The following is a 72,089-nucleotide window of genomic DNA, read 5'->3' on the forward strand; positions in this document are numbered from 1 at the left end:
AGGGAACATAAGCAGAGGAAGTGGGAGATGGAGAAGTAGGCTTCCCGTAGAGCTGGGAGCCCAACGTGGGGCTTAATCCCCGGACGCTGGGATCATGACCTGAGCCGAAGGCAGATGCTTAATGACTGAGCCACCCAGGCGCCCCTGACCTAAACATTCTTGAGCAGAGTGGTCTTTAGCTTCCAAATGTTTGAATTTCTGCCAAATTTTTTCTTGTGATTGAGTTCCAGTTTTAAAGCATTATGGTCTGAGAATATGCAGGGAATAATATCAATCTTTTGGTATCGGTTGAGACCTGATTTGTGACCCAGTATGTGGTCTATTCTGGAGAAAGTTCCATGTGCTCTTGAGAAGAATGAGTATTCTGTTGTTTTAGGGTGGAATGTTCTGTATATATCTATGAGGTCCGTCTGGTCCAGTGTGTCACTCAAAGCTCTTGTTTCCTTGTTGATTTTCTGCTTAGATGATCTGTCTACTGCTGAGAGTGGAGTATTGAGGTCTCCTACAATTAACGTAATGTTATCAATATGACTTTATTTTAATAGTTGGCTTATGTAGAAGACTTCTCCCATGTTGGGGGCGTAGATATTTACAGTTGTTAGATCTTCTTGGATAGACCCTTTAAGAATGATATAGTGTCCTTCTGTGTCTCTAGCTACAGTCTTTAGTTTAAAATCTAATTTGTCTGATATAAGAATTACTACCCCAGCTTTCTTTTGAGGTCTGCTGGCATGGAAGATGGATCTCTATCCCTTCATTTTCAGTCTGGATGTATCTTTAGGTTCAAAATGAGTCTCTTGTAGACAGCATACGGATGGGTCCTGTCTTTTTATCCAATCTGCAACCCTGTGCCATTTTATGGGAGCATTTAGGCCATTCATGTTGAGAGTGATTATTGAAAGATATGAATTAACTGTCATCATGTTGCCTGTGAAGACCTTGTTTTTATAGATTGTCCCTGTAAATTTCTGTTGTATATCACTCTTGGGGTCTTTCTCCTTTTATAGAATCCCCCCTTAATATTTCTTCCAGGGCCAGCTTAGTGGTCACATATTCTTTCAGTTTCTGCCAGTCTTGGAAGCTCTGCATCTCTCCATCCATTCTAAATGACAGCCTTGCTGGATAAAGTATTCTTGGCTGCATGTTCTTCTCGTTTAGTACCCTGAATATGTCTTGCCAGGCCTTTCTGGCTTTCCAGGTCTCTGTGGATAGGTGTGATGTTATTCTGATGTTCCTCCCTCTGTACGTAAGGAATAGCTTCCCCTCTCCCTAACTGCCCTTAAGATGGTTTCCTTGGTTCTAAGATTTGCAAGTTTTACTATTACATGCTGGGGTCTTGGCCTGTTTTCCTGGATCTTGGGAGGGGTCCTCTCTGCCTCTAGGACACGAATGTTTGTTTCATTCCCCAGATTAGGGAAGTTCTCAGCTATGATTTGCTCAAATATATCTTCTAGTCCTCTCTCTCTCTCTCCACCCCCTCCAGGATTCCAATAATTCTGACATTGGAACCCTTCATGGTGTCACTTATTTCTCTGATTCTATTTTCATGGATTCTGAGTTGTTTTTCCCTGGCCTCCTCTTTTCCCTTTTTATCTATTAAATGGTCTTCCAGGTCACTGATTCGTTCTTCTGCCTCACTTACCCTGGCTGTTAGATTATCTAGATTAGCTTGGATCTCATTGATGGCATTTTTAAGTTCTGCCAATTCAGCTTTCATTTCTGCCCTTAGAGACTCTATGTTGTCATTAATTGATTTCTCCATTCTAGCTATTGTCTTCACAATTGCTAGTCTGAATTCCATCTCTGACATCTTCGTTATATCTGAATCCATTTGTAAATCTGTGGCATAAATCATAATCTCTGAGTCTTTCCTATTTTGGGGGTTCCTCCTCCTAGTCATCCTGTTGATGGGTGGTTGAGGGAATGTACAGAGTCCAAATTATTGGCCACAACCCAAGCAAGATGCACCTGTTTTCTTGGGACCTTAGGGTTGCTGGCCTCTTGTTCTCCCAGCCTGTCTTCTGGGGGAGGGGCCTGCTGTGCTGTTACTCAGGCAACCCTGTTTGGGCAGAGTTGCCCTGCCCCCTGTGGCAGGGGATGGGCTCAGTGGGAACTAGTTTTTTGGGGCTTTTGTTCTGTGGCGGCTTTCTCTGGCGGCTTTCCCTGACAGCTTTCTGTGTCTCTTCTGAGAGTCAGAGCAGACGAGACTGTTTCCAACCCTCTGCTTCAGAGCAGAGAGATCGCAGTCTGTTCTTCAGTGAACTCTCCAGTCCACCTCTCTCCCTTTCTGTCCGTGCTGCTATAAACTGCAGTGTCCTGGGTTGTGCGCCGCTCCGCAGCGCTCCCAGTCCTCGCCTCCAGGTGGGGGCACATCTCTGCCCTTTGTGCTTCTAAAACCACCAGCTGCCCCCAGTTCGCACGTGTGGCCCTGCCGCTCTGGTTTCCATCTGGGGGGCTGCCCTAAAGTCCTTTCCCTGCCACTACCGGTCTGCAAGTCTGTGCCCAGTCCCCAGCGCGGGAGGCTGTTGTTCACAGGTTGTGCAGGATCCCCACGGCCAGGCTCCCTCCAGCTGCCATTTATCCTCCTATATCTGCTGGCGGAATCACGGTTCCCCGCTTTGTACCTTGAAACCAACTGCCTGCGATATTCTGTTTGTAGAGATCCAGATCTATCTTCTTACACATCAGGCTGATTTCGTGGGTGTTCAGAGTGGTCTGGTAGATATCCAACTAAATTCTGGGGACCAGTTGGAATAGGGTCCCCTACTCCTCCGCCATCTTTTCTTCTCCCCCTCTTTTTTTTTTTAAAGATTTTATTTATTTATTTGACAGAGAGAGACAGTGAGAGAGGGAACACAAGCAGGGGGAGTGGGAGAGGGAGAAGCAGGCCCCCTGCTGAGCAGGGAGCTTGATGCGGGGCTCATCCCAGGACCCTGGGATCATGACCTGAGTCGAAGGCGGATGCTTAATGACTGAGCCACCCAGGTGCCCCGCCCTCTTTTTTTTTTTAAAGATTTATTCATTCATTCATTCATTTATTTGAGAGAGAGAGAGAGAGCAAAGGCAGAAGGGGCAGTGGGAGAGGGAGAAAGAATCTCAAGCAGACTAGTGCTGAGCGTGGAGCCTGATGTGGGGCTTGATTTCATGATCTGGAGATCATGACCTGAGCTGAAATCAAGAGTTGGATGCTGGGGCGCCTGGGTGGCTCAGTTGGTTAAGCGACTGCCTTCGGCTCAGGTCGTGATCTTGGGGTCCTGGGATCGAACCCCACATCGGGCTGTCTGCTAGGCAGGAAGCCTGCTTCTCCCTCTCCCACTCCCCCTGCTTGTGTTCCCTCTCGCTGTCTCTCTCTGTGTCAAATCAATAAATAAAAAATCTTAAAAAAATTTGGATGCTTAACCAATTGAACCACCCAGGCACCCCAGGACTTTATTTTTTAAATGAAATTTTAGGTTCATTGCAAAATTGTTGCAATTGTTGCAAGGAAGATACAGAGATCTGTCATACACTCCCTGCCCCTGCACATGCATAGCCTCCACCATTATCAACAAACTCCAGCAGAGTGGTTTGTTTGCTACAATTAGCGTATAATAATCACTAAAATCCACAGTTTACATTATGGTTCACTCTTGGTGTTGTATTTTCTATGGCTTCAGGCAAATGTATTTACATGGATTCATCATTCTAGTATCACAGAATAGTTTCACTACCTTAAATACTTCCTGCGCTCCACCTACTCATCCATCCCCCCACCCCAATCCCTGCCAACTCTAATCTTTGTCTCCAAAGTTTTTCCTTTTTAAAAAATGTCATACAGTTGTAATCATACAGTTTGTGTCTTTCTGAAATTGGCTTCTTTCACTTAGTCATACGCATTTAAGTTTCTTCCATGTCTGCTTATGGCTTAATAGCCCATTTCTTTTTGGCACTGAATAATATTCCGTTGTCAAGATGTATCACAGTTGTTATCCCTTTACCTTCTGAAGTATATCTTGGTTGTTTCCACATTTTGGCAATTATGAATAAAGCTGCTTTAAACTTCTGTATGCAGGTTTTTGTGTGGGCGTAAGCTTTCAATTCCTTTAGGTAAATACAGGTTTCCCCCACTATCCAAAAGTGGAGCATTCCTATGAAATCTTTTGTGAGATGAAATGGTGTAAAGTGAAGAGATAGTTATCATTAATTTATATTGAAAAATTTGAGGATGTTCCCAGAACTGAAAAGTACCCTTTCTTTAGGCTTTTCCGACACCTTTAGACACATCTTGTCAATGAATGCACAAATTAAATTGAGATAAAGCACAGATGCTCACTGATCCAGTTTAAAGCCCTGGCAGCTTGATGCTGAGATGCTGAGTGTAGATCTGGGGGCAGGGGCTTGGCGGTGTCACTGTCATTACTCAGGGTGCGCTGCCTCTATAACAGCTTGCTGCAAAACAAACACTAAATGTTATTTTCATTTTTTGCCTTTTTTTGTAAAAGCAAGAATCCTCTTAAGATTTCTTTTGGTTAGTGAAAACAGTACTAGTGGACGGCTTTTGTCCAAGTGAAGTGGTATAACGTGAACTTTTGGGAAGTGGGGGATACCTGTACTGAGGAAGCACAATTGCTGAATCATTAGTTTTGTGAGAAATCACCAAGCTGTCTTTCAAATTGGCTGTGCCGGTTTGCATCCCCACCAGCAATGAATGAGTGTTCCTGTTGTTACACATCTTCACCAGTATTTAGTGTTGTCAGTGTTTGGATTTTGGCCATTCCAATAGATGTGTAATGATATCTCACTGTTGTTTTAACTTGAATTTCCCTGACGACGTATGATGTGTAACATCTTTTCACATGTTTATTTGCCATCTGTGTGTCTTCTTGTTGAAGTGTCTGCTAATGTTTTTAGCCCATTTTTTTTACTTGAGTTTTTTATTTTTTTATTATTGAGTTTTAAGAATTCTTTGTATATTTTGGATAACAGTCCTTTATCAGATGTGTCTTTTGAAAATATTTTTCCCCAATCTGTGGCTTGTCTTCTCACATTCTTGACATTGTCTTTTGCAAGGGCAGAAGTTTTTAATTTTAATTAAGTTTACCTTATCAATTACTTCATCTTGGATTGTGCCTTTGGTTAGTCAGTCATGAAAACTTCCGCTCTAGGTTTTTTTGGGGGGAGGAGGGGCAAAGGGAGAGGGAGAGAGAGAATCTTATGCATATTTAATGAATGCTGGGCTCGATCTCACAACCCTGAGATTGTCACCTGAGCCAAAATCAAGAACTGGCCTCTTAACCATCTGAGACACTCACGTGCCCCTAGGAAGTTTTTTTTAAAGTGATTTCTTTTTCTTTTTTTTTTTAACTTATTTTGTTAAGTATTGTTTTCCTAATATTGTTTAGTTGACTATCTGTGTTTTCTTGTACTTCACTGAACTTCTGTAAGATGATTATTCTGAATTCTTTTTCAGTCAATTCACGTATCTCTATTTTTAAGGATCGGTCATTGGAATCTTACTAGTTTTCCTGGGTGGTGTCATTTTCCCTGACTCTTTGTGATCCTTGTATCCTTGTATTGGTGTCTCTGCATTTGAGGAAGGAGTCACCTCTTCTAGCCTATACAGGTTCACTTTGGATGGAAAGACCTTCATGACTCAGTTTAGCCCAGGTTTCTTGATGGGTTAGCTCAGACCTTTCACCGGCAGGTGGGGTTTGCCCTAGGGTTTCTATTTGGAGGGAGCTCCTGCTTATGCTGTGAGCTTTGGTAATGCTGCTGGCTGGGCTCCCATCTACTGGCTGGGTTCTGTAGTCGAGCAGAGTTGCCTGTTGGGATCTGTGGTCAGGCAGGGCCAGTTGCTGGGCTCACCAGGTGGGTGTGAATGCAGGCTGGGCTCCTTCTGCCGCTGGCTGGACTCAGTAACTGTGCAGGGTCACTGGCTAGTTTCTGCAATCACCCCTGATTGGATGGGGTTGCAAAACCACTGGCTGGTGAAGTGGTGCTTCTAGCTGGATTTTATGTTTAAGTGAAGCTGCAGGCTGTGTTTCATTGTTTGGTGGGGCTACTGGCTGTGGCCTGCAATTGGGCAGGGCTGCAGGTTGTGCACTGTGGTTGGTTGGAGGTGTTGGCTTGGCTCTCTGGTCCAGTGGAGTCACTGGCTGTTCTCTGTGGTTGGGCAGGGTCCCTGACTGTGTACCATGATTATTAAGCAGGGCCATAGTCTATGCTCTACAGCTGGGTTGGACCACTGGCTGAGGCCAGGCAGAAATGCTGACTGTGTTCTCTGGCCAGAGGGGCTGTTGACTTGGGTTCACAGGTGGGAGTAACCACTGGCTGGCCTCTCTCTTTGGGCAAGGTCACTGGCTGGGATATGGTTGCAATGCTAAGATCCACTTGCTGGTCATTGTGAGCCCCACCCTTCTTTGTTCCAGCTGCCCTCCTGTGGTCTAGGTCTGTCAGTTATCTGACAGACAGAACATTGTTCTCCAAGATGGAAGTGGGCTTCCAGGGAGTGACCCAGAAATGCTGGGGAGGCTGAATGTCTGCTTCTGGTCCTCTTTTCTCCACTGGAGAAATCGTGGACCCAGAAGATCACTCTTGGTGTGGCACTGTTGGCCTGGGAGAGGGGTGCTATGGTCAAAGTGAACCTGCTCGTCTTACCTTTCTAAAGTAGATTTTCTTGTTTTTTTGTGCTTCAAAGGATGTGCTTCAGCCTCACCCCCAAGTTCTGAGATTTTCACGAAGGCATCTTGTCTGTGGACAGTTGCTCATTTGTATTTCTGTCAGGAGGACTTGATCCAGGGGCCTCCTATTCCACCATCTTGCTTACTTCAACAGCAGAAGTGCATTTGGTTGCAAGGTAGAGACTGAATCTGAGTGCATTCATAGGAGTGACAGTGGGACTGGAGAGATTGGAAGAGCTTTGAGTAGAGAGAATATTCAGAACACTGTGTGTAAAGTAGGACAGAGGGATCTTAGGAATGCCTTTCAATTTTCCTTTAATATTGTCCTTTCCAGCTCCTCTCATGAGCAAACTCCTACTTATCTCTCAAGTCTCTGCTTAATTGTAACTTCCAAAACAAGTCTCTTTATTTATTTTTTTATTTTATCATGCTATGTTAATCACCATACATTACATCATTAGTTTTTGATGTACTGTTCCATGATTCATTGTTTGTGTATAACACCCAGTGCTCCATTCAGTATGTGTCCTCTTTAATACCCATCACCAGGCTAACCCATCCCCCCACGCCAGAACCCTCAGTTTGTTTCTCAGAGTCCATAGTCTCTCATGGTTTGTCTCCCCCTCCGATTTCCCCCCCTTCATTTTTCCCTTCCTACTATCTTCTTTTTTTTTAACATATAATGTATTATTTGTTTCAGAAGTACAGATCTGTGATTCAACAGTCTTACACAATTTACAGCGCTCAGCATAGCACATACCCTCCCCAATGTCTATCACCCAGCCACCCCATCCCTCCCACCCCTACCACTCCAGCAACCCTCAGTTTGTTTCCTGAGATTAAGAATTCCTCATATCAGTGAGATCATATGATACACAAAACAAGTCTCTTTAAATCCTGGACTGCTGGGCGCCTGGGTGGCTCAGTTTGTTAAGTGACTGCCTTCAGCTCAGGTCATGATCCTGGAGTCCCAGGATCGAGTCCCGCATCGGACTCCCTGCTCGGCAGGGAGTCTGCTTCTCCCTCTGACCCTCTCCCCTCTCATGTGCGCTCTCGCTCTCTCTCTCTCTCTCAAATAAATAAATAAAATCTTTAAAAAAAATCCTGGACTGCTGTTGACCACTTTAAGCTCTTATTCATTTAATTTCTTCATTAGATATTTATTAAGCATGTATCATGTTCTAGAAACTGTCTTAGGGGCTGGCAGTATGTACCACAGGCAGTTCGTACCATCATGGAGTTTACATTAAAATGGTTTGAGATAATGAGCAAAACCAGATATTGCTCTTACTTTCATCAAGGCTTCTGTTGAATGGCAGTCAAATGGCTGCTGCTGAGGGCTGTGTAAAGATTGAAAATGACAAATTCAGATGCCACTAATCTGTACAGCTTTGTGATTTTCTCCAGCATTCTTATCAGGATTGGGATTTTTGTTTGTTTGTTTGTGGATAAGGCAAACACTTAAAAGGATCTGGGGTTGGGGTGCCTGGGTGGCTCAGTCGGTTAAGCGTTTGCCTTCTGCTTGGGTCATGATCCCAGGGTCCTAGGATCGAGCCCTGTGTTGGGCTCTCTGCTCAGTGGGGAGTCTGCTTCTTCCTCTCCCTTTGCCCCTTCCCCCTTTTGTGCTCTCGCTTGCTGTCTCTGTCTCTCTCAAATGAATAAATAAAAAATCTTTAAAAAAAAAGGATCTGGGGTTGAATTTTTTCCTTACAGATAGGTGCGGAAAATAATAGTGTTTGGATTCTTAAGATGTTGGCAAGAAAGCAATTGAAGTGATGAATCACGGAGTGGACACTGATAAAGAAAAGTGAAGAAGGAAAAGTCTGATTGATGCATGGAATGTATTTGGGTCAAGGGAGTATACATCTTGATGAGTTCAAGGAGAAGACTTCCATAATAACAAAATCAGAGATCTAAAGATGTGTGACTGGGTGTGATTATAGAACGTGGAGTTAGGCAGAAGGGATTCCATTCAGCTTGCACTGCTGATGCATTAATGAGACCCTGGAAAATTCGTATCAAACCTCTGAGCCTCAGTTTCCTAATTTAAAAAATGCTGGCAATGACATCAAACTCAAAGTGTTATGAGTTTTAAGTGTGATAACTTAAGTGGCACTCAGCACATGGTTGGTGCCCACAGAATAATTGCTCACTACTGCTTGATACCACCCAACCTTCTTTTATTCCTTTCCTCTCTCCTGTCCCTATTGTTAGAGGCTAGCAGAGTTATTGTCCCATGAAATAAGATGAGGAATAAAGAAATTGTGCAGGAAAGGCAGATTAAGGGACTAGAAGATAAAAGACCTTAAGAAGGAGAGTTTAGCAAGGTCAGTTCCTTCATCTAGGTCACATGAGTAGGGTGATTTCAGGGATCAAGGTAGTCCAGTGTGGCAAATACAATGGACTCTTCAGGGGGCCTCTGATAACCCCTCTGTCTGGGCAGACAGACCCAAACTATTTGTACCTGTGACTTATCTCTCCTAGTCATACTAATGGGTCATCTCTCCTAGTCATACTAATGGGTCCTCACCCCAGAGCACAGCATGATCAGCAACCACTTGTGTACTTCTGCCATGGTCCAGAGAGCAAAGCCTTAGGAGAAATTTCCCAGTGAAGACAGTGTAGCATGCATGCTGCTGAAAATTTGCACAGGTAGTTGTGGAGTGGTTGCAAAGTATGTGCTTCTGTAACTTGCCAGGGGAGAAAACCGTGTAAGTGTCAGAAACAAGATAGATTAATTTATAAAACTATATAATAGCAGCATAAGCAAGTTGAATACATGTAACAATTCTACTTGTTTTGGGACAACAAACTGTGGTATTTTGCATTGTAATGGCAAATATAAAGAAAACATACCATTTTAGTACAATACTTTGGCATTTTGTGTAACCAGACTGGATGGAGTCCTGATTACTTAGCCACATAGTTACTTTTTAAATTTAGACTCTTGAATTACTTTGGTACAAAAATGTCTTTTCTTGTTGAATGCTTGGATTTATAACAAAAGCTGTGCTTTCTTTTTTTGTGATTATTATTTGTGAAACAAGAAGTGTGTTCACTCATGTATCTTTTGGTGTCTATGCCCTTCTGTAATAGATGTGTGACACTTTCTTTTAGCTGCTCAGCATCTTCCAGCTCCTCTGTACCTCTCTGTATCTTTCAACCCTCCTCTATACCTGTGGCGACTCTGACCAGTTTTCCCCTGAAATGCATCCTCCCCTTATAGAGTATATAATTGTCACTTGGGAAAGGTTGCCAATGTCCCATTCCCCCTGCATCTAAGTGTGGTTATGTGATTTGTTTTTACCAATGGAATGTGAGGAGAAATGATTGGTGTCACTTTTGGGAATAGACTTTTAAGAATGAGGTATGACTTTCTTGTGTTTCCATACATTGGCACCAACAGTCTGGACCTCATTGATCTGTTTATGAGAAACATAAAGAAAGTGTATGAAGTTGTTAAATGATCAAGGTTAAGGTCTCCTTACAGTGGGAGATGTGGATCCAGGTAGGAAGGCTTACTGATGTATGTGACGGTGGCCTCCACAAGTGACATTGTGGCAGTGCCTTTCTGCAGTGTAAATAATGGGAACCCAGTCCCTGTGCTGCTGCACTGCATAATACTGCTTGTTAGGCTAGATCATCAGGGACTCTTGTATTTGGTAATAGAATGGCATAATGCATTTTACAGGAACATAATGCTTTACAATAACCTGCTACCACATCAGGGAGCACACTGACTGTCCTAGAGCAATGTCCTCTAGCACTCTAGAGGAGTGACAGGATGTTTTACAGGAGTTTCTTGTAGGGTGAGTCCCAGTCTTCCCTTTACTGTAGATCTTATTTTCTTAAGTGCTATGGGGAGTGTGTGTGACCTTCACTTTTCTAGTTGTATACCTCTAGATCAGTTTAGTTTTTATATAAAATCATATAGAACTTTGCCATTTTAGAAACAAAGTAGATTATATATAAAACTATAAAAAAAGAATCATTCTGGTTGTTGGAGTACATGATTGGTGGCGGGGTGGCCCGGGAGGAGAGTCCTGCAAGAACAGGTGGAAGGTGATGGAGAATGAAGCTGAGAATAGAAAGTGGAGCTGGGGAGTGGGGCATGGGTGTGGAGGGCTTGGGCGTGGCCAGTAGAAGAAATAGCAGAGGTTGAAACATCTAGGAATCTGTTCCAGTTACCAGTGTATGTGGTGTGGACACAACCTCCCCTCCCAATTATCTCATATACCCCCAAATGATAGAGTAGGTCTTTCCTAAAAGAACAAAGGGGAACTTTCATCCCTGGGGATAAGCTGAACTCATGGCTTAGAATACAAGGACTTTGGTGGACAGCTAGTCCAACATTTATATGTTACAGACAGGAAGAGTGAAGCTGAAGAAAGAAAAGAGAATTATCAAAGGATCACTTAGCAAGGTTGTGAATTTGAGTCCTCACTGATTCATAGACCAGCGATTTGTTTCCTTTATCCCTGAAACCCTTCTCAGCCCCCTCTTCAGAAGAAACTAAGATTAAAAGTTGGTTGTATAGACTTCTATACATCTTTAAAGGCCTTTAGAAACACAAGCACTTAGTACATTTAAAAATTATTTTTTATTGACATACAGTTGACATTGTACCAGTTTAAGGTACACAGTGACACTGTGTAAGTTTAAGTTGTACGTTTATATATTGAAATACGATTACCACTGTACTGTTAGCAAACACTTCTGTCATGTCATATAATTTATCATTTTTTTGGCTTTTTTTTCATTTTGAATTTTTATAATAAAAATTTCTTTTTTTAAAAAAATATTTTATTTATTTGAGAGAGAGCACTCCCACTTGTGCATGTGGGGGGGGGAGGGGCAGTGGGGGACAGAGAAACAGACTTCCCATGAAGAAGGGAATCTGAGGAGGGGCTCAATCCCAGGACCCTGGGATCAAGACCTGAGCTGGGGCACCTGGGTGGCTCAGATGGTTAAGCGTCTGCCTTCAGCTCAGGTCATGATCCCGGGGTCCTGGGATCGAGTCCCACATCAGGCTCCCTGCGCCTTGGGAGCCTGCTTCTCCCTCTGCCTCTCTCTCTCTCTCTGTCTCTCATGAATAAATAAATAAAATCTTTAAAAAAAAAAAAAGACCTGAGCTGAAGGCAGAAGCTTAACCAACTGAGCCACGGCAGATGCCCCTATAATAAAACAATTTCAAGCTTACAGAAAAATTGCAAAAACAATACTGCAAAATACCCATATATCCTTTACCCAGATTCACTTATTAAGATTTAGTCTCAGCAATGTTGAGGTATATAATACAGTATTGTCTTCTATACTTAATATGCTGTGTTTTAGATCTCCAGGATTTATTTACCCATACCTCTCATACCCTAGTCCTAGGTAATCACCATTCTACTCTCTGTTTTCTACAAGTTTGGCTTTTTTAGTGATATCATGCAGTAGTTGTCTTTCTCTATCTGACTTCTCTCACTTAGCATAATGCTTTCAAGGTCTGTTCATGTTGTCAGAAATAGCAAGATTTCCTTCTTTCCATGGCTGAATAATATTCCATTGTGTAGGTACATGTAACACATCTTCTTTATCCCTACCTATGGAATAAAGCTATTTTCATTATGGGAAAACAATCCAATGCATCCTTTGAGGCCTATTTATATGTATATTCTTTGGGGAGCTTTCTTTGATCCATATTCCATGAGACCCCCTGACTGGAATGGGAGCCCCATCTTTTTTATAGCTCTTGGCATGGCTCTATCTTTTCATCTTCTTAAACTTCTGGTCTTTTTTGTTGGTGATGGTGGTGGTCAGTGATATGCTGCATGCATTGACTGATTGATTGATTGATTGATTTTATCTTTGACCATCTTCACCCATTCCTCCCACCTCTCATACCTTTACTCTGGCAACCACCAATCTGTTCTCTGTATCTGTGAGTTGTTTTTTTTTTCTTTAAAGATTCCACATGGAAGAGAGATCATACGGTATTTGTCTTTCTCTGTCTGACTAATCTCATTTAGCATGATGCCCTCAAGGTCCATCCATGTTGTCACAAATGGCAATATTTCATTCCTTTTTATGGCTGAATAATATTCCATTGTATATATATACACCACAATTTCTTTATCCATTTACTCATCATTGGACACTTAGGTTGTTTCCATATCTTGGTTATTGTGAATAATGCTGCAGTGAACATGGAGATGCACATATCTTTTCAAATTAGTGTTTATATTTGTTTTTTGGATAAATACATATTATAAAATTTCAGGACCAGATGGCTGCACTGGGTAGATTCTACCAAATGTTCAATGAAAAATTAATATCTATCCTTCTCAAACTATTCCAAAAAATAGAAGAGGGAACTCTTTCACACTCATTCAATGAGGCCAGTATTACCCTGATACCAAAACCAGACAAGGACACTGCAGGAACAGAAAATTGTAGGCCACTTATCTCTTTGATATCCTATTTTCATTTCCTTTAGGTACGAACCCGGAAGTGGTATTGCTGAATCATATGGTTGTTCTATTTTTAATTATTTGATGGACCTCCATACTGTTTTCCATAGCAACTGAACCAATTTGCATTTCCACCAGTGATTTTTAAGGGTTCTCTTTTCTCCAAATCCTCACCAATACTTGTTACATCTTGTCTTTTTGATGATAGCCATTCCAACAGATATGAAGTGATATCTCATTGTGGGTTGTTGTTGTTGTTTGCATTTTCCTGATGTTTAGAGCTGTTGGACATCTTTTCGTGTACCTGTTGACCATTTGGGTGTGTTCTTTGGAAAAATGTCGTATTTCCTCTACCTATTTGTTAATCAGATTTTGTTGTTGTTGTTGAGTTGTGTGAGTTCTTTATATATTTTGGCTATGAATTCCTTATCTGATATCTGGTTTGCAAATATTTCCTCCCATTCCATAGGATGCCTTTTCATTTTGTTGATTGTTAATTTTGCTGTACAGAAGCTTTTTAGTGTGATGTAGTTCCATTTGTTTGTTTTTGCTTTTGTTGCTTGTGCTTTTTGTGTCATATCTAAAAAATCATTGCCAAGACTAATGTCAAGGATTTTCTTCCCTATATTTTCTTGTAGGAGTTTTATATCAGGTATATCAGGTCTTATGTTTAGATCTTTAATCTATTTTGAGTTAATTTTTGTGAGCAGTGTAAGGTAAGAATGCACATTTTTCTGCATGTGTTTATCCAGTTTTCCCAGTGCCATTTGTTGAAGAGACTATCCTTTCCCCTTTGGGTGTTCTTGGCTCTCTTGTCAAATATTAGTTGACCATAAATGTGGGATTTTATTTTTTTATTCTGTTCCATTGGTCTGTGTGTCTATTTTTATACAAGTGTCATACTGTTTTAATTATTATAGCTTAATGTTTGGTTTGAAATCAGTAAGTACACTTGGTGTCTCCAGCTTTGTTCTTCTTTCTTATGATTGCTTTGGCTATTCAGGGTATTTTGTGGTTTCATACATTTTTAGGGTTATTCTATTTCTGTGAAAGATATGATTGGAATTTTGATAAGGATTGTCTTGAATCTGTAGATTGCTTTGGGTAGTGTGGGCATTTTAATGATATTAATTCTTCCAATCTTTGAGCATGGAATATCTTTCCATTTATGTATGTGTTCTTCAGTTAGTTTTCTCTGTACAGGTCTTTCACCTTTTTGCTTAAATTTATTCCTAAATATTTTATTCCCTTTTATGCAATTGTAAATGAGATTGTTTTCTTAATTACTCTTTCTGATAGTTTGTTATTAGTGTTTAGGAATGCAACAGACTTCTGTGTATTAATTTTGTATCCTTCAACTTTACTGAATTTGTTTATTTTAACAGGGTTGGGTTTTTGGGGGTTTTTTTTGGTGAAGTCTTTAAGGTTTTCTATATAATATTTTGTTATCTGCAAATAGTGACAGTTTTACTTCTTCCTTCCCCATTAGGGTGCCTTTTATTTCTTTTTCCTGCCTAATTGTTCTGGCCAGGACTTCCAATACTATGTTGAATAAGTGGTGATGAGAGTGGGCATCCTTGTCTTTTACCTGATCTTAGAGGAAAAGCTTTTAATTTTTCATGGTTGAGTATGATGTCTCTGTGAAGTAGATACAAAATAGCTTCTTCCATTGTCACAGACTGCAGTTTTAACTTCTGACAGAATATGTCATCTATCAGAAAGGTAGTCAAGAGACCTGACCCCATATCTGAGAAAGCAATATTAAAGGCAGTGACATGTTTGTGAATCAGAGTATCTAGCTTTAACTAAAGATATGTATCTTGTATAATAAAGCTGATTTAAAAAAAGACTCACTCCAGGACCATTTAATTTAGAGCTTTTTCTTTCTTTCTTTCTTTCTTTCTTTTTTAAGATTTATTTATTTATTTGAGAGAGAGAGAGAGTGTGTGAGCTAGGGTTGGGGGCGGGGCAGAGAGAGGGAGAAAGAGAGAAGCAAACTGCCTGCTGAGGGCGGAGCGGGATCCAGGGCTTGATCTTACCACACTGAGATCATGACCTGAGCCAAAATCAGGAGTTGGATGCTTAACTGACTGAGCCACAGAGGCGCCCCTAGAGCTTTTTCTTAACATAGTTTTTGCTTGATGTGGGTACGCTAGTGGTGTGGTTGGGACAACTTGCCTCTCCTTTTATATGATTTTTAATTTCAGAAGATATTGTGTACATAAATTTGTTGAGAGTTGCCTACACAGGTAAAAACTATTTTTTGACTTTACGATGGTGCAAAAGTGATACATGTTCAGTAGAAACCATACTTTGATATTAAATTGTGATCTTTTGGGGACAGGGAGGGGCAGAGGAAAAGGGAGAGAAAGAATCTTAATTCCTTTTGAATTTTTAAAGGTTTTCCCTGATATTAGAAAATTATTTTAAGAAACAAAACAGAGGATTATAGGGGAAGGGAGGGAAAATTAAAATAAGACAAAATCAGAGAGGGAGAGAAACCGTAAGACACTCTTAACTATAGAAAACAAACTGAGGGTTGCTAGAGGGGAGGGGGGTGAGGGAATGGGGTAACTGGGTGATGGGCATTAAGGAGGGCATGTGATGCAATGAGTACTTGGTGTCATATACAACTGATGAATCACCGAACTCTACCTCTGAAACTAATAATACACTATATATTAATTAATTGAATTTAAATACAATACAATAAAAAAACAACAAAAAAAGAAAATTATTTTGTTAATGTTTTAGAGTTTCTAGATGTCCATGGATCATGCAGAACAATTATAAAAGCACGTTGTTCATCATTTCTGGGGAGCTATCTTAAAGTTTTGGAATTTGGAATGCTTGGTCAGCTAGTGAGAGGAGTTTCTTTGGCCACTAGGTGATACTTGAAATCCAAACCACCTGAATTTTTAATTTTTATTTTATTTGTTTATTTAATAACTTTTTAATTTTTATTCCTGTATAGTTTATAAATGTTAAATGTTATATATTAGTTTCAGGTGTATAACATAGCAATTCAACAATTCTGTATATTACTCAGAGCTCATCGTAAGTGCAAACTCTCTGAATTTGACAGTGAAAATGGGGTAGGCATTCAAGAGGTTATGATGCAAGAAAGGGGGAGGGAAGCGGGACTGCCATGGGTTTTGCAGGGGCTGCAGGAATACTGAATGGCGTATTTCAACTGGGAAAAATATGCCTAACATCTTCTGTTGCCTCTTGGGCTGATATGAAGGGAATGGATTAAGAACACAGTTTTGACTAACCTGAAAGTTTTCATGTGCTCTCTGAGGTATATCAATTTTATTGCTCCAAAAATTTTATAATTATCTGTAACTATTGTTTTAAACCTAAAATAATCAGGAGTAACTCTAGATGAAGTAGATATTTTGTTGAACCACTACCTACATACATAGTTTTCTCTCAATAGATGAGTTTTCAAAATGACATTTTTATACTACTATCAAAATAATTATTTTGATAGAAAAAAATCTTTTTCTCATTTTTCTGGACATCTGAAGGTGTATATAAATTCCTTCTAGGAAAACAAGCTCTACACTGTAACTGGTTGTAAGTTGGCCTAGGGACACCTCAGATCTCTCTGGGCTATTGTCCTGTGTGAATCAAGTCTCAGTTCACAGTTTGGAAGCTTGCTGGCAAAGTATGTCCTTTCTGACAGTACATGCTTTATTCCAGTCACTTGGCTGAGTCATGAAATTGTTCTAGATCACTGGAGGGAGTCTGACATGATGGCATGAGATTGAATATTGTCTTAGTTTCCTATTGCTGCTATTACAAATTACAAAAAATTTAGTGGCTTAAACCAAAACAGCTTTACCATCTTAAAGTTCTGAAGTTAGTCTGAAATGGGTCTCATTGGGCTAAAAGCAAGATGTTCCCTTTGGAGTTTGTTTCTAAGGGAAAATCTTTCCTGGTCTTTTCCAGCTTCTAGAGGATTGAATTCTTTGGTCATGGCCTCTTCTTCCATCTTCAAAGCTAGCTATGTAGCATTGTCAGGTCTTTCTTTGACACTGACTCCTACCTCTCCTTCCACATTTTTTTTTTTTAAAGATTTTACTTATTTATTTGACAGAGACACAGCGAGAGAGGGAACACAGGGAGAGTGGGAGAGGGTGAAGCAGGCTTCCCGCGGAGCAGAGAGCCCGATGCGGGGCTCGATCCCAGGACCCTGGGATCATGACCTGAGCCGAAGGCAGACACTTAACGACTGAGCCACCCAGGCGCCCCTCTCCTTCCACATTTAAATGATCCTTGTTATCACATGAGACCCACCCAGATAATCCAAAATATTTTAAGGTCAGCTGATTAGCAACCTTAATTCTATCTACAACTGTGATTCTCACTTGCAGGTAACATATATTCATAGCTTCTGAGAATTAGAATGTGGACATCTTTAGGGGACCATTATTCTTCCTACCATAAGTATTATTAATGCAATTTGTTTTTTCCACCTTTAGAACTCAAAATTGTACATACAGATGGTCCCTGACTTACAATGTTTTGTCTTAGGAGTTTTTGACTTTACGATGGTGCAAAAGTGATATGTGTTCAGTAGAAACCATACTTTGATATTAAATCGTGGTCTTTTGGGGACAGGGAGGGGCAGAGGAAAAGGGAGAGAAAGAATCTTAATGCAGGCTCCATACCCAGTCTGGAGTCAAACGTGGAGCTTGTTCTCACAACCCTGAGATTGATCTCATAACCCTGAGATCATGACCTGAGCGGAAATCAAGGGTTGGACACTTAACTGACTGAGCTACCCAGGCGCCCCTTGAATTGTGATCTTTACCCAGGCTAGCGATATGTGGTTAGATACTCTCTCTTAATACTGGGTAGTGGCAGTGAGCTGCAGCTCCCAGTCAGCCATGTGACCATGAGGGGAAACAACCGATACACTTACAACCATTCTGTTTTTTACTTTGAGTACAATATTCAATAAACTACATGAGATATCCATGCTTTATTATAAAATAGGCTTTGGGTTAGATGATTTGCCCAACTGCTGGTTGATATAAGTGTTCTGAGCATGTTTAAGTTCAGCTAGGCTAAGCTATGATGTTTTAGTAGGTTAGGTGTATTAAATGCATTTTTGATTTATGATATTTTCATCTTACAAGGGTTTACCAGGATGTAACTTCATCATAAGTTGAGGAAAATCTGTATAATATATTGTTTTCACTATCGTCAGTTTTCTATTATTGAGGGAGGAGAAGAGAAATATTTAGCTGAGATCAACTTGGGCTTAGATATATAGAAAATGAAACATGAAAGCATCTGGCATGTCGGTTGATTGACAGATTGAGTTTCTTCATGTTTATCTTTTTTTTTAAAGATTTTATTTATTTGACAGAGAGAGACACAGCAAGAGAGGGAAAACAAGCAGGGGGAGTGGGAGAGAGAGAAGCCGTCTCTCTGTGGAGCAAGGAGCCCAATGTGGGGCTCGATCCCAGGACCCTGGGATCACGACCTGAGCCAAAGGCAGACGCTTAATGATTGAGCCACCTAGGCGTCCCTCTTCATGTTTATCTTTAACTAGAGTTCCAAATAAAAGGATATTTGGACCATCCAGCCCTAGGCACAGCTTAATCATCATGGACCTGCATGTGATGTTCTCTTCGAGTCATACCAGAAACAGAGTCAATCTGAGCCATCTAACACTCTTTGAACTTAACTTAAAAAAAAAATCACTTTAAGTTTTTCAATCCTTAATTATTACTAGAGACCTGTTTTGACCATTTCTAAGGCCAATCTGCTGAAAACAGATTCCCTAATTATCAATTGCCATTTATTTCTCATTACTAACATATGATCTTTTTCTTTTATCTTGTGTTCCTCTGACCTGAGAGTTTTCATCAACAAAAGACTGGAAGAATCAGGCAGACATGGGTAGCCCTACACACACACACACACACACACACACACACACACACACTCCACCCCTCCCCCCACCTGGAGAAAATTCTTATTTTGGCATGCTGTGGAATGCTGCGTCAAAGCCACAGGTGATATCTCTTCTATTTTAGATTCACCTTTCATGGTATTATTTAACTATCAAAAAATAACAAAAGCAGACCAGCTCTGGAAATTTCAGAAGTATGTCTTAGGACGGTGATTATGGGAAGTGGACAGTGTCCAGTAGTGATGAATGTGAGGAGGAAAAGCCAAAACTAGACAAGCTATCTACTTCTTCCCTCCTGCATGCTGGGCAGGGAGCAGCAAATGAACTAAGATACACCGTTCTGAGGCTAGGAAAGCTGCCCATAGAAGAAAATTAACACCTGTGAAGTTCAGCAACACAGATTCACAAGTTTCACCTCCCAAAAGGCAGAAGAATGGTTCCCAGGAAGACCTAGGTTGGTGTCTCTCTAGCAACAATGATGAGTTGCAACCAGGAACATAGCAGAAGCAGGCTAAGAACATGGTGGTCAAAGAGGAGAGTGGCATCTCTTCTCCCAAAGACAGTGCTGCCCAAAGTACTGGAAATCATGGCCCTCCTGCCCACCATGGACTAAAAGAGGAGGAAGAGGAGTAAGAAACTTCAGGGGAAGGCCAAGACATTTGGGACATGTTGGGAAAAGGAACCCCTTCCAATTTTACCTCACTAGAGTCTCGGGAATTAAGTCAAAGTATAACTCTGGAGCCCTCCACATCAAGGATATTCTGTCTCCCCTATTTGGGGCACTTGTATCTTCAGCTCAGTTTAACTACTGCTTTGACGTAGACTGGCTCATAAAACAGTGTCCACTGGAGTTCAGAAACCAATTCTGCTTGTGCACGGAGATAAACGAGACTCGAAGGTTCACTTACATGCCCAGGCCAAGCCTTATGAAAACATTTTCCTCTGCCAGGAAAATGAATGTTACTACCGTATGAAGAAGGCCTCCGAATTGTCACACACACCTCCAACCTCATCCATGCTGACTGGCACCAGAAAACTCAGGGAATATGGTTGAGCCCCTTATACCTATGGATTATACATGGAACCCACAGATCTGGAGAATCAACAACACATTTTAAAGCTGATCTCATCAGCTACTTGATGCCTTATAATGCTCCTTCACTCAAGGAGTGGATACATATCATCCACAAGCATGATCTCTCTGAAACCAATGTTTATCTTATTGGATCAACCCCAGGACGTTTTCAAGGAAGTCAGAAAGATAATTGGGGACATTTTAGGCTTAGAAACCTTCTGAAAGAGCATGCCTCATCCATACCTAAAGGAAAGTCTTGGCCACATAGTAGGTCAGTTTTCAAGCATTGGGTCTATGGGAGCTGATGCCTCGAAATGGTTGTGTTCTGAGTTGTTGTTTTTTTTTTTAAAGATTTTATTTATTTATCTGACAGAGACACAGCGAGAGAGGGAACACAAGCAGGGGGAGTGGGAAAGGGGGAAGCAGGCTTCCCACTGAGCAGGGAGCCCGATGCGGGGTTTGATCCCAGGACCCTGGGATCATGACCTGAGCCGAAGGCAGATGCTTAATGACTGAGCCACCCAGGCACCCTGTGTTCTGAGTTTAAAGAAAGCTTGGTGATGCTAGGGAAGGAAAGCAAGACCCCAGGGAAAATGCCGTTCCTCTTCACCTGATCTGTCCTTCTGTGGAAAATGTGTGAACCAGCTTACAAGAATATCCGGCTGGGGGCTTTCTTCACTATAGCATCCAGACAGCTGAAAAACAGAACTGGCTTCATTGGCTGACACATCTGGCCGCAGCAATGCTATGCCACATATTAAAATATATATGAGACCTTCTCCAGAGTTTAGTCAGATTGCTTGGTTCCTTGTCATGAGCACAAATCTGTCCAAGGCCACCTGGGGAGCATTAGAGAAGAATGGCACCCAGCTGATGATCCATTCCTATGAGTTTGGGGTCCCTTTTCCTGCCATCAGCATTTGGCCTGGACAGCTTCAGAGTAAAAGAGAAATTATTCTCAGGGAGCAAGGAGCCAGTGGCTGCCTTTCCTGAGCCATATGACCTGCCTCCAGAACTGTATGGAAGTAAAGATCAGCCGTGGATTTGGAACATTCCTTATACCAAAGCACCAGATACACATGGGAATATGTGGTTGCCCTCCTGAGAATCTTAAAGCACTGTGAAATTTAGGTATAAGACATCAAGCCCCAAATAATAGATGTTCTTATTTGTACTGGATGTTCATCCTTAAAGTTTTATCTACACCCCTAACAAAACTCTGCATAGCTCAAACAAAAATAAAACCAAAACAAATAAAACTTCAGATTCATTTTGATTTTATAAAATGATCTGAAACATACTGCAGCAAGGAGATAAAACCATGACATCACTTATTTCAAATACTTTAATCTTTTAGTAGTTCTGGGGAAAAAAGGAGAAAAATAGTTAAATGGCATATTTAAAAAAATTTTTTTTATTAACGTGATGTAGTATTTGTTTCAGGGGTACAGGTCTGTGATTCATCAGTCTTACACAATTCACAGTGCTCACCATATTAAATGGCATATTTAAAGCACTTACATCTTTAGGATTTAAGCAAATACAATTTATGAGCCAATATTAATTATCATGTGAGACATTTATATGCTTTTTGTGTAGTGTTTTACAATTACTGTCCAAACACACACACATAAAAGGGCCAAATGTGCATTTCATAAAATATGACACATTTCAGGAGCACCTGGGTGGCTCAGTTGTTAAGCGTCTGCCTTAGGCTCAGGTCATGATCCCAGGGTCTTGGGATCGAGCCCCATATTGGGCTCCTTGCTCAGCGGGAAGCCTGCTTCTCCCTTCCCCACTCCCCCTGCTTGTGTTCCCTCTCTCACTGTCTCTCTCTGTCAAATAAATAAATAAAATCTTTAAAAAAAATGACACATTCCTAGTATACTTAGGTCTCAAGAGTACAGTGGAATGAGAAGGAACAGTAATATATAGCAAATTGCAACCCTAATTGGGTCCCACAATCTTACCCAAATAAATTTATTTTGTGAGACAATTTATGGATTAAAAGCAGATTCTCTTAAAATGAATATTATATTTCTAAATTTATATCAATGTTCTGCAGGAGATGCATACATGTTGTGTTTTTATGATATTGTTTGCCTATTTTCTACTAGGTCATTTGTCATTTTGTTATTGATTTGTAAACATTCTTTATATATTATGGATATTAATCCTCTTACGGTGTATAATGCATTTATAAATTTTATTCTACTCTGATTATCTTTTAATCTTATACTGATTTGAACCTTCTCCTGCATGCATTTTGTTATTAAGATATACATTTTATGTAGTCAGATTTTATGATTTTTAATAATTCTCTTCTGTCATCATTATTAGCTTTATTTCCTTTGAGGTCATTTATCCTTATTGTTCATTTAAGTTCTTCTCTTATGTTGTTTATTTTCCTGAAACTATCTGGTGACGTATATTTAAGCATGATGGTAGATTAGTAAAGGCAGCTGAATGTGGTTCCTCTGTAGTGGGTCATGCCTGTTTTGCCAATAAGCCTGTTTCTTGAATTGGAGGGGTGAATGTAGACTTTGTATGTATATTAGTATGTGTGCTCAGGGAGTGTTGACTAGCAGACTTTATTTTAAACTCAGTGACTGAAAAGCAAGCAAGCTTACTTTGTTTCATCTTACCTCTTATACAGTTGTCAAATTACTTTTGGAGTGAAATATTTAGAAGGCTAAACACCAGAATGTTGACAGAGGGAAGATTATGGGTGGTCTATTTTCACCTTTTTGTTTATGTGTCTTTCTGATTTTTCTAGCATTAAATGTTAATTCAACTTCCTCACATCCTTAAACAAAGAACAACAAAAGAATCTTGCTCAACTCCTCCAGCCTTTTTAAGAGGGAATTAGTAGTCCTATTTCTTGCCTAGATTCACCCTATTCCAGAGTTTAGGAAGATAACATCTTAAGTAGAATTCAGAGAATATTTCTAAGAAATTAAACACATATAAAGTTCATTTATAAGTAAGGTATTAAAAGCAATTTGTACAACCATGGGTCACAGTAGGAGGTGCAGTAACAAATGTTGATGGGTGATTTTTTTTTTAATGACCATGACTAAAATGCAGCATTTAGTTATTCATCTCAGCCTACTCAAGGGGAAATCTATTAGTCACAAAGGGCTTTGAAAATGAGGAGACTGTGTACTTCTTATGCCCCACAAAGATCGCAGAAAGTCCCTCTGATATTAAGGAGTTGACAAACAGATTTAGGAATCCATTAAAGCAAGCAAGTAATATTACTTGTAACAATGCCATCTGTGGAAATCAGAAATATGAATTCTCTCAATAGAGGCAGCTCTCTGAGTGCTGAGTGGATATAAGGAGGTGGGTGGGAGGAGGATGTCCAGCCAAGTGCATGACAATAAATTTTGTGAACAAAGCAACCTCTTCATCTTGTATTTGAATATTTTGTCTTTGTCTCCCACAGATTGACCCGAAGGAGGCAACTGGAGAGGCAGGTTAGCACAATGGCTAAGGCCTTTACTTTTAGGTTCATGTAGACCTGGGTCGATCCTAGCTCATTCCTTACTAGCTGTGTGACATTGGACACATTACCAATTCCCTAAATTGTAGTTTTCCAATTTGAAAGAGAGAGGTATTAGGTTTGTACTTCATAGTGTTCTTGTAAGGCTTAAAGTAAGTAATGTATACAAAATGCATTTGTCATCTAGTAGGCACATGTAAGAGGTCATGGAGCTGAGGCCAAATGAGATACTGGTGGGGCTAGTGCAAATCTGGTGGGGCCATTGGTCAATTCTCATTCTGCATTTTGACATATCAGTAGCATTTGATACTTACTCCTCATTGACAAATTTAATTCACTCTGGTTACTGGTTAACATAATAAGCTATATACAATACTCATTCCGAACCCTAGCCCTAACCTGAACCTATGTTGTGATACAAGTTTAATCATCATCAACAGCTATTTATTCAGCCTTCACATATTCCAAATTTCTTTCAGGTACTGTCACAGAAAGATATTTGGGTGGGTCCTAATTACTGTAAATTCAAAGTTCTGATGTCCAGAAATTGTAAAACATGGTAAACAGAATTCTTTAGAAAATGTCTTAATTAACTTTATTACTGTCTCGGGGTATTTTATGTAGCAATAATTTATTTGGTACTTTGCAATCATTCTTTCTGTAATTACATACTGAGGATATAGCATGAGTTTTGTGTTGTGCATTAAGAACTAAAACTTGAATGAAGCCAGTGGCCTGCCCTTGAGGGGCTCATAGATTATTATAGATGAACAAATAATTGGAACATGACATATTGTGACTGCCAAGAAAAATACGGACAAGATACAATGTTGACACAAAGAAGGGAGTTTGCAGCTCTATTTAGTTGGGTCAAGGGAAACTTTCATAGATGTGGAGATGATTGAACTTAGTTTTGAAGTAAAATTAGGAGCTCATTAGGTCCAGTTTGATGGATAGGATGGGAGAGCATGATATAAATTTGTGCAAAGAAACATGTTATGGAAGTAACAAGTTGGGTTGAGGTACCCACACTAACTGGCAGAACCATAAGTGGTTCTGTAAAATGCCTAGGAGAGGTGAGCAGGGACCAGTTCCTAATGAGTTGAACACTGTACTAAAGAGATTTGATCTTTTGAGCTGTACTGGGGAAGACCTTATGGGAGACTCTGAAAAAATATCAATTTATCTAGCCAAAACTAAATGCAATCTTACTCCCAGATGACTTTCTGGAAGTTTCATACATTAAAAAATGTAATTATTATTGGATGTGCATATGTGTCTGTCTTGATTAGTTCATGATTTAATTAATCTTCCAAATGGATAACTTTTGCGAGTAAACGGTGGCATTAGCTGGTTGGGATATTGGAACGAGAGGAATAAACTTGGAGTGACTCATACAAACAAGAACATATGACCAACCAGCCTTGATCCAATTGGGCTGATGGCCCAGGTGGAGAAATCAATGTTCCTGCTCTCTGGGAGCTCTTATCCTAAGAAGAGTAGGTGTGATGTGATGGAACATTCTGTGATTATGAATTCCATATATGGAATGAAGGTGGGGTGGACTTGGATTTCCTGTCCATCGATGTGGGTTAAAATGAGAGCTCAGAATGCTAATAGCACCAAAAGCGCTTGTCTCATCTTGAAAAACTCTGTGACAGAGATCACTGGACAAAGAAATTGTGCTGCCTATTTTTCTTGGGAAGTCTGTAAACATGAAGCTCTTTCTGGTTCTCATTATTCTGCAGTTTGAGGTACCAACAGGTAACTTGTCCAAATATACCATAAAATCCTAGGAGATATTACTGTCTGTAGGAGTAGGGTTAGGGCCTTTGAGATTGTTGATATCTTGCCAATATCATCAAAAGTACCCACTCTCCTTAAGCCTGTGTCTTAGAAGAAAGCATTTGGGGAGTTAAGAGGTAAGAAGACATCAGAGCTGTACTCTCAGCAGTCGTCTCCAAAGGTAGGCATGAACCCATCATCTAGAATATCTTTATAATGTTGAACATGGTACCATCTCTTTTTTCATTCAAACTCATTTTCAGCCTTTACAACAGTAATGAGAAGAGTACAAGCTTTGGAATCATGTAGATGTGAGGTTAAAATATATCTTGATCACTGATTAGTTGTATGAATGGAACTAATTATTCCCTTTGTTTTTTTTTTTAGATTTATTTATTTTAGAGAGAGAGAGAAAGAGTGGGGAGAGGAGGAGAGGGAGAGGCAGAAAATCTCAAGCAGACTTCCCGCTGAGTATGGAGCCCAAGGGGGGGCTCGATCCCAGGACCCTGAGATCATAACCTGAGCTGAAACCAAGAGTTGGATGCTCAACCAAGTGACCCACCCAGGCACCCCTAATTATTCCCTTTGAATCTCAGTTTTCTCATCTGTCAATTGAGTATAATGATCCGATTTCATAATGACTGAATTTTCATGTGAGGAAATGTCTTTGTTTTCCCTCTTTGTTCCATGAGCTTGTTCAAATTTGTGCACAGGGGCACATAAAGAATTGGAAACAGGTGATTTAGTGACAGTTGGATCTCTAGGGAGATGGGTACACATGGAATTGAGTTTGATCCCTGGGCAACACATTTATCTGAGATAAAAAGGAGGATGGAGAGAGAGAGAAGAAGAGAGAGAGATTGAGATTGGAGCCAGGAGGATCATGGGCATGAAGACATAGAAGCTGAATAAGGGAAGTTCTCAGCAGCATTTATTGCTGAGACCCATGAAGTCTTGGCCTTGGCAAAGGGAGATTTCTACTCTTCATGTCAGTGAGGAAACCCAATTTCTCTCTTAACTTAAAAAGTCCTGTCTGTGGTACTCTTTTAAAAGTTAACTTGGCTCTGAATAGTGCCATGGTGGTAAGTTGGTACTCTCTGGGGACACTTAACTGGGGTAAGGCTGAGGGAGTACTGACTTTGCAGCATGGAAGACAGGTCAGATTTGCCAGAGTCCAAGAGCGGGACATAGCTCCAGTTGATAACCATGAATTCATCTCTCTTCTTTTTTGTCATATAAGTTCTAATGTTCTCAGAGCCAATTGGGTGTTGGCTAGGAGCATGGGGTTTTGATGTTCTTAATTTGGGATGATTTTCAAGGAGGCTCTTAGTTTTCTCTTATCAGTGTAAGGTTCACTTTGGAAGCACAGGAGGCCAAAGCTTGTGAGAACCACATAATACTTCTACTCTGCCTCAGAAACTAATCTGCATTCAATGTTGTTTCCTGTGCACAGATACAGCACGACCCAGAAAATGCTTTAGTACTATAACAGGCTACTGCCGGAAGAAATGTGGAATAGGGGAAATATATGAAATGGCATGTCTAAATGGGAAATTATGTTGTGTTAATGAAGACAAAAACAAAAAACACAAGAAAGCTCCGGAGTCACCTCACTCTTTACCACAGCCTGATGGGAAGATAGACTATGTCATCTTACCCACCACCACACTTATCACAGTGCAACTGTAAATCAATCACTTGCTTCACTGGGCTCCACTCTTCCTAAATCAGAAGTGCCACCTCCTTCGACAGCCTGGAGCAAAAGATTTATCTACTTTTTCTGTGAACTTGATTCTCCACATAATAAAATTTTATGCTTTTCTCTGGATTTATTTATTAATGTATTCACTCATTTTTTAAAACACTTTAACCATAAATGAATAGTTATAATGTTCCAGGCATTATACTAATAAGATGGGTGATACAGAGATGAAATAAAAATGTTGGTAGAAGTGGAAGTTAGCCCCTCCATTTTCTATGCAATTTCATAGCATTTCAAGTATTACTCCTCTTTTAAAAGATATTTACTTTTTATTATTTATTTATTTATTTATTTATTTATTTGACAGAGAGAGAGAGAGAGAGAGAGAGCAAAAGCAGGGGGACCAGCAGAGGGAGCACGGGAGAAGCAGACTCCCCGCTGAGCAGGGAACCCAGCATGAGGCTCTATCCCAGGACCCTGGGATCATGATCTGAGCCAAAGGCAGATGCTTAACTGACTGAGCCACCCAGGTGCCCTTCTTTTAAATGAAGTTTCTTGTGTCTAAGCAGATCTAAATGTCCCAACTTTGTGTGTGTAGGATGAATAAGGGTTTTGCTAACAACCAAAAATTCATTAAAAGAAGGCAAGATATTGGAACATTTTCATAACAGTTATTGGCCAGGTCTAATGGGCAGTGATGACAGCTAGTGATAATTCCAATACAGGTTTCCCCTGCTATCCAAAAGTAGAGCGATCCTACGAGAACTTTCATAGACCAGAATGATGTAATGTGAAGAAGCCATTACCATGAACTTATATGGAAAAATTTTTGAGTCTTCCAGACCCAAAAAATAACCTCTCTTAGGCTTTTCTGATACCTTAGGACACATCTTGCTAAGGGATGCACAAAATAAATCAAGATAAAGCACAGATGTTCACAGACGCAGTTCAAAGCTATGATGGTTTGGTGCTGGGATGCTGAGTGTAGGTCCCTGGGAAGGAGCTTGGTGAGGCCACTCTCGCTGCTCAGGGTACCCACAGCCTCTGTAATGGTTTGCTGCAAAACAAACACTGAGTGCCATTTTTGCTTTTTGCCTTTTTTATGCAAAAGACAATATCTTGCCATTTTTGCTTTTTGCCTTTTTTATGCAAAAGATAATATCTTCTTCAGATTTCTTGCAGTTCGTGAAAACAGGTACTAATGTAGGTCTTTTGTAAAAGTGGTGTAACTGCAAACTTTAAAAAAGCAGGGGTATCTGCACATCATTTGAAGTTATTTAATGTGTGTGCTCCATTTCCTTTTTAGTAGCAATTAGACCACTCGGTTGACACAAGTTTTAGACAATACTACCCTTAGAATCTTTGAAAACATTACATATTCAATTGTTTATTAATAGCATGAAATTTACAAGCTTTCAGTTACAAGGTGAATGAAGTCTGAGGATCTAATGTGAAATACAGTGATCATAGGTGAGAACACTGTATTGTGTAATTGAAATGTGCTAAGACAGTAAAACTTAAATGTTCTCACACACACACACATAAAAGCAAACAAAACCAAAAACCACCAAGTATAATGGGAGGTGATGGGTGCGTTAATTAACTAGATGGGGAGGGAGTCCTTTCATGACATACGCATCTATCAAAACACCATGATGTACCCTTTATTTTATTTTTAAAAATTTTATTATGTTATGTTAGTTACCATACAGTACATCATTAGTTTTTTATATAGTGTTCCATGATTCCTTGTTTTCGTATAACCCCCAGTGCTCCATGCAATACGTGCCCTCCTTAATATCCATCACCGGGCTAACCCATCCCCCCATCTCCCTCCCCTCTACAACCCTCAGTTTGTTTCTCAGAGTTCACAGTCTCTCATGGTTCGTCTCCCCCTCCGATTCCCCCCCTTCATTTTTTTCCTTCTTTCTCCTAATGTCCTCCCTGCTATTCCTTATGTTCCACAAATAAGTGAAACCATATGATAATTGACTTTCTCTGCTTGACTTATTTCACTTAGCATAATCTCCTCCAGTTCCGTCCATGTTGATGTAAAAGTTGGGTGTTCATCCTTTCTGATGGCTGAGCAATATTCCATTGTATATATGGACCACATCTTCTTTATCCATTCATCTGTTGAAGGGCATCTCGGCTCTTTCCACAGTTTGGCTATTGCGGACATTGCTGCTATGAACACTGGGGTGCATATGGCCCTTCTTTTCACTACATCTGTGTCTTTGGGGTAAATACCCAGTAGAAAACACCATGATGTACCCTTTAAATATCTTACAATTTGTAAGTCAATTATACCTCAATAAAACTGAAAATAAATAAAAAATTATGAAATTTAAAGCCTCATAAATGAGACATATTTAAGAAGCTCCTTATGAGCTAGATAAAATCTTAGTAAATAATGATGCTCTCCAGATGAACAGAACAGAACATCTTGTGGTAACATCCACTGATGTTGCTTAACCTGGTTAAGGTATTGGTCATAAATAATAAACTGTGGAGCTACCATTTGCTCATCCGAGATAAAGAAATCAATGGGCCTTATTCCTCCACGTGCAGCTCACCATCTCATTTCACTGGGAGGTGTAATGAGGGATACAAATATTTAGATGGATATGTTAACATTTTAAGAGCCTATAAAGACCTTCCTTTTAGTAGTTGTGGATTTTGAGAATCTTGGAGACGTGTATAGGAAACAAGGACCAGACTAAATTGTAGAATTAGAAATTATTTTGTTGACAATTTCACCATGGAAACTAATGTATGACTATTTCAATCTAATTCTCAGAGAGGTTTTTCAAGAGGTCCATGTAAGAAAGCCCTTTCTTTATTGCAACACTTAATAAGCTCCTCTTTTGCAGGCTTCCATCACTATGGGTCACCAGAGGCATTTTTAAGGAATGTCCATTTTGTCACTATGATATGAAGATGGGTCTTGCCCCTTGTCTTTAATCTGTATGTGTCCTCTACTCTATGTGAGTCCATTGATAAATTAGAAATAAGAATCCATTTTGGCTTAATTAGTATGAGATCAACCAGTGAAATGTTGCCTGTGTCAGGAGAGAGAGGTATAATGAAATGAACAAATTAAGCCTTGAATTCTGCTTTGAATGGGTGGACCTAATCTTTGCTTTGACTTTTCCTGTTGTCCTTTTTGTATCCCCTTCATACTCATAGAAGAGTGTGTGTGGTCAGTATTGTTAGGCACATGTTTTTTTGTCCACCTTATTTTTATATACAAAGTTAAATTGAAATCCTATATTTTTATTATACCTTTCTGGCACAGGCAGTATTATTGGTACTTTATTTTTCTTGGATCTGTTTTAGAACATTCTCCAAAATCTTATTCATAGAACATTTTAAATTTGCCAGAATGTTTCAGATACATTTTTCTACTAAGTCCCAACAGTTGGGACTACCCATCTCTTTGGGGGTCTTGGATAATGATCATGAAAGGTGCTGAAGATATTAGTCATTTCATATCCAAAATTCACACCTTCTTAGAAAATTTGCTCAGCCTTTCTCAGGGAGCCTATTTCAATGGGCCCCAGCAAGAGAGTAGAAGGCCAGAAAACATTATTTTGGCTACAAGTGATTGGACCAGGGTGGATGACAAATGTGTATGTAGAGATTTAACTTCTTTGGATATCCAGGTTGGGTCCTGGTAAACTGATGACTAGGAAAAGATGGAGGGAAAGAGAGAAGGAGTGAGGGAGGCAGAGAGAGAGAGAGATTTCTAATTACTGCTTCTCGTCCCTTAGGCCTCATGTAATTACTAACATTTCTTATAATAGGTCCTCCTTTTCTAAAGTGGGCTTGAGTGGGTGTATGTTTCCTATGACCTCATATCTAAGACATGAAAATTATATGTAGGGCAAGTTTTCAGGCACAGAGGTACAAATAGAGGGTTTGTTCATTAGTAATACTTAATTAGTAAAGAGTAGGATGATGGCAGTGACAGCAATTCTGATCCACTTCAACAACTAGTTTTAGAGATACACAAGTGCTTAAGAGAAGCCATGTTCAAAGCAACTTTATGATGATATTTTGTATTTACAGATAGGTTCTAAGTTAGCTTCAATTACTCAGTGGCCCTTGGGAGTATGTAGATACTCATTATCAGTTTGGTACTTTTCAAACTTTTTAAAAGTGGCCAATAAATATTATTAGAAAATGCAGTCCAACTAGTGGAAAATAATTATGGAGGGTAATAATTCAGATATTATCATTAAATAACCCCTCCCAAATAGTACATGTCAGATAAATATGAAAAGCCTAGATGCCATTAAATAATATTTCCCGAGTCCAAGAATCAGGTCACGTAAGACTTAGGCACATCTGAAATCCCTATCTTATGGCAAAATGGAAGCACAGAAATGATAGGATAGCTATGTTTCAACATTCTTTTTTCCTGTCTTTCAACCTGGCAAAAGTTGGAAGGCAATTATTTGTAACTTCTACAAATTAAATTACAATGCATAGTGAAAGTAAAATGTAGTTAACCAGTTTGAAGTAGTAAAATATAAATTTAGCAATGTATCTGTATTCTTTGGTTAAGAATAGTGGCATGGCAAGCATGCCATAATGGGAAAGCTCCCTCCCTCCCCGAAAAAGCCTATTTTAAGTAACATGCAACTAATGACTTGCAGACAGACAGAATATCCCCCCAGAGTTTGTACAAAGCCTATTTTTATTTTAAAAAGTTAAAAAGTATACAGTGAATATTAGGCATTACCCAAATTAAAAACTTCGGGGCTTCAAAGGACATCATGAAGAAAGTGTAAAGGTAATCCACAGAATGGGAGAAAATTTTTGCAAATCATATATGTAATAAGGGACTTGTATCTAGAATATATAAAGAACTATTGCAACTCAATAATAAAAAGAAAACCCAATTAAAAAATGGACAGAAAATAGCCCTTATCTTTTTGCACATTAGGCCAGCTCGTAGTGCTGGGAAGTCAGTACGCTGCAGTCTGCTGTCACTGTTAGTGATTGTGGCTCTGTGGACTGGGACCTTACAGAGAGCCACAGTGGATGAAAATGGTGATAATGAAAAAAATGGCTGCTCTGGAGGCCAAACTGTCATCAAATTGAGTATGATTTTGGTGACTTCAATTTGCCACATGATAAAACTTTATTTTATTTTTTTTAACATGATAAAACTTTAAAGGCACAGATCAAACTGGATAAGGGTTGGTTACCTTTAAAGATAATGATAAAATTCATCTATCTATCTAACTTTAATGTAATAGCAGAAGCATTGAGCAAATCAAAGGCAGGACTCATGGACATAAATGAAGCTAAAACTAAAATCAGAAGATCTCCAAGCAAACCTTACCCTGAAGTAACTGATGAGTATAAAAATGATGTTAAAAAAAAAAGATCTGGGGTGCCTGGGTGGCTCAGTTGGTTAATTGACTGCCTTCAGCTCAGGTCATGATCCTGGAGTCCTGGGATTGAGTCCTGCATCGGGCTCCCTGCTCGGCAGGGAGTCTGCTTTTCCCTCTGACCCTCCCCCCTCTCATGCTCTCTCTCTCATTCTTTCTGTCAAATAAATAAATAAATAATCTTTTTTTTTTAAAAGATCTGTTTATATTAAAACCTTCTCAACTGATACAATGCTTGATGACATAAAAGAGTGGTAAGAGATAAAGGTCAAATACTAGATATTCAGATGGAAAGAACATTGCACAGAATATTTAAGGGATCAGTATATGCTGTGTTTGATAGTATTGAATCTAAGAAGTTTGTTGAGACTTCTGGCCAGAATACAGGGACCTGATAATACTTTTCAAGGAAGACTACTTTGGAAGGAGAAGAAACAGAAGCAGAAGGAAGAGGGAGGGGTGCCTGGGTGGCTCAGTTGGTTGTGTCTGCCTTAGGCTCAGGTCAAGATCCCGGAGTCCTAGGATCAAGCCCCATGTTGGGCTCTCTCCTCAGTGGGGAGCCTGCTTCTCCCTCTCCCTCTGCCTGCTTGTGCTCCCTCTCTCTCTGTCAAGTAAATAAATAAAATCTTTAAAAAAAAAAGTTACCTGGGAAGTACTAAACGACGACATGGAACAAGAAGCATTGAAAAAAGTCATGAATCAACAAGAATCCCTCAACAAAAGGAAGTCTAAAGGTCTCAGATTTAAAGGAAGAAGAAAGGGAAATTAAGCTGCCTAGGATGGGTAAAGGAAAAGTTCAGTTTCAGGGCAAGAAAATGAAATGTGATCGTGATTATAAAGGGGATAAAAATGGTGCAGCTGGACGAGGAAAATGAGCAAGAGAAGAAACAAAGAAGAACCTGCACTGAAACAACAGAAAATAGAAAATGGTGCTGGAGACCAGTAGTTTAGAAAACAAACTGTTTATTCATTTTATTTTTTTTAATTTTTATTATTTTTAAAATTTTTATTTTTTTAGTTTCCGATATAGAGTTCAGTAATTTATCAGTTGTGTGTAACACCCAGTGCTCATCACATCATGTGCCCTCCTTAATTCCCATCACCCAGTTACCCCACCTCCCCCACCTCCCCTCCAGCAACCCTCAGTTTGTTTCCTATAGTTAAGAGTCTCTTACGGTTTTTCTCCCTCTCTGATAACTTCCCATTCAGTTTTCCTTCCCTTCCCCTATGATCTTCTGTGCTATTTCTTATATTCCACATACGAGTGAAACCATATGATACTTGTCTTTTTCTGATTGACTTATTTCGCTCAGCATAATGCCCTCCAGTTCCACCCATGTCGAAGTAAATGGTAAGTATTCATCCCTCCTGATGGCTGAGTAATATTCATTTTAATTAGATTTTAAGTTGCTTTTGTCTTTGGAGGCTTTTAAAAAGAAAACTGAATTAGGTCCCCTTCAGTGTCACTTGTAAGAAAGGAAAATTTTTTTGTTGTTTAATGTGTCTTTTTTTGTTATCCAAATGAAGATTTAAAAAACATTTGGTTCTGTTTGTGTTATTTTAGATGATTTAAGAGTCAAAAGAAAGATTCTTCCACTAAATTACTTTTATAATATGAGAATGTTTTAGTACAAACTAATAAAATATATATACTACATGAAAAGCAAAAAAAAATAAACAAAACATCTGATAGACATTTCCTGTAAACACACGAGAAAAATGTGCAACATCACTAGTCATCAGATAAATGCAAGTCAAAACCATAATGATATACCATTTCATACTCATTAGGATAGCCATAATCAGAAGGGCAGATAATAACAAGTTTTAGCGTGGATGTGGAGAACTTGGAACCCTCATACCCTGCTAGTGGGTATATAAAAATGGTGCAGCTATATTGGAAAACAATCTAGCAATTCCTCAAGTGTTAAACATAGATTTACTATAGTTTGATCTGACAGTTGCACTTCTAGGTATATATGCAAGAGAAATGAAAACATACTTCCAAAGACTTGTACACGAATGTTCACGGCACCATTATTGATAATAAATAGCCCAGGTCACATGCCTGCACCCTGGGAGTAGCTTTGGATTGTCCAGACTCATTCCTACAACCAAAATAAGAATCATGTTGAAAAAGTGTTGAGGGGCGCCTGGGTGACTCAGTCATTAAGTGTCTGCCTTCAGCTCGGGTCCTGATCCCAGGGTCCTGGGATTGAGTCCTGCATCCGGCTCCCTGCTTGGCGGGAAGCCTGCTTCTCCCTCTCCCACTCCCCCTGCTTGTGTTCCCTCTCTTGCTCTCTCTCTCTCTGTCAAATAGATAAATAAAATCTTAAAAAAAAAATGTGTTGAGAAGTCAATTATCTGACAGTTGTCCATTGACCAGTTTTGAGATTCAGCAGAGAACCTCTTCCTTAAATGGGACTGGAGCTAGAGTAGATTTTCAGGGACAGAATCAGAGTAATTGGCCTAGCCTTAGAGATACCACTAGAAAGCGTACAGGTGTATTGTGAGGAGACACTGCACTACAACCTACAGTGCTTGCTTTTCGAAGAAACAAGGGAGACGCTGCTCTTGGGTTACAGTTCAAGGAAAAAAAATCGATATTTTCTAGGCAATGTCTCAGGTTCAGAGCCATCTCAACCCTGATTCCCAGGCATAGAGAAGACAGGAGAGAAGTCTCCTTTCCCTCTAAGAGTGGGCTTAAGTGAGGGAGAGAGTGAATTGGGGCATGCAATTGTAACAAGGTCAGTTGACTATAGGTGACTTGGGTGGCTGTATTGAAGGAAACAGGAGCAGCACCATCTATAGTCACTTAAATAAAGGAAAATTTATATATTATTTCAACACTTACTGTATACATTGAATGTAGGATCCTGCTGTCAGCTTGGTGTATTGTCAGGATCTCACTGAGCTTCACTTGTCAACTCTATGTGCCATAATTGTTAAAACGGTACCACTGGTTCAATCCATGGCTTCCAGAATTCATTTAAGGGGTTTAAATTGGCAGCTGGTGTTGTGATAATGAGACAACACAAGGACACCTATTATCCTTCAGGAAATGACATTACCACCATATCCAATGAATAATCAACTACTATAAATTATAGCTACTAAATACCTCCCAAATCTATCCACTTTGCCATCTTTGCTGTCTTGACTTTGGTCCAAACCACCTTTTTCTCCTGGCGCATTATAATACCTTTTATCTATTCTCTCCCTGTCTACTTCCAGTTTCAATGCATTTTATGTACTCAGTACAGAGCTATTAAAAAAGTGCAGACCTGACCACATCATTCCCTGCTTAAAATACTTAATGGCTTCCTATTCCTCTTCAGTTAAAGATTAAAATGGGTCTATTAGCCTCTGCCCTATTAGTCTGTTGGTCTCTGCGCATGTCTCCAACATCATCCTTTGTCCTGCTATCTGCCCACAAGCTCTGTTTCTTCATTTTTCTTTCTTTGCGTGTGGATGTCCGGTTGTTCCAGCACTATTTGTTGAAGAAACTATCTTTTCTCCATTGAATTGATTTCCCTCCTTTGTCAAAGATCAGTTGACTATATTTATGTAGGTCTGTTTCTGAGCTCTCCATTCTGTTCCATTGATCTACTTGTCTATTTTTTTTAACAATACCACACTGTCTTGATTACTGTAGCTCTATAGTAAATCTATATGTCTGGTAATGTCAGTCCTCAGACTGTTTTCTAAATAACGTATATGTTTTAACAATAATATGTACACACCAAATTGGCACTTTTTTATTATTTATGCTTTAATATACATTGTATTCTACAGGGAGGTTAATTGAAGAATTCCAAGTTTTACAGTCTGCATCGATGTATGTGGATTCAGATACATGTATTTATTTTAAAAATCAGTTCATCATGATTCAGCTTGCTTCAGGTCTCATTCATGTTTCCAAACCCTCAGGTACTATGTATTTCTGTGTTTAAATAGTGGATTTGAACTCAACAATGATACCAGAGTGATTGTAAAGGTGAAGGAAGAGCACTAGAGTTAGTTAATTCAATTCTGTCACTCTCTGTGATCAAATTTGTGTTTAACTATCCAAACGGTGAAAGAGAATGCAAGTTGTAATATTTTTGTTAGTACCAATTTCAATACATATATGAAGTATTTTTCTGGATTTGAATTGTATCTTTAAAATTGAAATTTATTCTTCTTTTAGGTCTTATTTTAAAATTAAAAAATAAATTAAGGAAATTATTACTAATTTTACACAATTATTATAGACAGATTTTGTTGTATGGCAAGAAAAAGTGGCCCACTCTGGATATCAACTATGACAGGGACTCCCCCTACTCTATTCTACTCCATCTTCCATGGATTACTGTCACTGGGGAGAGGAGAGGCAGAGAGTACAACTCTCTTTATGTGACTGGGCAACACTGCACCATGCTCTTGCTCTGTGAGATAATTGTCTTTTGTGTGGCAGGTGTTCAAATCCTAGCTTGTTCACGGGGTACATGTGTGGTTCTTTGCAATGCTCTTCAGGTACCTCCTTCTGCCAAGTGTGTCTTTTTCCTCAGTGTTATTAAGATAGAATTGACAGGTAACATTGTGTAAGCTTGAGGTGTACAATGTGATGATATGATACATGTGTATATTACGAGAGGATTACCACAATAAGGTTAGTTTAACACATCTATCACCTCACATAATTATTATTATTTTTTGTGGTGAGAACATTTGTGATCTACTCTCTTAGCAATTTTCAAGTATGTAACACAGTATTATTAACTGTAGTCACCATGGTGTATGTTACGTTACATCCCCAGAGCTTATTCATTTTTTAAAAGATTTTATTTATTTGAGAGAGAGTGAAAGCAAGAGAGATCACAGAGGGAGAGGGAGAAGTAGCCTCGCCGCTGAGCGGATTCCAGGACCCTGAGATCATGACCGGAGCCTAAGGCAGATGCTTAACTGACTGAGCCACCCAGGCTCCCTGAGATTATTCATCTTATAACTGAAAGTTGTACCCAGCATCTCCCCATTCCCTCCAGCTCCTGGCAACTACCATTCTCCTCTCTAACTGTGAGTGTAACTCTGAGTTTGGCTTTTTCAGTTTCTGCATATAAATGAGAGCATATGGTATTTGTCTTTTTCTGTCAATTATTTCACTTAGCATAATTCCCTCGAGGCCTCTGTTTTGTTGCAAAAGGCAAGATTTCCTTATTTTTTAAGGCTGAATAATATTCCATTGTGTGTGTGTATCTATATTTATATTTATATCACATTTTCTTTTTTTAGTTCTATTTTTTAAATTTTTATTGTTATGTTAATCACCATACATTACATCATTAGTTTTTGATGTAGTGTTCCATGATTCATTGTTTGTGCATAACACCCAGTGCTCCACGCAGGACGTGCCCTCTTTAATACCCATCACCGGGCTAACTCATCCCCCCACCCCCCTCCCCTCTAGAACCCTCAGTTTGTTTTTCAGAGTCCATCGTCTCTCATGGTTCGTCTCCCCCTCCGACTTACTCCCCTTCATTCTTCCCTTCCTGCTATCTTCTTCTTCTTCTTTTTTTTCTTAACATACATTGCATTATTTGTTTCAGAAGTACAGATCTGTGATTCAACAGTCTTGTACAATTCACAGCGCTCACCATAGCACATACCCTCCCCAATGTCTATCACCCAGCCACCCCATCCGTCCCACCCCCCACCACTCCAGCAACCCTCAGTTTGTTTCCTGAGATTAAGAATTCCTCATATCAGTGAGGTCATATGATACATGTCTTTCTCTGATTGACTTACTTCACTCAGCATAACACCCTCCAGTTCTATCCACATCGTTGCAAATGGCAAGATCTCATTCCTTTTGATGGCTGCATAATATTCCATTGTGTATATATATCACATCTTCTTTATCCATTCATCTGTCGATGGACATCTTGACTCTTTCCACAGTTTGGCTATCGTATATCACATTTTCTTTATTCATTCATCCATTGACAGATACTTAGGTTGTTTTCATGTCTTGGCTATTGTAAATAATGCTTCAATCAAGATGGGAGTGCAGATGTCTTTTTAAGATAGTTTTATAATTTCCTTTGGATATATACCCAGAAGTGGGATTGCTAGATTGTATGGTAGTTCTTATTTTAATTTAAATTTTATTATTTTTATAATAATAATATATAATATTTTATTAGGTTTATTCACCTAATTTTTTTTGAGTATAGTTGACACACAATGTTCAGATGTACAACTTAGTGAATTGGCAAGTTTATACATTATACTATGTTCACCACAAGTGTAGCTACCATCTGTCCCTATTTTTAATTTTTTGAGGAACCTTCCATAATAGTAGCCTCCCACACTGTTTTCCGTAGTGGCTATGCCAATTTGCCTCTCCACCAACAGTTACACAAGGGTTCTTTTCACCATATCCTTGCTAGCACTTGATATCTCTTATTTTTTTGATGGTAGCCATTCTTAGAGGAGTGAAATGAGATCTCATTATAGTTTTGCTTTGCATTTCCCTGATAATTAGTGATGTTTAGCACCTTTTCTTGTATACGTTGGCCATTTGTATGTCTTTGGAAAAATGTGCATCCAGGTATTTTGCACATTTTATTTTATTTATTTATTTTATTTTTTTAAAGATTTTATTTATTTGACAGAGAGTGAGAGAGCACAAGCAGGGGAAGCAGCAGGCAGAAGGAGAGGAAGAAGCAGGCTCCCCGCTGAACAGAGAGCCCGATGCGGGGCTCGATCCCAGGACCCTGGGATCATGACCTGAGCTAAAGACAGCCGCTTAACTGACTGAGCCACCCAGGCGCCCCTATATTGCACATTTTAAAATTGGCTTGTTTGAATTTCTCCTATTGAGTTGTATGATTTCCTTATATATTTTGGATATTAAACAATTAGGGGAGTATGGACCTCATAACAATATGACTATGATTCAAAAACTGTTGAGTGTATTTGGTGTTATGGTCTTTAGATGGGGCATTGGATATCACTATTATCAGAGTTCAAGAAAAGACCACGAGTCCATCTGTCACAAGCAGATAAAAAATGACAAAACCACTAACCATTAAGAATGCAATACACATTATTTATTAAGGAGACAAGGAAGCAGACACCTTCCCCACCTAACTACAGAACAAAAAATAACTGGAAGGACATTTAGATTCAGAGTGGTTATAGAAGACAAAGCATGATGGAATGGAATGGATACAACCCAGGAGACTACTGCCCCCTGAGTACCAGTCATTATGTACATTTTGATTTTAAGAATTTAAGAACTAGAGAATTGAGTTCTTAATTGGATTGGTGGGTCCCAATGTGGTTCATAATATAGTTTGAGCCAGTCTGTAATAAAATGGGAAAAACTGTAATAATGCAATGAGATTTTAAGAAATCTGAATGAATTTAGTTAAAAATCTGTCCTTTTAAAACCCTTACTATGTCATATGTACATATTACTTGATAATAAAATTTAACTTTTGGAATGATGGTGATATTTAATGATAAATTAATAAATGATGATGATAATTGGCAAACTTTTGTAAATCAAAAAAATATTTTTTTAGATTTACTGATCTAAGAGAGCCAGGACTAGAAGAACATAACAGAGGTCAATATAAATGAAAAGTAAATGTCAGTTTAAGCCATAAAAAATCTCATGGCAAGACAGAGGATAGTACTGAGACAAACTGTATGAGGGACAAGTGTGTAAAAGTTTTTGTGTAGGATATTTTTTGTTTGTTTTCAAGTTGTGTTGTTTGATTTGATTTATATATCATCAAAGTAATCTTACTGTATATGTAACTATAACCAACTGAGAAAATTACATGGTACCCATTTGTCTTCATTGTCTTCATATCATTGAGATTCTATTTATGTACTTATCTAAGAAAAGTGAGAAGGCTCATAACATAATAACGAACATACTATATGCCACAAATTTGTGGAACACTGCTAAAGCTGTGTATAGAAGGAAACTTATAGCTTTAAAATACTCGTATTTGAAATGAAGAAAGGCTAAAAACATAAACAGTGAGATAAACATCACCTAACGTTAGAAAAAGAAGAGCATGTTGAAACCAAAAGAGTAGAAATAAGACATTATACACCTAAAACTGAATTTTATGGCATGTAAAGTTGTTTGAAAAACAAGTGGAAAAAACAAAGTGGAAATAAAAGCATTAATGAAGATATTAAAGAAATGGAAACTAGACAAAAATTAACAAAGAAAATTTGTTTTTTAAAGATTAATCAAAGTGATAAGTAAATAGACTTACCAAGAAAAAAAGAGAGGAGATATAAACAATGTCTTCCAGAAGGCCAACAGACACATGAAAAAGTGCTCAACATCACTCGGCATCAGGGAAATACAAATCAAAACCTCAATGAGATACCACCTCACACCAGTCAGAATGGCTAAAATTAACAAGTCAGGAAATGACAGATGTTGGCGAGGATGCAGAGAAAGGGGAACCCTCCTACACTGTTGGTGGGAATGCAGGCTGGTGCAGCCACTCTGGAAAACAGTGTGGAGGTTCCTCAAAAAGTTGAAAATAGAGCTACCATATGACCCAGCAATTGCACTCCTGGGTATTTACCCCAAAGATACAAATGTAGTGATCTGAAGGTGCACTTGCACCCCAGTGTTTATAGCAGCAATGTCCACAATAGCCAAGCTATGGAAAGGGCCTAGATGTCCATCAATAGATGAATGGATAAAGAAGATGTGGTATATATATAAAATGGATCCTTATTCATCAACCAGACAAGTTCATGTATATTCTCGTGAAATGTCCTGTTTGTTACAGTTTCTTTCCATTTGTTGATTTTGTTCTGTTCATGCAGATTGCCTTCTCACAAACACTCACTGGTTGAAATCCTAACACATTTCAGAAGGCACCACTATAATCTTAAACTCACTCATGATTTTCCCAGAATACTTGGTTTCACCTTTCCCTCTCCTGAATTCCATGACAACTTTCCTGAGTTTCTTGTTCCAGTCTTCCATGTTATGGATTTTTAGTGTGCTGATTATATCCCCTTTCCAAGGGGGAGGTTTTGAGTTGTCCTTATCAATTCATCATTTGGTGTATTGAGTGTTCAATCTTTTAAAGAACAAACGAGTCAGAAAACTGGCAATGAACTTTATTAGAATCTGCTGTAAGGTCATTCTGGAGGTCAAGGAATCAGAAGGGAGAAGATGTGGACCTCTTCATCTTACTTTATTGGAATAGGGTGAGAAATAAAGGAAAAGAAAATTATACTTGATTTATGTAGAATTTGCCTTGGGTCTTGAATAATTTTCTATAGGTATATCCTCATCTTGAGGGAAAGTCATTGCATATGTCCTTGGCTTTGGAGGAGGTGGCTTTGTAATTTTTCTACGTGCTTCCAATTCCACGATACTGAGGCAACAATATCTCCCATTTTCACATAGTACTTGACGTATTTCACTTATTCTGCATATTTTCCTGCAATATCCATGTATATATTCACCCCAGCATCTCTTAAGTTGTTCAGTTACTGTGCATATAAAGAACAATAGGCCAAGATCAGTGTTTGAGACTAAAAGGCAACTTTGGTAATGGGGAAGACAGACGATGTTTATGGGGTTTACGTGTATGGGAGATCCACAGGCATATACTCATAAGATCCTATGGAGGATGCTCCAAGAAGGTAAACCTCAGTGTTTATGTCTAACTGATCACTCATATTTATTTCCTCCTGGGTTTTGGGCTTCCATCTAACATCTGGTGGATTCCTCCAAGAGCATCAGATCTTGCTTGGGAAAATAAAGGAACTGAATCTTTGATTTCAGGTTATGGAACTATATACTCCATCTGGGAACCTCAGCACATCTGTCTCCATTTGAATGCTCCCAGGGCACTACTTCTTTACCACTGCCCCACCTCTAGTGCCCAGAGAATAACAATTTGTTCCTATGTATTTATATGTGAGTCAGATTATGCTCTTGGGTTCATACTCAGTACCATGGTCAAGAATGACTGTCTTGGGGCACCTGGGTGGCTCAGTCATTAAGTGTCTGTCTTCAGCTCAGGTCATGATCCCGGGGTCCTGGGATCGAGCCCTGCATCAGGCTCCCTGCTCTGCGGGAGGCCTGCTTCCCACTCTCCCTCTCCCCCTGCTTGTGTTCCCTCCCTCTCTCTCTCTCTCTGTGTTTCTCTCTGTCAAATAAATAAATAAAATCTTAATTAAAAAATATGAATGACTGTCTTATTATCCAGTCAGGTATTTTTTCTCTCAATAATCTTCCTCTCCTATTAATTCGCAGCATTGCACATTTTTGCCACTGCATATCTTCCTTTGGCTTCTATGTTGTCACAATAATCTTGGACTTGTTTTACCCCTCTATGGGTCCTCATTCTCCTTCCACCTCTAGAGGCAAGAAGTTCTCCAATGTTCAGTCCCAGAACTTTGCTCACCTTGATATATATTCTTTCCTTTAGTGATCCTAAATACTTCCAGTGATCTACAGATTTAAGATGTTCAGATTTTGGCTTCTGGGCTTGCACAATCCCCTGAGATAGACCCTCAATGGACTCCACCAAGAGCATCAGGTCTTGTTTGCTGAGGCCAGCAAAGATGCTGCCTCCCACCCCAGATTCTAGAACTCCTTTGATTCTTAGGAGTTTGAGGGGCCAGGGACAGACCATTACTAATCCTAGAAGAAGAGTCAAATATAAGAGATCTGCTTTTGAAAGAGGAAGGAAAACTAATTTTTAAGTTCTTAGTATGTGCCAAGCCTTATGCTAGATGTTTTACAAATGTTATTTAATAAAGTCACCAGGATCCATGTATAATTACCTCCACAAATGAGGACTCTGAGGCTCAGAGAGTCTTTACCATTTATCTGAGGTTGATAAACTAGTAGACATTGAAAGTTTATTTCTCAAACCTGACTCCAAAGTTGGTGCTTCTTTCACTATTCACACTCTGTAGACTAAAATGTATATTGGAGTGGAAGAAAATATGGCTGGGTGTCAGTAAAAACTGTATCCAAAAAAATAAAGGCATTCCTAGATATTGGGCCCATTCCTTTCTATAATGAGACCTTCCCAGAGGAAAATTATGGCTGCTTTTCAACTCTGTAAATACTTCTTTTTAAGAACAGTACCATAGTTTAAAAAACAAAAAACAAAAAACAAAAACAAAAACAAAAACAAAAAACCAGTACTGTGGTAGAAGGCATTTCTACCTTCTAGAAGAGGAAATTTCTGGTGACACTGGGTAGACTTTAGGCATCCCAAGGGGCCCTATCTCCTACTACCACAAATTATGAAATTCCCTTTGTTCTTGGAAATACTCTATCCCATTGTTGGCTTGAGCGAGCCCCTGGAAAGCTCTGGATTACCTTTGGACTTCTGTAACAGCAGAATTGCAGTGATCAGGAGGAGCTTCATGGCCAGGCTTCCCACAGGAGGTGGCAGCCGAAGCTCTTTGTCCAGTGAGTTGCACACCATGTCACCTTCCTCAGAGACTTGGATTCTTATGCACCAAACTAGAACAGATGGTATGATATGAAGTGTGTTCCCAAATGTCTGAACTGTGGACTCTGCACCATGTGGGCAGGCACAGGAAATTTGAGGTTACCCACTTTACCCCCACGTGGAATTCAGAGACTCAGCGTGTTCTGTCTCATCCTATCTGATGCCTTCTGTAGGCTGTAGACTACTGGTGAGAATAATCTGGCTTTCTCTACTTTGGCTGTCTGCCCTGCTAGACCAGGGTAGACGTGTTCACTTCTAAGTATGAATAAAGTAATATAAATAATGAAGGCTATTCCATTTACTGCATTCATCTAAGTCTAGGATCTCTGGGCGTTGTGTCTATCACTTCAGTCCCTCCAAATGGTAGCTGATTTTCATGCCCACATACTAGATAAGTTTAATTACTCACAGACAAGCAATATACAATGATAGGGGAATAATAGGATAACTAAAATACAATTTCATTTAGAATCGACAAGGAGGAGAAAAGACAGAGATAACATAGCATATATAGCATCATCCTGATGGACAACAGCAAGTGTTTCTTTCCTGTCAGTGTAGAGAATTCTTTAGTTTGTATTCTTTCTGTTCTGCTGTCTGGGAAGATGTCACTTGTCCATTAATCTCAGTGGCCATTTTTCTTGGAGGAGGTTGGAGGAGAATTCTTCTGGGGGATGTGCTACTTTAGCAGCACATTTCCCATTAGTGCAGGTTTAGAAAACTATACAAATGATTTTGTTACCCAGGCTTTGATTTCTATGGCATATTATCTCTTTTTGAAAGATAACACACTTTCCTTTGAATTGCTTTCAGTCACTTTCATGTCTAAGAACAATCAACAAATCATTTTGAATCAGGAAATTCATTTTAGAGCCCAACCAGGGCGCTGATATCTACAGAACAAGATTTTGGAGATTATACCAACTCTATACCATCTCTAAGCTCATCCCTTAACTTAACCTCTCACTCAGGCCCTGGCTGTAAGCAGTTCAATACAGTAGCATTGGGACAATGTGGATGAACTAACTCAGAGATCACCATGAATTTATAGTGGTATCAATGTATACTTTTGTGTAATGCCACACCAGCAACACTTGTCTATCTAAATTTAGAAATGTACACAACAAATAATTGCATTAATGCAGGGTTGTGGTGTGCCCAAGGAATTAAAGGACTGAAAGAAGAACAAAGGAGTCCTAGTTACTGGCTAGAGAGCTATTGAAATAGATCATGGACTCTCTTCTCAATATATAGAGAAATATAAATGGTGTGGCTAATAAATTGATCTTTGAGTTTTGACAATGAGTTTATTTTTTTAAAAGATTTTTTTTTTAATTTATTTGGGAGAGAGAGAGAGCATGTGCGAGTGGGGGGAGGGACAGAGGGAGAGGAATAGAGAGAATCCTCAAGGATATTCTTCACTGAGTGTGGAGCCCGACTTGGGACTCAGTCCCACTACCCTAAGATCATGACCCGAGCGGAAGCCAAGAGTTGGATGGTCAACCAACTGAGCCACCCAGATGCCCCTAAAGAGTTTATTTATATTAACAAAATGTATTGCCTGTGCAATGGAGAGAACATTCTGTATCTAATATGCACTATGTTTCACCAATTCCTTGATTAGAAAACTCACATTCTTTTGTTCCACAGATAACATTAAGACTGCATCTTGGAAAAAGTGGTATCTCTATACTCCCACTTTAGTAATGTGTGTGTGCTTGTGTGTGTGTGTATGTGTGTATGTGTATGTCTTTTCTGTCCCCTGCTGCCAGAGAGTCAATGAGTCTGATCTCCTAGACTGATTCCATAGAGAGTCTTCCTTTCTCCACATCCCCCTAGGGCTAAACAGTAGGTGTTCTCATGAGCAAGATGGGATGAATAAAGAACATGATGTTTCTTAGGAAAACATCCACTGGGACTTTTATTTATTTATTTAAAATTTTATTGTTATGTTAATCACATACATTACATCATTAGTTTTTGATGTAGTGTTCCATGATTCATTGTTTGTGCATAACACCCAGTGCTCCACGCAGAACATGCCCTCTCTAATACCCATCACCAGGCTAACCCATCCCCCCACCCCCCTCCCCTCTAGAACCCTCAGTTTGTTTTTCAGAGTTCAACTGGGACTTTTAAAAGTACAATTTGTTTTAATGTACTACTTATAAAAGGACAGGAGTGTAATATATTTCTGGATAACTCACCCACCATGCTCTATTGAGGAGTTAGGAGAGCAAATTATTTGATTATTTAAATGGGTCGACCAGGGAAGTTGTGTTTGTTTGCAAGATTAAAAATTTTTTATTTTTTTCTTTCTGGGCGCCTGGGTGGCTCAGTTGGTTAAGCGACTGCGTTCGGCTCAGGTCATGATCCCGGAGTCCCAGGATTGAGTCCCACATCGGGCTCCCTGCTCAGTAAGGGAGCCTGCTTCTCCCTCTGACCCTCCCCCCTCTCATGTACTCTCTCTCTCTCATTCTCTCTCTCTCAAATAAATAAATAAATCTTTAAAAAATTTTTTTTCTTTTTATGTCTATTAAAAATAGTATTTGAAAAGTACTTTTATTGTACAACATGTGCATTATTAACAAGAATCAGGAAATACAAAAGCAAAGATAAGAAAGGAAGCAACCAGTAGCATTACTACTGTCTAAAGAAAACATCTGGAAACATGTATACCATTTAAAATTTTTTCTTTAGTAGAATGAAAATAATTTGATTGTTTAACCCAAATACCAGCTTATGAGATTTTCCTGATTAACAGGAAAGATATGGCAAAACTGTCTCAAACTTACATCAATTACATGGCTTTTGAGAGTCTAGAATCCTTCAAATCTCTCCTAGTTCCAGAGATGTGTACATTCTCAGGGATATACTGGTCTTCAGAATTCTCTATCATTTGCTCTTACTTGCACCATATCCATCCTCCCTGATGCACAAGTCTTCCTTAACTCCCCCTACCACAACAAAACCACACATACTAAGCATTTTGGAATTTATCAAAATGTGTACAAGAGTTTGGAAAGGAGGGTTACTGAGAAGGTGATTACTTGGCAGTAACACAAGCAACTTTCAAAAGAGCTGGAAGACATCATTGATCTTAAATTAAATTTATTCATCATACTAATGATGAGTTTTCCTGGTTTCACCTACTTTCTAAGCTTCTTACTAGCTCACTGGCTTTTTTTTTTATTATGTTATGTTAATCACCATACATTACATCATTAGTTTTGGATGTAGTGTTCCATGTTTCATTGTTTGTGCATAACACCCAGTGCTCCACGCAGAACGTGCCCTCTTTAATACCCATCACCAGGCTAACCCATCCCCCCACCCCCCTCCCCTCTAGAACCCTCAGTGTGTTTCTCAGAATCCATAGTCTCTCATGGTTCGTCTCCCCCTCTGATATCCCCCCTTCATTTTTCCCTTCCTGCTATCTTCTTCTTTTTTTTTTTTTTTGACATATAATGTATTATTTGTTTCAGAGGTACAGGTCTATGATTCAACAGTCTTACACAATTCACAGCACTCACCATAGCACATACCCTCCCCAATGTCTATCACCCAGCCACCCCATCCCTCCCACCCCCACCACTCCAGCAACCCTCAGTTTGTTTCCTGAGATTAAGAATTCCTCATATCAGAGCGCCTGGGTGGCTCAGTTGGTTAAGCGACTGCCTTTGGCTCAGGTCATGATCCTGGAGTCCCGGGATCGAGTCCCACATCGGGCTCCCTGCTCAGCGGGGGGTCTGCTTCTCCCTCTGACCCTCTTCCCTCTCATGCTCTCTGTCTCTCATTCTCTCTCTCAAATAAATAAATAAATAAATAAATAAAAAGAATTCCTCATATCAGTGAGGTCATATGATACATGTCTTTCTCTGACTGACTTATTTCACTCAGCATAACACCCTCCAGTTCCATCCACGTCGTTGCAAATGGCAAGATCTCATTCCTTTTGATGGCTGCATAATATTCCATTGGATATATATACTCACTGGCTTTTGAAGTATTTTTCCCTTTTCCATCTCCCACTCAAACTTTTCAAGATTGCCCACAAGCTCTTTTATATATTGTGAAATAGATTTTAGTGTCTACTGGTTACCTGAATATTTCCTTGGCATTAATTCCTAGAGGCCGGTTTGGGGGACTACTGGAAAAGGACATTTCTAAAACTATTTTGAGACAGAGTGGGACATTATCTATTAATAAAAGAGTCAATTTGTTATGAAGACATAACAATTATAAAAATGTATGCATCAAACGTAAAGAAGCCCATAATATATGAAGCAAACATTGATGGAATTGAAGAGAGAAATAGTTCTACAATAGTTGGAAACTTTAATAGTCCACTTTCAATAATGGATAGAACGTCAAGATAGAAACTAATAAGGAAATAGAAAACTTAACAATATGAACCAATTAAACCTAGAAGACATCTATAGAATACCCAACAACAGCAGAATCACATTCTTCTGTAGTGTACATGGAACATTCTTTGGGATAGACCATATATTAGGCCACAAAACAAGCCACAAGATTTTAAAAAAGATTTAGATAATACAGAGTATCTTCTTCAACCACAATGGAATGGAACAAGAAGTCAAAAGCAAAGGGAAAACTTTTAGAAAATCCCCAAATATGTAGACTTTAAATCACAGTCTTAACCAATGGATCAAAGGAGAAATCACTAGGTAAATTAGAAAATACTTAGAGTTGAATTAAAATGAAGCACAACATGCCAAAAAGCATGTGCAGTGACATTGTGAAGAGGAAAATTAATAGCAGTAAATGTCTACATTAAAAAAGAAAGATCTCAAAACCATAATCTATCCCTACACCTTAAGGAAATAGAAAAAGAAGAGTAAACTAAACTCAAACTTAGCAGAAGGAAGGAAACAGTAAAAATGAGAGCAGACATAAGTGAAACAGAGAATAGAAAAACAACAGAGAGAATCAACAAAGCCAAAACATTTTTCTTTGAGTAAAATATTGACAAAACTTTAGCTAGGTTGACTAAGAAGGAAATAGAGAAGACTCAAATTATTTAAAATCAGAAATGAAAGAGGGGACATTACTACAACCTTAGAAATAAAAATGGTTATGAGAGAACAATTGAATAACTGTATGCCAGTAAACTGGATGATCTAGAAGAAAAAGGCAAATTCCTACAAAACCTACTAAAACTGACTCAAGAAGAAAGAGAAAATCTGAATAGGTCTATAACAGGTAAGAAGATCGAATCTGTAATAAAAAAAAAAAAACCTCCTGGGGCGCCTGGGTGGCTCAGTCGTTAAGCGTCTGCCTTCAGCTCAGGTCATGATCCCGGGGTCCTGGGATTGAGTCCTGCATTGGGCTCCCTGCTCAGTGGGAAGCCTGCTTCTTCCTCTCCCGCCTACCCCCCCCACCCCGTGCTTGTGTTCCCTATCTCTCCCTCGACAGAGAAAGAGATAAACCTCCTAACAACAGTCAAGGACTAGATAGATTGCTAAACTGGTGAATTCCCCTAAACATTTTTAAAAATATATTTATTTATTTATTTTGAGAGAGAGAGAGAGAGAGAGAGCTTGAGTAGGGGTGGGGAGGGGGAGAGGGAGAGAGTGAATCCCAAGCAGGCTCCACCCCTGGCATGGAGCTGACCTAGGGCTCAATCCCAGGACCTTGAGATCGTGACCTGAGCCAAAATCAAGAGTCCAGTGCTCAACTGAGTGAGCCACCCAGGCACCCTGAATTCCCCTAAACATTTAAAGAATTAACACCAATCTTTCTCGGATTCTTCCAAAAAATTGAATAGGAGGGAGCACTTCCTAACTCATTCATGAGGTCAGTATTACCCTGATACTGAAACCAAACAGACATTACCAGAAAATTAAGGACCAACATCCCTCATGAATATAGCTGAAGAAATCTTTGATAAAATAATAGCAAAATGAATCAATAGCCTATTTGAAGGATTATACACCATGACGAAGTGGGATTTATCCTGGGAATGCAAGGAGGGCTCATCACATGAAATACAGTCAATATAAAACACCACATTCACAGAATGAAGATAAATAACTTTACATGGTCATTACAGTTGATGCAGAGAAAGCATTTGACCATATCCAGTACCTTTTCATGATTAAAAAAAAAAATCAATAAACTAAGACTGGAAGGAAATTCCTCAACATGATAAACCCCACAGCCAACATAATACTCAAGGGTGAAAGACTGAAAACTTTTCTTCTAAGGTCAGGAACTAGACAAGAATGTGTGCTTTCACACCTCTATTCAAGTTCTAGCTAGAGCAGTTAGACAAGAAAAAGCATCTAAATTGGAAAGGGAGAAGTAAGATTATATTCACAGAGAACATAATCTTATATATGGAAAACCCTAAATCACAAAAAAACACATTAGAGCTAATTAATGAATTCAGCGAAGTTGTAGGATATAAAACCTACTGTAAAAACCAGTTGCATTTCTCTACGCTATCAAAGAACAATCTGCAATGGATATGAAGAAAATAATTCCATTTACAATAGAATCAAAAAGGATAAAACACTGAGGAATAAATTTAACCAGGTAGGTATAAGACTTGTATCCTGAAAACTCCAAAACATTGAAAACTAAGTAAAAAGACAATTTTAAAAAGATATTTCTTTATTTGAGAGAGAGAGCATGCAAGTGAGCATGTGGGAGCAGGTGGGGAGGGGCAGAGGGAGAGAGAGAATCTCAAGCAGACTCCATGCTGAGCATGGAGCTGACTTGGGGCTGGATCCCACGACCCTGAGATCATGACCTGAGCTGAAATCAAGATTCGGACACTATATCGACTGAGCCACTCAGGCACTCTGTAAAAAGACATTTTTGTTCATGAATTAGAAGACAATATCTTTAAGATGTCAAAAGTACCCACTGAGAGCGAGACACAATGGCAGGTGTGCTGTGATGTGTTACTCTCTGGAGTGACGGCCACAAACATCCTGGGCCACCCAACTGATGGGGTACATTAGAATAAAGTGCTTAAAACCCGTGAGGATCACACACACACACAAAAAGATGTCAAAAGTACCCAAAATGAGCTACAGATTTAATGCAACCCCTATCAAAATCTCAATGGCATTTTTTTTTCAGAAATGTAAAAACTCATCCTCAAATTCATATGGAATTTCAAGAACCTCAAATAGGGGAAAACAATCTTAAAGAACAAAATTGGAAGACTCAGACTTCTCAGTTTCAAAAGTTACTGCAAATCTACAGTAATCAACACTGTGTGGTCTAGGTGTAAGGATAAATAGACCAATGGAAGAGAATAAAGAGCCCAGAAATAAACTCTCACATTATGGTCCATTGATTTTTGACAAGGGTGTCAAGACCATTTGATGGGAAAGATTAGTCTCTTCAACAAATGGTGCTGGAAAAACTGGATATCCACATGTAAAAGAATGAAATTTGACCTTGTATCATTTATGATTATTAACTTAAAATTCAGCAAAATCTAATTTAAGTTGTAAATCTATAAACCTCTTAGAAGAAAACAGGGAGAAATCTTTATGACCTTGGATTTGGCAATGGTTTCTTAAATATGACACCAAAAATATAGGCAACAAATTAAAAAATAGATAAATCTGACTTCACCAAAATTAAAAACTTTTGTGTATCAAAGAGCACTATCAAGTGAAAGGGACGCCTCAGTGGTTCAGTTGGTTAAGCGTCTGACTCTTGGTTTTGGTTCAGGTCGTGATCTCACAGTTCTGAGATGGAGCCCTGTGTCCCGCTCCCTGCTCAGTGGGGAGTCGGCTTCTCTCTCTCTCTCTCTCCCTCTGCCCCCCCATCCATGCATTCTCTCCCTTTAAAATAAATAAACTTTAAAAAAAGTGAAAGTACACCAATAGAATGGGAAAAATATTTGCCAATCATATATCTGATAAGAGTTTAATATAGAGAATATATAAAGAACTACAACTCAAAAACAAAAGAACAATCCCATTTAAAAATGGGCAAATGATTTGAAAAGAAATTCCTCCAAAGAAGATACAGAAATGGCCAATAAGCACATGAAAACATGCTCAATATCTGTAGTCATTAAGGAAATGCAAATCAAAAACCACGATGAGATGCCACGTCACACCTACTAATATAGTTTAAAGGTGGCTCGCCTTAAGCATCTGCCTTCTGCTCAGGTCATTATCCTGGGATCCTGGGATCGAGCCCGGCATTGGGCTCTTTGCTTGGCGGGAAGCCTGCTTCTTCATCTCCCACTCCCCCTGCTTGTGTTCCCTCTCTGGCTGTGTCTGTCTGTCAAATAAATAAATAAAATATTAAATAAAAATAAAAAATAAAAATAAAAAAATAAAAATTTTTTTAAAGATTTGTTTATTTGATAGAGAGACAGAGAGCACAAGTGGGGGAAACAGCAGAGGGAGCACGGGAGAAGCAGGCTCCCCGCTGAGCAGGGAGCCCAACGTGGGGCTTGATCCCAGGATCCTGGGACTATGACCGGAGCCAAAGGCAGATGCTCAACCGACTGAGCCACCCAGGCACCCCAGTTAAAAATTTTTTTTAAAAGGAAAATAACAAGTGTTGGTGAGGATGTGGAGAAATTGAAATGTTCTTGCATTGTTGACTGGCATGTACAATTGCGCTGTCACTGTGGAAAACAGTTTGGTACTTCATCAAAAAGTTAAATACAGGGGCGCCTGGGCACTGCAGTCGGTTAACCATCTGCGTTAGGCTCAGGTCATGATCTCAGGGTCCTGGGATCAAGCCCCACATTGAGCCCTACATTGAGCCCCACATCGGGTTCCCTGCTCAGCGGGGAGTCTGCTTCTCCCTCTCCCTCTGCTGCTCCCCCTGCATATGCTCTCTCTCTCTCTGTCTGTCAAATAAATAAAATCTTTAAGAAAATAGTTAGGATGGAAATTTTATGTTTTGCCACAAAAGGAAAAAGAAAGAGGATATATGTATTTTTTTACCAGATGTACCTTGTCTTTGAGAAAATTTAGATCTTTTAATTCTCTTTTAACATATTTAACATCCTTTATCTTTATTATTTTATTTATTCCATTATTATTTAAGTGTGCATGTGTGTGTGTGCACGTGTGTGTCCTGTAACTGAGAAATCTCCAGTAGGGGGAGATGTATACTTAGATTATCCTTTGACCACTGATTCCACTTTTTCAAAAAACTTCAATTCTGTGAACCATTGATAGGCATAAAAAAACAAACCAAAAAGGTCATTTGGCTTTAATGAGGACTATCCCCATCATTCAGGTGATACAGTAGTTTTTCATAGGAATATGTTTTACCTCAAAAGAAACTGGTATGGAAGAAATCCTTATTGGAGGCAAACGTAAATTTTAAGAGAAGTTACCTCCGAGGTCCCAAGGATCACTTTTCTTCACCTTTGCCACCAGTCTTTAAATGGTGTAAGCCCTAGTTAAAGAATTGGCTTTATTATTTGTAGTCTTCCTGTGGACATGAATTTCCTTTATAGGTGACTTGTGAGTCACCTGTAAGTACCAAATAAGGATAATCTGTTAAGTCGGAGTCATCAAGAGAAGTATATAAGGCTTTGCGTTGTTTAAGTTTTATTTGTGAAGTTTTGTGGTAAGTTAATAATGGTAAACATAATCATAAGTATGGGTCTTAAATGTGAAGACAAATAACTAAAATAAATGTATAAATAAATAAAACCAAAATATTTAATGTTCTTATCAGCAGGAGAAAAGATGATCTATCTAATGGAAACTAAGATATGAGAAATATATAGGACATAGCCAGAGGGCAGGAAAATGTCCTAATATACAAGTAATCATAATACATTCGTCTGGTTTAAACCCACTAATCAAATGACAGAGATTCATTGTTGGATTAAAAAAAAAGATTCCAGTATTATATAGCCATCAAAAAAAAAATGAAATCTTGCCATTTGCAACAACGTCTGTGAAACTAGAGGGTATTATGCTAAGCGAAATAAATCAATCAGAGAAAGACAAGTATCATATGATCTCACTGATATGAAGAATTTGAGAAACAAGACAGAGGATCATAGGGGAAGGGAGGGAAAAATGAAACAAAACAAAACCAGAGAGGGAGACAAACCATAAGAGACTCTTAATCTCAGGAAACAAACTGAGGGTTGCCGGAGTGGTGGGGGTTGGGAGGGATGGGGTGGCTGGGTGATGGACATTGGGGAGGGTATGTGCTATGGTGAGCGCTGTGAATTGTGTAAGACTGATGAATCACAGACTTGTACCCCTGAAACAAATAATACATTATATGTTAATTAAAATAAATAAATAATTAAAATTTAAAAAAGGAAAAAAGAGTCAAGGAATATTAGACTATATGACACAGGTAGAGTGGACTTCTATAATGGAAATATAGTACAATAGATATGTTGAATAATGCATCTGATGAAAACAACTCCAAAAGTTGGATAAATTGAAGGAAGGAATTATTACCACATTGCCTAGCCGTCAAAAACAAGGAATCTGCAAAGGACAAAAATTAAGAAAGAATGGAAACCCTGGATGGTAAATGAACACCAATTTGATGGGATATATAAAGTCAAGATCCAGTCTTATGTGAAGTATATAATATACATCTTTCTATAAACCTGGTATTAGGTCTTATGTTTAAGTCCTTGAGGCATTTCAAGTTAATTTTTGTGAGGGGTGCAAGGTAGGGATCTAATTTCATTTTTCCCCATGTGTTTATTCAGTTTTCCCAGCACCATGTTGAAGAAATTATCCTTTCCTGATTGAATGAATATTCTTGACTCCCTTGTCAAACATTAGTTGATTGTATACATGGGCGTTTAATTCTGGGCTGTCTATTCTGTTCCATTCTACAAATCCATGACTACATGATATCTTTCCATTTGTTTGTGTCTTCTATTTCTTTCAACAAGATATTATAGTTTTCATTGTATAGATCTTTCACTTTCTCGGCTAAATTTATTACCAGGTATTTTATTATTTTAATGCTATTAATGGGATAGTTTTGTTTCTTTTCAGATGGTTTGTTGTTATGTATAGAAATACAACATTTCTCTATGTTGATTTTATATCCTGAAACTTTACTCAATTATTTTATTAATTCTAACAGGGTTTTTTTGTTGTTTTTGAGTTTGGGTTTTTTATTTTTTTATTTTTTATTTTTATTTTTTTAAAAGATTTTATTTATATCTTTGACAGAGAGAGAGAGAGACAGCGAGAGAGCGAACACAGCAGGGGGAGAGAGAGAGGGAGAAGCAGGCTTCCTGCTGAGCAGGGAGCCTGATGCGGGGCTCAATCCCAGGACTTTGGGATCATGACCTGAGCTGAAGGCAGACGCTTAACGACTGAGCCACCCAGGCGCCCCTAGTTTGGGTTTTTTATATATGAGATCATATCCTCCGTAAATAATGACAGTTTTAGTTCTTCCTTTCTGATTTGGATGCCTTTTATTTCTGTGTCTTGCCTAATTGCTGTAGCTAGGACTTCCAGTAAGTACTATGTTGACTAAGAGGCCCAGAGTGTGCATCCATTTATCTTGTTCCTGATCTTTGAGGAAAAGCTTTCAGTTTCTCACCATTTAGTATGATGTTAGCTGTGGGTTTGTTGTATGTGGCTTTTCTTTTTTTTAAAGATTTGTTTATTTACTTGAGAGAGAGAGAGAGAGAGAATCCCAAGCAGACTCACTGCTGAGCACAGAGCATGACGCGGAGCTCAATCCCAGGACCCTGAAATTGTGACCCGAGCTGAAATCAGGAGTTGGCTGCTTAATGAACTGAGCCACCCAGGCACCCCATATATGGCATTTATTATGTTGAGGTATGTTTGTTCTATACTCAGCTTGTTGAAGGTTTTACTTATGAAAGGATATTTATTATGTCCAATGCTTTTTCTGCCTCTATTTAGATGATCATGTGATTTTTATCTCTCATTTTATTAACGTGCAGTATCACATTTAATTTGTTATGTTGAACTATCCTTGCATCCCAGGGATAAACCTTTCTTGGTCGTGGTGGGTAATCCTTTTAATATGTTGTTGAATTTGTTTTGCGAATATTTTGTTGAGTACTTTTGCATTTTTTTCACCAGTACATTAGTCTAGTTTTCTTTTCTTGTAATGTCCCTATCTGGCTTTGGTGTCAGGGTGGTTCTGGCCTTGTAGAATGAGTTTGGAAGTGTTCCCTTCTCTTCAGTTTTTGGGGAGGATTGGCATTAATTCTTCTTTAAATGTTTGATAGAATTTGTTACTGTAGCTGTCTGGTCCTGGGTTTTTCTCTGTTGGAAGATTTTTGTTTACTGATTCAAGCTCCTTAGTCATTATTGGTCTGTTCAGATTTTCAATATCTTCATGATTTAAAAAAGGCACTTGATATGATCTTAAATTTGCTAAGATTTGTTTTGTGTCCTATTATATGGTCTATCTTGGATAATTTTCTCTGCACTCTTTTTTTTTTTAAAGATTTTATTTATTTGACAGAGAGAGACACAGCGAGAGAGGGAACACAAGCAGGGAGAGTGGGAGAGGGAGAAGCAGGCTTCCTGCTGAGCAGGGAGCCCGATGCGGGGCTCGATCCCAGGATCCTGAGATCATGACCTGAGCCAAAGGCAGACACTTAACAACTGAGCCACCCAGGCGCCCCTAAAGATTTTAATTCTCTGCACTCTTGAGAAGAATGTTCATTCAGCTTCTGTTGGATGGAATGTTCTGTAAATGTCTGTTAGGTCCATTTGGCCTAATGCATTGTTCAAGTCCAGTGTTTCCTTGTTGATTTTCTGTCTGGATGATCTATCCATTGCTGTAAGAGGGTATTGAAGTCCCCTGCTATTATTGCATTGGTGTCTATTCCTCCCTTCAGATCTGTTAGTATTTGCTTAATAAAGTTAGGTGCTCTGATTTAAAAATTTAGGTGCATATATATTTATGACTGTTACATCTTCCTGATGAATTGATCCCTTTACCATTATATATTGACCTTCTTTGTCTCTTGTTACCCTTTTTGGCTTAAAGTCTATTGTGTCTGATATGATTATAGCTATTCCTATTGTCTTTTGGTTTCACTTGCATGGAATATATTCTTCCATCCCTTCACTTTGAGCCTATGGGTGTTAAGTTGAAGTGAGTCTCTTGTAGGCAGCATATACTTGCTTCTTATTTATCCATCAAGCCACTCTGTGCCTTTTGATTGTTGAATTAAATCCAATTACATTTAGAGTTATTATTGATATGTAAGAATTTACTAATGCCATCTTATTAATTACGTTCTGATGTTTTATATTTCTGTTGTTTCTTTTTCCCTCTGTTTCTACCCTCCATTGTAAGTTGGTGATATTCCATGGTGGTATGCTCTGTTTTCCTTTTCTTTATCTTTCGTGAATCTACTCTAGTCTTTTGTTTTGTGATTACCATGAGGTTTACATAAAATATCTCAAAGATAAAGCAGTCCATTTTGTTTTCTCTTTTTTCTAATTGCATTATTTTATTTTATTTAAATTCAATTAGCCAATATATGGTACATCGTTAGTTTTTGATGGAGTGTTCAGTGATTCATTAGTTGCGTATAACACCCAGTGCTCATCATATCACATACCCTCCTTAATGCCCATCACCCAGTTACCCCCTCCCCTCCCCCACCTCCCTTTCTACAACCCTCAATTTGTTTCCTGGAGTCAAAAGTCTCTCATGGTTTGTCTCCCTCTCTGATTCCATCCCATTCAGTTTTCCCACCCTTCCCCTATGATCCTCTGCACTATTTCTTATATTCCACATATGAGTGAAACCATATGATAATTGTCTTTCTCTGCTTCTTTCACTTAGCATAATATCCTCTAGTTCCATCCATGTCAGTGTGAATGGTAGGTATTCATCCTTTCTGATGGCTGAGTAATATTCCATTGTATATATGAACCACAGCTTCTTTATCCATTCATCTGTTGAAGGACATCTCAGCTCCTTCCACAGTTTGGCTAATGTGGACATTGCTGCTATGAATATTGGGGTGCAAGTGCCCCTTCTTTTCACTACATCTGTGTCTTTGGGATAAATACCCAGTAGTGCAATTGCTGGGTCTTAGGGTAGTTCTATTTTTAACTGCTTGAGGAACCTCCATACTCTTTTCCAGAGTGGCTGTACCAACTTGCATTCCTACCAGCAGTGTAAGAGGGTTCCCCTTTCTCCACATCCTCGCCAACATTTGTTGTTCCCTGTCTTGTTAATTTTTGCCATTCTGACTGGTGTAAGGTGGTATCTCATTGTGGTTTTGATTTGTATTTCCCTGAAGACAAGTGATGTGGAACATTTTTTTCATGTGTCTGCTGGCCATTTGTATGTCTTCTTTGGAGAAATGTCTGTTCGTGTCTTCTGCCCATTTCTTGACTGGATTATTTGTTTTTTGGGTGTTGAGTTTGATAAGTTCTTTATAGATCTTGAATACCAGCCCTTTATCTGTTGTCATTTGCAGATATCTTCTCCCATTTTGCAGGTTGCCTTTTAGTTTTATTGACTGTTTCCTTTGCTGTGCAGAAGCTTTTGATGAAGTCCCAGTAGTTCACTTTTGCTTTTGTTTCCCTTGCCTTTATTTTTTTAAATTATTTTTTAAAAGATTTTATTTATTTATTTGACAGAGAAAGACACAGTGAGAGAGGGAACACAAGCAGGGGGAGTGGGAGAGGGAGAAGCAGGCTTCCTGCGGAGCAGGGAGCCCGATGTAGGGCTTGATCCCAGGACCCTGGGATTATGACCTGAGGCTAAGACAGACGACTTAACGACTGAGCGATGCAGGTGCCCCTCCCTTGCCTTTAGAGACGTGTCTTGCAAGAAGTTGCTATGGCTGAAGTTGAAGAGGTTACTCCCTCTGTTCTCCACAAGGATTTTGATGGTTTCCTGTCTCACCTTTAGGTCTTTCATCCATTTTGAGTTTATCTTTGTGTATGGTGTAAGAGAATGGTCCAATTTCATTCTGCATGTGGCTGTCCAATTTTCCCAGCACTGTTTATTGAAGAGACTGTCTTTTTTCCATTGGATATTCTTTCCTGCTTTGTTGAAGATCAGTTGACCATAGAGTTGAGGGTCCATTTCTGGGTTCTCTATTCTTTTTTTTTTTAATTTTTTATTGTTATGTTAATCACCATATATTACATCATTTGTTTTGGTGTAGTGTTCCATGATTCATTGTTTGTTCATAACACCCACTGCTCCATGCAGAATGTGCCCTCTTTAATACCCATCACCAGGCTAACCCATCCCCCTACCCTCCTCCCCTCTAGAACCCTCAGTTTGTTTTTCAGAGTCCATCATCTCTCCTGGTTCGTCTCCCCCTCTGACTTACTCCCCTTCATTCTTCCTCTCCTGCTATCTTCTTCTTTTTCTTTTTTCTTAAAATATGTTGCATTATTTGTTTCAGAAGTACAGATCTGTGATTCAACAGTCTTGCACAATTCACAGCGCTCACTGTAGCACATACCCTCCCCAGTGTCTATCACCCAGCCACCCCATCCCTCCCACCCCCAACCACTCCAGTAACACTCAGTTTGTTCCTGAGATTAAGAATTCCTCATATCAGTGAGGTCATATGATACATGTCTTTCTCTGATTGACTTATTTCACTAAGCATAACACCCTCCAGTTCCATCCACGTCGTTGCAAATGGCAAGATCTCATTCCTTTTGTTGGCTGCATAATATTCCATTGTGTATATATACCACATCTTCTTTATCCATTCATCTGTCGATGGACATCTTGGCTCTTTCCACAGTTTGGCTATTGTGGACATTGCTGCTATAAACATTGGGGTGCACGTACCCCTTCGGGTCCCTACATTTGTATCTTTGGGGTAAATATCTGGGTTCTCTATTCTGTTCATTGATCTATGTGTCTGTTTTTGTGCCAGTACCATGCTGTCTTGATGATGACAGCTTTGTTAATATAGCTTGAAGTAGTTGGATTTTTTTTTAAACAGCTTTTTGTTTTGAAATAATTATGGATTCACAAGAAGTTGCAGAGATAGTACAGAGAAGTCCTACGTCTCCTTCACCCAGTTTTCCTAGTGATTACATTTTTAAAACAGGTAGCTGACAACAGTATAAAGTGTTTGCAGAGTTCTGTGTCATTTTGTCTTATGTTTTGATTTGGTAAGCACCACTACAATCAATATATAGAACTATTCCCTCACTGCAAAGACCTCCTAGGCTACCCCTTTATAGTCACACTTGCCTTTTCTCTCCTCCATCCCTATCCCCAGGCAAGTTAACCTGGTAATAGGTGATATTGGCCCTGGAGGTGACAACAAGTAAAGAGACATAGACATGTGCCTCATGTAAATCAAATACAGAAAATCTAAGGTATATTCATTTCAGGCTTTTATATAAAGGGCATCCTACAATATGTGACTTTTTGAGACTGGCTTTTTTCTTTTTTCACTCAGCACAATGTCCTTGAGATTCATCCAAGTTGTTGCATGTATCAGTAGTTTGTACCTTTTTTATTCCTAAGTGCTAAGTAGTAATCTTGGTATGGATGTATATTGTTTAAACAGTCACCTATTATGGATATTTTTATTATTTCCAGTTCTTGGCTATGACATATAAAACTGCCATGAACAATCGTGGGCAGGTTTTGCATGGACATGTGCTCATTTCTCTGGGTAAATGCCTAGGAGGTAAATTTCTGGGTTGTGTAGTACACGTATATTTAGTTATTTTGAGAAGCTGCCCTACTAGGTTCCAGAGTGGCTATACCATTTTACATCACCACTAGCAATGTATGAAAGATCCAGTATTTCCTTATCCTTGCTAATATTCTGGGTTGTTACTATATTTTTGTGTTTTGATAGGTATGTAATGCTAATTCATATTGATCTTAATTTACATTTTCTTATTTGCTAGCAATGTTGAATATGTTTTCATGTGCTTATTTTCCATTTGTGTATCCTCTTTGGTGAGTTATCTCTTCATGTCTTTTCCCTATTTTCTAATTGGATGGTTAATGTTTTTATTATTTCATTTTAACTTGACATTTGACATATAGCATTGTGTAAGATTAAGGCATACAACATGTTGATTAACACATTTATATATTTCAATATGATTGCTACTGTAGCATCAGCTAGCACCTCTATCACATCACATAATTTTCATTCCTTTTTTGTGGTGGAAATAATTAAGATGTAGTCTCTTAGAAAGTTTGATCTCCATAATACAATATAGTTGTCTATAATCACAATACTGAGCATTAGATCTCCAGGATTTATTTATCTATTGGTTGCACTAGTAAGTTTGTGCTCGTACAATATCTCCCCAATTCTATCATCTCTGACAATTCTGTTGTTGTTTTTTAGTCTACCCAGCCACTCTGTGCCTTTGATTGGGGAATTCAATGCATTTATTTTAGAGTAATTGTTGATATATAAAGGCTCTTCTCCTCCCCTTTTATATTTCTGATGTCACAATTTACCTCTTTTTAAAATTTTTATTTAAATTTTAGTTAGTTAACACACAGTGCAATATTGCTTTCAGGAGTAGAATGCTTATCTACAACAAGTGCCCTTTTTAATACCCATCACCCATCTAGCCCATCCCCCCCATCAGCCCTCAGTTTGTTCTCTATCATTAAGAGTTTCTTATGGTTTATTTCCCTCCTTTCCACCCATATGTTCATCTGTTTTGTTTCTTAAATTCCATATATGAGTGAGATCATAATGGTATTTGTCTTTCTCTGACTGGCTTATTTCACTTAGCATAATACACTGTAGCTCCATCCACGTCATTGTAAATGGCAAGATTTCGTTCTTTTTTTTTAAATTTTTTTAAAAGATTTTTATTTATTTATTTGACAGAGAGAGACCACAGTGAAAGAAGGAACACAAGCAGGGGGAGTGGGAGAGGGAGAAGCAGGCTTCCAGCCGAGCAGGAAGCCCGATGCGGGGCTCGATCCCAGGACCCTGGGATCATGACCTGAGCTGAAGGCAGACGCTTAATGACTGAGCCACCCAGGTGCCCCAAGATTTCATTCTTTTTGATGGCTGAGTAAAATTCCATCATATATATATATGATGGAATATACACACACACACCACATCGTCTTCATCCATTCATCAGTAGATGGACACCTGGGCTCTCTCCATAGTTTGGCTATTGTTGATAATGCTGCTGTAAATATTGGGGTGCATGTACCCCTTCAAATCAGTATTTTTGTATCCTTTGGGTAAATACCTAGTAGTACAATTGCTGGATCATAGGGTAGTTCTATTTTTAGTTTTTTGAGGAACTGCTCTGGCACGGCTGCACCAGTTTGCATTCCCACCAACACTGCAAGAGGGTTCCCCTTTCTCTGCATCCTTGCCAACACCTGTTGTTTCCTGTGTTGTTAATTTTAGTCATTCTGACAGGTGTGAGGTGATATCACATCGTGTTTTTTATTTGTATTTCCCTAATGATGAGTGATGTTGAGCATCTTTTCATGTGTCTGTTAGCCATCTGGATTTCTTTTTTGGAAAATTGTCTATTCATGTCTTCTGCCCATTTTTTAACTGGATTATTTGTTTTTTGGGTGTTGAGTTTGGTAAGTTCTTTATAGATTTTGGATACTAAACCTTTATCAGATATGTTGTTTGCAAATATATTCTCTCATTCCATAGGCTGTCTTTTAGTTTTGTTGATTGTTTCTGTCACTGTGAAGAGACTTTTTAATCTTGATGAGGTACCAGTAGTTCATTTTTGCTTTTGTTTCTGGTGACATGTCTAGTAAAAAGTTGCTATGGCCAAGGTCAAAGAGGTTTCTGCCTGTGTTCTCCTCTAGCATTTTGATGGTTTCCTGTCTCACATTTAGGTCTTTTATCGATTTTGAATTTATTCTTGTGTTTGGTGTAAGAAAGTGGTCCAGTTTCATTCTTCTGCATGTCGCTGCTCAGTTTTCCCAACACCATTTGTTGAAGAGACACAATTTACCTCTTTATAAGGCTGTGAATTTATTAACAAATTATAGTAGCTATAATTATTTTTAATACTCTTTTCCATTAACCTTTATATTATATACTTTACTATTATAAAATTAGAGTTTTCTATATCTGACTAATATTTTCCACCTTTAGCAGTGTGTTGTGTACTTTCATATGTTGTCATGTCACTGATTAGCATCTTTTCATTTCAGCTCAAACTCCTATCAGCATTTCTTGCAAAGCAGGTCTAGTGGTGATGAACTCCCTCAGCTTTTGCTTGTCTGGGAAAGTCTTTATTTATACTTCATATCTCAAGAACACTTTGCCAGATAGAGTATTCTTGGCTGGCAATTTTAAATCACTTGTCATATGTCACTCTGCTGTCTCCTGAGGGTTTCTGCTGAGAAATCTGCTGACAGCCTGGTGGGGTTTCCTTTGTAGGTTACAATCTTCATTCACTGGCTGCCTTTAGGATTCTTTCTTTATCTTTGATTTTAGTAGTTTCATTATAATGTATCTTGGAGAAAGTTTCTCCAGTCAGATGATAGGGTGATTGATCTGTTAGCTTTGTAAACTTGGATGTCCAAGTCTCTCCCCATATTTGGGAAGTTCTCACCTATGATTTCTTTAAATGAACTTCTGTGCCCTTCTTTCTCTCTTTTCCTTCTGGAATCCAGATTATTCTGCATGGACTGCAGACCTCATTCTTGAGGACTCAATGGCTATGCAAAATGACAAGCTTAAGAGGTAGAAATCAGCTTTGAGGATATCTTCCAGTTTAGAATGAGATGGGTTACAGATGGGTTGTGGCATTGGAAGTAGTGGAACTGCCTTTGATATGTGACTGTCTGTGTTGGTGCAAGATCCTCTTCCTCCATGAACTCAGAGTTTTCATTTTTAAATGGGAGAAGCTTATATCTCACTAAGTATAGTATACATGTCATAGAGTTTTATACATGCCAGAAACTCTTCTTTATGCCTTACCTATTTTAAGTTTTAGAGTGAGTCTAGGATGTAGGTGTATGTGAAACATACCAGTGAAAGAATTGAGGAAGAGGCCATGTGATGAGTAAAAGCAGTAAGGAGCAAACCTAGATATAATATTAGATATGTTTTGCTCCAGTTTCCTCAGCTTTAATCATGTTATCATAATTATTATATAAGGCTTTTATTTAATGACACTGTGCATCAATGTGCTTGGCACATTGCGAGTCTCATACAATGAAGGTTCCTTTTCTCCCCAAAACCACAAAGCAGAGAAAGGTTATTTGCCACCTAAGTTCAAGCATGGGATGAAGGAGGAACGGATGCAAGGGAAAAGGACAGGAGGGTAAAGTTTCAGGCTGCAGCACTAAAATGATATTCCTCATCTGTAATCACAGTGATCATAGCTCTCAGATGTTTTCAATCATAGTGATCAAGGTGATTAGTGAGGGGAAAGCACAGTGAGTTCTATCAGGAGCCTTTAAAATCCCATCTGGCTGTTCAAGTGAGATCTTATGTTCCTAACCTCTGTCACAGCCTTCTCTGCATTGTAATGAGCTTACCCCCAGGTGAAACATGTCTTCTAATCACCATACCCATGCAGAGCAGCCATGGTCTAGTGGGCAGGGCCCTCGGGAAATGTGCCTTTCTTCTCTTCACCCAGGAATCAGCAACCTGCTATGGCTAAGTCCCTATGGTGTAGGTAAATTTGAATCTACTCCTCTGGCAACCTTCAAAGTGCTCTGAGAGGGACTAAATGTCTTCTCTGTTCTTCAACTTCATAAACTTAGGCTTGAAGGTGGGAAATCAATTGTCTACAGACTGAACAGATGAATAGATGGGGGGACCATGAATGACCTCATAGATGTCTGACTGTAAAGCTCATGTTTTTTTCTACTGCCCTCCTCTGCTGAAGTGACCTGCCTCTGTCCATCCCCCTTCCTGTGTGAGTTCACGAGTTCTGCCTACAACGAGAGCTATGGGAGTAAAAGGCAATGATGTCCTGCTAGTTTGGGATGACCCACCCCTCAAATCTCCTCTGCTGGATTATATCATAGATCATAGATGTATCTGTTTGAGGAGGCAGAGGCCAGTCTTCTGGAGAAGATCTAGAATAAATAAAGGTGAAATTTCAGTAACATCCAAAAGTCGTCAAGGCTATCAAGAACCCTCTTTACTTATTCAACAAATTCTAATATAGAATCTAGTTACGGGACAAGAGGAGAGAGAAATAGGAAAAGGTTCCCCTCCTTGAATAAAATTTCAAAATCTAGTTAGAGGAGAAGACATACAAGCAGACACATAGAGCATGATGTGACATGATGACAAATTCCGTATAAGCCACAATAAAGGAGAACAAGATGTGACGTAGTTGTGTTTTGGGTGGAGCAATGTGGTTATGAATTCTCTGGATGAGAATAAAGATTTTCCTGCTCAGGGGTAAGTGGAGAGAGAAGAGTATGTATAAAAACTCAAATCCAGAAGCAAACCAGTAAGTTCAAATCAATCGCATTTGATTTGTGTGGGATGGCCCTTGGGGGAGTGAGAGGAGATAAAACTGGAAATGTAATCTAGGATCTGAACATGAAGAACAGTGAAGCCTGGACTGAAATGTTGGCTAGGAATCTGTGTGCAGTGATGCCAGAGGAGAGCTTGCTGTTTAGATTTGTGTCAGAAAAATGACTGGCTATCAGTGTAGAGGATGTATGAGTCTATGTGCAGAAGAAATGCATAGCAATCAACAGGAAGACTCTTGCAATAATCCCAAGGCAAGTCTTGAGAGCTCAGTCTTTACTCCAGCAGTGGAGATAGAAGTCGTGATACATATTACAGGTGGAAGATTCACATAGACCTATTAGTAATGGAATGTGGGATCAAGTGAAGTTGGAAAAGGGTACCATGACAGCACTCATGGACTTGTGTTTACAGTGTGATAACTCTTCAACCAATGTTTTGTCCCACTTTTAGTTGTCCACATTAAATCTTTGGCCTCTTATAAGGTGAAAGGTGAAATTGACCCAACTAGGCATAACCTAAGCTCATATTTTTAGAATCAGAAGGATATCAGCATGCAAAAGGTAAGGAGAAAGAAATTCAGTCCAACCCTATCACCTCATAGGTGAACAAACGGACTGACAGACAAACAAAGCCAGTGAAGGCAACTGCATTTCCTATTCTCCCAGTCTAAGTATCAAGGAAGTGGTCCTGGGGCATGGGTGGATGACTGTGACGCCCCTGGTCATATTCTCTTACTTGTGCACGTGGAGTTCTTTTTATTTTCTTTCTAAGATTCTATTTATTTGTCTGACAGAGGAGAGACACAGCGAGAGAGGGAACATAAGCAGGGGGAGTGGGAGAGGGAGAAGCAGACTTCCCGCTGAGCAGGGAGCCCGATGTGGGGCTCGATCCCAGGACCCTGGGATCATGACCCGAGCCAAAGGCAGACACTTAACGACTGAGCCACCCATGTGCCCCTGTGCATGTGGAGTTCTTAAGGGAAAAATCCTTAAGCTTAAAGTGTCTATCCCTGTATTCATGTCACATTATAGGGATCTTATTCTACCATCCTATCTATGTTGGAGTCTGTGATTGAGGAGAAAATAGGACAACTTCAAGGTATAGTGACAGAATGCTTTTAGTGTTCAATTAAATCTGTTCCAGTTCTAATACTTATACATCAAGTTTCTTCTTCTCCGAAGTGAAGTCACAATACCTACATTCTGAGGTTGTTATAGGAAATCTAATAAGAAAATGATTACCTAAGTGCTCTGTAAGAATGATTTTGTATCAGTAACCTCTTCAAAAATATGTATGATTTCACCCTCAATCTATAGGAAGAGGCCTTTAGATTCCATATTATGGGCCATTGTTTCTCAAAGTGTGGTCTGTGGACCAGAAACATTGGCATCACTTGGAATTTGTGAGTAATGCTAATTCCTCAGGCTCTACCACAGAATCAGAAATTGGGGATGAGGCCCAGAAATCTGTTTTAACAGTCTCTCCAGGTGTTTCTGATGTGCTTTAACACTTGATAATCACTGCTATGGCAGATTGTGAGCATGCAGGCTGGGAACTGTCTTCAATGATGACATCACTTCCAACCATCAGTCCCTAGTGGGTGTTTTGGACCAAGCCTCACTTGTGTCTGACCTCTACCTTATTTGCATCTCTTCCCTGGCACTGCTGGTGCTAAGGAAATATGATGCCCTTCCAGACATTGTTCCGTGGAGGGACAGGGGAAGAGGGTGTATCGAGGAGAGTGACGCCAGAGTAAAGCCCTTTGCTTTAATGAAGCAGGGATCCTAGGTCAGGAGACAGGTGGGAATGTTCAGTTAGTGGTACTCATTGAAACTTCTGAAGCATGTGCCGTGGTTGTCATCTTTGAGTTTTCCCCGCAGACAACAGAATTAAACTCTTTGCCAGACAGGATGCAGCACATTTTTTCTTTGGGGCATATCCCAGTAGCAGGCTGTATCGCCGCCTCTCCCACTCTGCATGTCGACCTGCAATTTCCAATTTTGTTTGCACACTTTTTCACATACCAACTACCTGCATAAAGGAATTATATAGATTATTTAAACCAGAGACCTATCACAAAAAGGTAGAAATAACAATAGTTTTTTGAACACTGATCATTCAAGTCCCTTACCAGTGGCATTGTTATATTTTTCCTAGTCCTCGGACCTGCTCTGAGATTTTATAAAAATGTACACGCATAAAATTTTGATGTATGTATGAGCCTTTCTGAAATCGAAATTTGGGATATAAACACTTACCAGGTAACTATTCCCCATTGTTTTAATGGGAAAATATATATAACACATTATTTCTAGTAAGTACAAAAGCCCTAACCAATTTCATAAAATGTAACTAAAACACAATAAACCACCTAAAGAAAACTAAAAAAAAAATGATCATTTTAAAATATGAAATGCTCAAATCATCACTGTAATGCTTCTTACTGTCACACAAATTCACTGGCTTTTGTTGACACTTGGTGAGATTTTCAAAATATCTTTACAAGTTTGTGAGGTCCTACAAATTGTATGTGAAATGTAACTGGATTTGTCTTATAGATTGTCTTATTAAATGTAATATAACTTCTCATATATACATGAATATCTATGTATCTATAATATTGAGATATAAATACAATCTACAACTTTTTGGTAATAACTCAAAAGCCATTCTACTAGGAATATATTTATCAGGGAGCCATTCTGCAAGGTGTGCCTACATATTATATACATACATAAAAAATTTTCTTATCACATGGTATAACACATAGAAGGCCCTGAAGAGATGTTAGAACTCTTTCTTACTGGGATCTGTGTTGTTCAACTCATTTCCCATTGAATCAACACATATATAATGGGTGCCTACTATGTTAAGAACCCTGCAAGAATGATGGGAATGAAACAATGAACAGGAAGACAAGATCTGAGAAGCTTATGGGGGAGGAGGTAGTGGGAAGAAAATAAATATGTAAATGAATAAACAAAATAACTGCAGATTGTGATAAGTGCAGCAAATTAAAAAATATAATGGAATGTAGTAGAGAGTAAGCAAATGGAACAGTCATTTTTGATTTCTGACTATTACCACCACTGTTATCCTCTATCAGCTGTTTAATTCTCCTCCAAGGATTAAATGAGATTTTTACATACATAATGTTTATGTACATGCAATTACATATATAGATGTAGGGCTATATGAATGGGCCTCTCACTCCTAAAATCAGGATTCTGCCTGGGGTTGTTGAGGAAATTATCCCTTAGGAAATGTTGTTCAAGCCTAGACAGAAGGATGGATGAAAGGGGTCCCGCTATGTGAAGATCTAAAAGAGTGTTCAAAGAAGAAGTAATAGCATATGTGAAAGCTAAGAGTGTGGGAGGAACCTGCTATTTCTGAGACAGGAAAAGATTGCTTGACTTCTTTGTTTGCATGATTTTTCTTACTTTATCTTTTCTATTCTTTTGTGTCTGTAAGGAGTCTCCACAGTGGTCTTTGACCTTAAACTATCTCTCTAGCCCTTCTCTCCATGGTCTTCTTTCTCTCCATCCCAAATATCTCCATGGAGATAACATTCAAATGTTTTTCTCCTGCTTTTTCCGGCTGGGACAAGTGGATGGAAACCTCAGATCAAGTTTCCCTCCTTTTCATTCTGATCTACTTTGAGCCCTGCTGTTTTGTTGATGCTTCCTTCCAAATGTCCTTTCTAAGGCTTGCATCTCTCTAATCTAGAGAGATCTTGGGTTAGCCTTGGATAATGTTGCAGAATAATCCTGAATTGCTTGTGGGTGTCTAGAAAGGGAAGTGAGGAGTTTTCTCAGGTCCTTTGATTTAGAAAGAGGACACCATGCAAGTATGTGGTGTATATCATCAATGTCCCAGAGACAGAGAGCAAAATCAGCAATCTAAACTCATAGAATTTCAAGGATGCAATAGATCTGAACATCTTCTGAGGTAGCCTTCCTACTGTTATTTTTGAACAGTTCTGTAAATTCTAGAGAACCTAAAATACTTTCTCTAGAGGCAGGCTATAGAGTAATACAATTCTCTGTTAGGAAATTCTACCTCAAAAAGTTAGTTCTTCACTTTGTGCCATTAGAAAACATGGATGTATCTAGAGAACACAGTGCTAATTGAAATGAGCCAGTCAGATAAAGATAAATACCGTATGATCTCACTCATATATGGAATCTAAGAAACAAAACAAATGAACGAAGGGAAAAAAGAGAGAGACAAACCAAAAGACAGACTCTTAACTATAGAGAACAAACTAATGGTTACCAGGGGGGAGGTGGGGGTAGTGGGATGGGTGAAATAGGTGATGGAGATTAAAGGGTACAATTATGATGAGCACCAAGCAATATATAGAATTGTTCATCCACTGTATTGTATGCCTGAACCTAATATAACACTGTATGTTAACTATACTGGAATAAAAATAAAAATAAAACAACACAGTAAGCATGGTGCACAAACTATCCTCAACATAGAGAACTTTCTAAGCTAATGGAAGAATGCAAAGGAAATGCCAATAGAGTTGGCAACATGAAAATGAAAATTTTGTGCTTCTAATAAATCAATAAAAATATTTAGAAGTAACTAAGGCATTAGGAATGAAAGTTTACCTGCTACAGACTTAAGTTAAAAAAGGGCAGATTATAAACTCATGTATCAGTTGGTAACAACTTTTTAAAAAAATGTGAGCAGTGATGGAATGGTGGCCAATTTCTTTATTTCTAAAATGTCCCCAGTGTTCTTGTCTTAATTTTGTAAATATAAGCTATATAATTAATTAAAAGGAAGAAATGCTATACACATAGAGCTGAAATCTGACATAGAATTTCCAACAGTCTTCAATCTTTTCCCCATGTTCACTCAGAATATGTTTCTTTCCTTTTCCAACTTGCAGTCCTATAGATATTTAGAAACAGCCTTTCTTGTCCTGTTAATCACATCCAAGAATAAAAAAAATGGGATGACCTTCTCTGTAAGACCAAGAAAATCGGAAGAAGTAATATTGGAGAATTGTTACTTCAAGAGTAATACTTGGTGCCATACAAAGTGAAGTGAGGCAGGGCTGGCCTGAGCTGGCCCTGAGTGATAGGATAGAGGGGGGGTTTGGAACAACAAGACCATCTCTGCATTTGGAGTCTCATTATTCTCCTTAACTGCCAACCATAGACACTGCGCTGTTGTAAAAGGCCTCTTATAATAGAGATGTTCTGAAGTAGGGCATACCTTAGCACCCCCTACCAGCGAAAACCCTACCCTTACTCCCATGGATGTTTGCTAATAGGGATTCCATTTCCAGGACCCTGTTCTGGGCTAGATTTTTTCCCACAAGATTCTGTTTACCTGAAACCAATTGGGCCAGGAGCATGAAGCTTGCAAGAGTGAACAATAGGGACTTCATGGCTCCTGAAACACGTAGGCAGTGGGTTCTGTGGAGTCCAGAACTCTTTATTCAGTGTGACTGCACACAGGTCTTTATTGTCCTCCCCAGACAGGGTTGGGCTCAACCAGCAGACCAGTAGGATATAGGATACTGTGCCAAACAACTTCAGTCCATTGACCAGCCTCTCTAATTGAGGCGTCACTATTCAAGAGCCCTATTCTAGGCATGCCTTGGGGGGAAAAGGACTTAGAAGTGTAGGTGCAAGCTCTGCGGAAGTGTATGACAATTTGGAGAGAAAAACACAAGAAGAATTTATGCTGCTCCCTCAAGGCGGGGTACTCCTGTTTTTCCACAGTCCTCCTGTGTTGGTTCTAAAAGTATTTACCTTACTGCATTGTGACTGCCTATTCACCTGGCTGTCTCTTTTCCTAAAATACAATGGATTTTTGAATACTGACTACATATTATTCTCTTCTGTGTGTTAGTTCTGGGCATAAAGAAGTACCTAAGCAGTTGTTTGTTGAATGAAAAAGTTAATACTTTGTTGATAATCTGAAATTTAAAAGTTTTTTTTAAAGATTTTATTTATTTATTTGACAGAGAGAGAGACAGCAAGAGAGGGAACACAAGCAGGGGGAGTGGGAGAGGGAGGAACAGGCTTCCCGCTGAGCAGGGAGCCCGATGCGGGGCTCGATCCCAGGACCCTGGGATCATGACCTGAGCCGAAGACAGACGCTTGACGACTGAGTCACCCAGGCACCCTAAAAAGTTTTTTTTTTTAAAGAAATATATCAACGCTTGAAGAAACATGTACAATGATGTCTTTAAATTCCCATTCAAGTCCAACAATAGAATATTATAAAATGAAGTGCATACATATAATTTAATGCTGTACGTTCATTAGAAGGAGTGCAGCAGATTTTGTCTTTCCGAACGTTTTTGAGTGAAGAAGCAACATTGCCGAGCAACATATAGAGTGATTCTAATTTATGTGAAAAAGTTATACGTGTTGTATGGAAGTAAATGCATTAACTAGAAGAGTATAAAACAGATGTCATTCTTTTTTTAAAAATTTTTTATTGTTATGTTAATCACCATATATTACATCATTAGTTTTTGATGCAGTGTTCCATGATTCATTGTTTGTTCATAACACCCAGTGCTCCATGCAGAACGTGCCCTCCTCAATACCCATCACCAGGCTAACCCATCCCCCTACCCCCCTCCCCTCTAGAACCCTCAGTTTGTTTTTCAGAGTCCATCATC

The 72,089-nt window shown here is 39.0% G+C and overlaps 2 protein-coding genes and 2 pseudogenes across 2 annotated transcripts; 3 read left to right on the forward strand and 1 right to left on the reverse strand.

Annotated features, from left to right (window-relative positions):
- The first annotated feature begins 19,239 nt into the window (after positions 1-19,239).
- Positions 19,240-21,223, forward strand: LOC114220595 (tyrosyl-DNA phosphodiesterase 1-like; annotated as a pseudogene).
- A 4,115-nt stretch (positions 21,224-25,338) lies between these two features.
- DEFB128 (defensin beta 128) lies at positions 25,339-27,097 on the forward strand. The gene is made up of 2 exons (XM_028118564.1): positions 25,339-25,387; positions 26,862-27,097. The coding sequence occupies exons 1-2, from the start codon at positions 25,339-25,341 to the stop codon at positions 27,095-27,097; spliced, it is 285 nt and encodes a 94-aa protein (XP_027974365.1).
- A 3,468-nt stretch (positions 27,098-30,565) lies between these two features.
- Positions 30,566-36,527, forward strand: LOC114220759 (lupus La protein homolog; annotated as a pseudogene).
- A 5,256-nt stretch (positions 36,528-41,783) lies between these two features.
- DEFB127 (defensin beta 127) lies at positions 41,784-43,935 on the reverse strand. The gene is made up of 2 exons (XM_028118540.1): positions 43,887-43,935; positions 41,784-42,037 (listed from the first exon to the last, which is right to left on the reverse strand). The coding sequence occupies exons 1-2, from the start codon at positions 43,933-43,935 to the stop codon at positions 41,784-41,786; spliced, it is 303 nt and encodes a 100-aa protein (XP_027974341.1).
- Positions 43,936-72,089: the final 28,154 nt, after the last annotated feature.

The sequence above is a fragment of the Eumetopias jubatus genome, unplaced genomic scaffold (assembly GCF_037043125.1).
Source record: "Eumetopias jubatus isolate StellerSeaLion01/CBP00866 unplaced genomic scaffold, mEumJub1_p1.0 scaffold_9, whole genome shotgun sequence".
NCBI classification, from domain to species: domain Eukaryota; kingdom Metazoa; phylum Chordata; class Mammalia; order Carnivora; family Otariidae; genus Eumetopias; species Eumetopias jubatus.

Coding starts and splice junctions, on each gene's coding strand:
- DEFB128 (XM_028118564.1), top strand. CDS start 25,339: ATGAAGCTCTTTCTGGTTCTCATTATTCTGCAGTTTGAGGTACCAACA. Junction 25,388..26,861: donor GCAGTTTGAGGTACCAACAG/GTAACTTGTCCA, acceptor TCCTGTGCACAG/ATACAGCACGACCCAGAAAA.
- DEFB127 (XM_028118540.1), bottom strand. CDS start 43,935: ATGAAGCTCCTCCTGATCACTGCAATTCTGCTGTTACAGAAGTCCAAA. Junction 42,038..43,886: donor GCTGTTACAGAAGTCCAAAG/GTAATCCAGAGC, acceptor TTATATGCACAG/TAACTGAACAACTTAAGAGA.